The following is a 72,089-nucleotide window of genomic DNA, read 5'->3' on the forward strand; positions in this document are numbered from 1 at the left end:
CTCAATCCAGCCAAATCCCTCCAAGGTTGCCAACTTTCAGGGCTTATCTCACTCAGAGCATCCCTCTGACACCTAGGTAAGGATGGCAGAAACTCAGCACATTAATCACCACACCCTAACCAGTGTCCGTGACAGACATCATTAATCAATCAAGAGTCTGTTCCCCACTGAACATCAAGGCCTCAGCATCATATCATCATAGCCTCCAGCTGTCCAGTCACTCAGCACTGGCACTCGAAGTGAGATCTATTTGCCAGCTGTCATCTACACGAATCTAACTCACTCTGACATCTTGGGAAAATCACTTCTCTTTTGGCCTCCTTTTCTTCACCTATTATATGAAATGATTTTTGTGTCCCTGCCAGCTCTGTGATCCAATGAATTCTACAACAGTGGACTGGAAAATTCTGTATTGTGGATAGTGGAGGGAAATTCTGTTGGTTTTGAAGGATATTCTATGGACTTTTTCACACATATTTTTGGCAGTAGATCTGCCCTCCTTGTTTTATTTGTATTGGGGAAGGAAACCAGGCATCAGGAGCTGATTGTGCTCCTGGCTATCCAGGTCACTCCTGCCCTCTGGGAGCCATTACCACTTCCTGGAGGGCCCCAGGGCCAAGATAGCCCTAATGCTTCCCTTCAAGGTGGGACACTTCGACCCTGCCACCCCTCCATCCCTCGCACCATCAGGAGACAGACAGGATTGACATTTCTGCCTTTCACTCTGCCTCCCACTTGTCCCATCTCCTGTTCTGGGAGGGCAGCTATGTTCCTCCCCTGGGGCCTAGACAGCCTTTCTCATTTTCCTGCCAGCCGGCCAGGCCACCCTCCCCACCCAGCTCTCAGCCAGCCAGACGGGGATGCATCAGAGGGAGAGGAGAGGACAGGGCTGCCCTCTTGCCACCAAGCACTATAAAAGAGAGCATTAAATCTTGGCCTCCACCAGGGAACTGCCTTAATTAGGGTGGCGCCGAGCAGGACGCCGTAATTAACTGTGTGTCTGTGTTTCCATCCCAAACACCCATTTCCAGAGCTTTGTGATCCAGTCTTCTAAGAGAAGCTCAGCCAGAAACTTGGCACCAGCAGCCCCAGAGGGGAGGGATGGCTGGTTTCTCCCCTGTTCTTTGCTTTCACAGCCCCACTCAGGGCGAGTCTCTGGAGATGGGAGCCGTGGGTCCTTCCCAAAGGGTGTTAGTGGTGGGCTCAGAGCTAGAGGCTCTGCCTGGGCTCCCAAACCAGGGTAACACAAAGGTCTGATGTCAGTATGGGTGGGTACGTTAGTTTTGTTTGGAAAACATCCATTATTTCAGTAACTTTGATTTACCTTAAGGAACCAGCCTCAGCCACCTGTGGCTTTAGAGATGAGCCCATGATCCAGGCTGGCCAATCAAAGCGTTCATCCCCTGGCCAGTGATTGTTTTAGAGTTGGTCCTGTGATCCACACTGGACCACTAAGAGTCTGTTGCAGGACTCTGGATGGAATCATTAGGAAAGGGGTATTTGCTTTCCACTAGGGTTGCTAAACTGGTAGGATATTAGCCTGGAGCTCCTGGGGACCATGTTTGCCACCTCACGAGAGTCTGCCTGAGAGTAAGGCCAAATTGAAGAAAGCATGGGGAAAAGATGGAGGGGGGCCAAGAGAAAGAGAGAGAGACCTGATGACATCTGTTAAGCAGTTGAATCCAGCCATACCTGAAGCAAAGTACTCCCAGACTTTTAATCACTTGAGGGGCAGTAAATTCCCCAGTTTTGTTTGTGTCTATTTGAACTGAGTGTTGGTCACTTGCATCTAAAGAGATCTGGCTAAAACAGAGGTCACTACATGGACTCCATGAAATGCAATCCCCACACACACATACACACACATCCTGCGCACCCAGGATGTGCTAGGCAGCACGGAGAATGCAAGGGTGGACGAGAGCAGCACCCAGCCTTATTGAGCTTCCAGTCTCATGGGGAAGAGGAGATGTAAGGGTAAACTGGACTTCCTGTTCTAGTGCCCCACACACAGTGAAAGGCTGTCTTCCTTCTGGACAGCCTGAATCATTGCCTCCAGAAAAGACTGTCATTCTTTTATTGGACAGCTGCAGCTGTGCCTGCCCAGAAAGCAGTGCCTCTTCATCTGATTACAGTTCCTTGTTCCTGAGTGACTTGTGTGAATCCCTGTGTGAACCAGCCCTCGGTTCCAGAAGTGACCACATGATCAGACCCAAATCCTCCAGACAGCATATCCCCAGCCACAGTGATTGATGCAGCAATGAGCACATGGACAAAGATAAACAAGTGAGCATCAATCCTGGAGCTTTTCCTGGAGTTATTGGGAAAAAGATACTATGTCCCCTGGGATCACTAAGTAGGATTTGGGCCTGATGTCATCAATGGGGAGCACTCTCTGAGAATAAAGTCAAAAGGGAGGAAACAAGAGCCAAGAGAAAAAGAATCAGAGAGACTCTATCCTGATAACAAATATAATTTGGGCACCTGGAACTAGCTGTGCCTGAAACCCCTACTTTTGAATGATTCCATTTGAATAGAGGTTCTTCCATAATAAACCTAAAGAAAGCTGATTAATGCCTTTAGGACTCAAGAGTCTTTACAATCAAACCCCAGCCCACCTTTTCATTCTTCTCTCTAATAATGAGCCTCACACTCCAACCAACTGAGGTGCTCATCATGCCACCATGTACCCAGCTTTAGAGAGCTTTGTGCTCCACAGAGAAATCCTTTTCTCTCCCAACTGCCCATAAAAATTCTGCCATCCTACAAGGCCCAGCTCCATGGCCTCCTTCTTCCAGAGGCCCTGGGAGAACGCTCCCTGTTCGGCACTGTACGGCAGCTCTGGTCACTTGGACTCATGGATACACATCCCCTGGTTCTCACTTACCCTGTTGGCCAATAAACTCCAAGAGGGCTGGGAAACCGGGTGGGACAGCTTCCCCACTACCTCATTTGAGTCTCCATCCAGGCCTGAAACCAAATCCATTGCCAAATTTTTCCATCACAGTTGTCTATTAATTACATTTTTTTCTTTATATAAGATTGAGTTGGGTTTCTGACTCTGATAACCAAAGAGCTGTAATTGTGGCTGTGTTTTCCCCTAATTATAGAAGTAATACATACTCAATAAAGACAAGCAGACAATACTGATAAACACACAAAGGAAAATAAAAAACGACTCTTACTCTCAACACTCAGAAACCATTTTAAATATAATGGAGTAAATGTCCCTTTAGACTTGTTTCTATACATACACATGTACATATTTATTTAGATGAGATCTGCTCTAATACTGGAGGGTGTTTCTTACTTTTTGTTGAAGTAGAACATACGTACAGAAAGGGGCACAAATCACAAGGATACAGCTTGATAAACTTCACAAAGTGAACATGTCTGACACCAGCGTCCAGATCAAGAAACAGTGTCGGTCAAGGACCTTCAGATCTTTTTCTGGTTCATCTGCAATCACAAGAGAGCTCTGCCCTCGTGGAATTAGCCTCCTTAGTTCTTGAACTGAGCAATCAATTTGTTTCCTTTTTTTTTTTTTTTTTTTTGCTGTTGAAAACAAAACTGCAGGGACCATCCCAGGAATAGATATCATTCTGCACGTGGACATTTATGTTCTAAGAACAATTCCTAGTAATAGCTAACACATCTCAAGGCCTTTCTGCCAAGCATGGCGTTAAATGCTTTTTATGGATTAGCTCACTTAAGTCTCTCAAAAATTAACTGAAATAGAGACTTTTACTGTCCCCATTTTACAGAAGTGGGACTACGAAGGCAAAGGGCAGGCTCATTTTCCGCCTTGACTCCCATTTTCTAGCTGCCTTCCATTCAACTATTCCAATTAATTCTCTCTCCAACTGCACAAAGGGTCAATTTTCCTTCCACACTTACCAAAGCTGGGTACTATCAATTACTTTAATTGCCAGTCATGGCCAAGCTGATATATGAAAAATTATAGCTTATTATAGATATTTGTTCATTTCTTTCATTTTGTAGTGAGATCGAACAGCTTGTTTCGTGTTAGTTAGCCATCTATATTTCTTTTCCAAATTGCCTGTTCATGTCTTTGGCCTATTTTTCTTTTGGCTGAGGTTACTTGTTTTATTTTTCATTTTAGAAATATTCATCTTTTGCCTTTCATAGATATTGCCAATATATTCCAACTTTGCCTTTTTTCCTCCATTCTAACGGTAATTTTTGTGCCATAAAAGAGTTTGTGGGGTTTGGGGTTGGTTTTGCATTTGTATGATCAGCCACCATTTTCTTTATGATTCCCTATTTGTAAAATGGGGAGGGATGGACCAAAGCTGTGATGTTTAAAATGTGATCCATCCACATGACTCAGGGGTCCTGAGACTCCTCACAGCCCCCTTGGAGAGGTGGGACATGGGAAGAGTTCTGAGCTGTCTCTTTCCTGGGTTCCTGGTTCAACTACATAATGTGGGTATTGGTTATGCTTGGTTACGGTACTTGTCCTCTGCCTGCCAACCAGCCAGGCTGATCTCTCTGGGGCCTCAGGAAGGGAAAGCCCTCTCACAATCTCTGGGGAAATCTCTTAGGTTTTCTCCATCACTCCTGCCCTCCAAGTCCTAATCTGAGCTGGTCAGTGATGGGTCAGTCAACATCCTGCCCACCATATCTTGTCCAATCCCTGCCCCAGAAAGGTGCCCCAGCTACTTCCCTTGAGTACCCTCTCTCTCTTCCAATATCACTCATTCAAAGCTCTTCGTGAACATCAGCCTTGATCGGTTTTAGGATGATGGAGGGGGTTATATCACAGTACCCCCAGAGCAAACAACCCCGTACTGGGCATCCCTGTACTTAGAGCCCTTCACCTGCCATTGTTCCCCCACTCCCAGCCTCCCACCTGGCCTGGTCCTCTCTCACACACTGGACACGTCTGTTCTCCTTTTTCTGGAATCTCTCCCTGAGGACTCTCGCTGGAAACTATGCTTTCACTGGCTTATTAGGCAAAGCATATTTGGCCCTCCTTCCACCGTTTGCCTTGGGGCCTTCTTCGGCACGGGTTCGTGGAAGCCAGGGAAACCGGAGGTCCAAAGTGGGGTCCAAGTACCCCAGGAACCCTCAAGATCCTTTCTGGGGGTCTGCAGATTAAAATTATTTCTAGAATAATACGGGAGTGGTCCTCTGAAAGACATTTCCACGTCCCAATCCCCAGAAACTGTGACTGTGACCTTAGTTGGAAAAAAGGTCTCTGCAAATGTAATTACGTTAAGGATCTTGAGGTGAGGAGATCAGCCTGGATGATCTGGGTGGGCCCTAAATCCAAGGACAAGTGTCCTTGTAAGACAGACACACGGAGGAGAAGGTGATGTGAAGACGGAGGCAGAGATTGGCGTGACACAGCTGCAAGTCTAGGAACGCAGACAGACACCAGAAGCTGGAGGAGGCAAGGGACAGACTCTTCCCTAAAGCCTCTGAAGGAAACGCCCCCCACCCCCCACCCCCACCTCCCCACCCCTACCTGCTGACGGCTGGACTTTGGATTTCTCCATCTGGACTTGTGAGAGAGTACATTTCTGTTGTAAGTCACCCGAGTTGAGGTAATTTGTTACAGCAGCCACAGAAAACTAATACAAATCCTGAGACATCATTTGCTTTTTCACTCTCGTTCCTTCAGGAGCGGACAGTGGAGTTTTCCAGAGGCTTCAGGACATGTGATGTTGGAACAAATTGGATGCAGAAGCCGGTGGAAGAATCCAGCTGTCTTCTATTAAACCAGACATTAGAAGAGTTGCAGGAGTGAAAAACAAGGCCACTCTTCTTACCAAATCGTTTTTGTTTGGGGAAATCTAGTTCTTTTCATTAGAAAAAAAAAAATTATGTTAACATGAGAGAGGACTTTTAAAAAATTAATGAATAAATATTTTAAATTTTTCTCACTTTTAATTTCTAATACAGTAAATATCGATAGCTGTAAGCCACATAAAAGGAAGTTCTTTGGGATCCTCAATACATTTAAGAGTGTAAAGGGGTCCCAAGTTTAAAGCACTTTGTAATTATCTTAACTAGATAATGTCTCCCTCACCTTCTCACTCTCTTCCTGTTCTTATCCCTGCAAAATGTACAGACAGGCTGCACTCGACTGCAATTAACAGAGCACCCAACTCAAAGCGGCTTAAATAGGAGAAATGTATCATCTCACAAAACAATGAGTGCAGAGATTAAGCCTTCTGGATGTGGTCAATTTATTGGTTCAATTGTATCATCACTCCTAACCATCATGTTTCCACTTGTTCTGCTTGGCCTCCCTTAGAGAGCTGGTCCTTCTCCTCATGGTTACAGGATGGCTGCAGCAGTGCCAAGCATCACATCCTCACATAATAATATCCAAAGCTGGAAAAAGGAAACATCCTTACTTTGAGCCTCATTTTAGAAACCAAGGAGGGCCCCTCTCTTGACTTCTCTTCATGCCTTATTTGGCCAGAATTGCAACACAGGCCCATCTCTGCCTAGGAGAATGGCATCACTGTGATTGGCTTAGTCTGGTCAAGATTGATCTCCTTGACTGAGAGGAGCACCATTCTCCCCTAAGGACATGGCCATCTAATTAGGGTTTTATTAGCAGGAAAGAGGAGTCAGGCTGTGGGAGGTGATCACAGTGCCTGCCATTCCAACGCAGGGATTTAGAGGCTGCGGAGGTGGGCAGCCGTACCTCCTACAAACGTGGCTCTCCACTCCTCAGCTATTTAGACCACAGCCCAGTTTAAGCCTGGCTGGGCCCCTGCCCCCACTCCTGCCCCTCAGAGCCACCTCAGCTCCATGAGCCCCAGACCTGTGGTGCCTCAGTGCCTCCCACACCAGTGCTCCGCTCCCTGAGCATGGGCATGAGCCCCTTTTCCATCAGAGGCCTCATGCATCCTTCTGGCCCCAGTCTTGCTTGGATGCTACCCTTGTCCACTTAGACAGATTTTAATAACTTTGAATGTCAGGAAGATGGTCCTCCCGGGAAATACCTAGAATGTTTTACATTTCCCATGCTTTTTGCATTAACCTTCAAGCTCTGCATATTCTCTCTAAAATATTGTAAAGTTCTCCTCATCAGCCATGACACACACATACACACACATACACACACAGGGGTTAGGGATAAATCAAATTCTGGAATCTTTACCTTATAACTAATTTGCTGTGCAACCATGGGCATGTAATTTACCCACTCTGGGCCTATGTTTCTTTATTTCTAAGATGAGGTAATGAAACCTATGACTTAGGATGGCTACAAATTAAATGAGATGATCGGGGTAAACTCACTCCTTGTCAAGACTCAGAAATTGTCAATTGTCACATTATTGTTGCATCTCAACCTCTATATGGTGTGTCGAAGCCTGCAGAGTGCCTGAACTTTATTTTATCATTTGAGACTCACAGCCGGGGAAGGGTAATGCCCTATGTTGCAGGTGAGGCAACTGAGGGCCAAAGAGGCCAAGTGATACGGCCAAGGTTATGCAGGCAACTCAAAACCAGTTCTCTTAGCCTGGCTCTCAGATGCCAAGCCCAGGGCCCCTCCAGGTTCACACCACCTCCCTGACCTCCATCTGGGTAACCTGGCTCACTCAGCTACCTAAAGCCTGGAAAGTTTCGTAGGAATCAGGTCTGGGCCCTTGGTCCTCACATGGCCAAGAGTAGCAAGAGTGGCTGCAAATACCCAGGAGAGGAGAGAAGGGAAGCCTCTTCCAGTTCACAGCTCATGAAGGGAAAGTAGCTTCTTAAAGGACCAGAGTAAGGAGAGACCTTCGAAGAACACAAACCCAGAGTACAGAAATTAAAAAGACAGAGGCGCTTGACTACATAAAAGTGTTCATCTTTTGTAGGGCAAAAGATGCCAAAAGCAAAGTTAATAGACAAACAGTCAATTGGGAAAAAATATTTGTGATGCAGAGGACAAGGGGTTACCATCTATAATATACAAAGGGCTCTTACAAAGTGAAGAGAAAAGGGCAAACAACCCAAAAGAAATTATGGCAAAGGACATGAATAGGCAATTCACAAAAGAATGAAGCCAAATGGCCACAAACAAATGAAAAGATGTTCGCACTCATTAGTGGTCAGGGAAATGCAAATTAAACTGACAATGAGATATCACAGAGGAAAATTTAAAAGAACAAGAACGCAATTGCTGGCAGGGATTTAGGGAAAAGCGACGTTAGCGACGTTCATATGTTGCTGCTGAATATGTAAATTATCGCTGTCTTTTTTGGAAGAAATCTGGCAATACCAATTAAAACTTTAGGAGTTATGTTAAAATTTTGCATTATATATATATATATATATATATATATATTTCCTTTGACCCAGCAATCTTAACCTGATAGAATCAGTTAAACTACCCTATCCTAAAGACAAATAACAAAACACACTTATTGAATTATTATTTATATGGTTAAAAAAAAACTCTCAAAAGAAAGTGTGGCAGACTGACACAACGGAAGACTTGGCTTCCCAGCCTCCCTTGCAGCATGGTCGGGACCACGTGACTGGGTTCTAGCTAATGGACTGGGGGAAGAAGTGATGTGTGGCCATAAAGCCCACTGCATGATCCCCTACCCTCTCTTCCCCTCTGTGGAGACCGCCCAATCTCTGAGTCCTTGTTTGGAGAACACCAACCCAGGGCTGCCCAACCACACTGCACTGGGACAGGAATGAGAAATAAACTCTTGCTGTGTTCAGGTGCTGCAATTTCATGGTTTCCTTGTGGCCACAGCGTAGGCTCACTTTAATGAATACTCAGCCTGAGTGTCCCGCCATGGAACATGACTGACTGATGGCACAGCACAACCTAGCCAACTCCTCAGCCTGTATGAGGAATGAATTACAGCTAGACTAAGGGATTTCCACACCATCGGAGGAGGAATGTGACATGCACACATAGAGAAGCACATGTAATATCTTGTTTTGATGATACAAACAATGATGGAGAAGACCCTCTAACAGTACAGGTGTATGTGTCTGTGCAGGTGTGTGATATGTGCACATGTGGCTATGTGAGAATGGACAGAGACCTGGAAGGATACTTCTAGCTTGCAAGCATGAGTTGGGAGGAAGAGGGAGAACAGAAAGTGAGGAAGGCCAAGCAATAAAGTGAAAAAATGCATCAACAAACATAGTTTCCCTGACTACATTTTTGCATTTATGAATGTGCAGCTATAAACATAAAAATGTTTTCATATTAGAGAATAAAATCTATTTTTTTTTAGTGCAGGAGGGAAAAAGCACTGATGTAGCTGGGGAATGAAGGGGAGAGGGGGCACCAGGAGTGGATACAAAAAGCCCAGTCCTTGCCTCAAATCTAATCAAACCTTTCTGACCGGCTGAGTCTGGTCGGGACATCTCCCTCGTTGAGATGTGGCTAAAAGCAAGGAGAAGGGATAGGAACCAGGCTTTAGGGACCATCCTGGTGTGGGGGCTGCAACCAGAGAGTGGGTCTGCCTCCTAGTCTTCTGAGAAAATGGGGACACTTTCAGTCAGTGGCTCAAGAGCTAAGCTAGCATGTTAGGGAGAATCTGCCAGAACAAGAAGGACCATAAGGTTAGAGATCATAACAGTCAAAAGTCACAAACTGGGTTCCCAGAAGTCAAATTCGATCATAGTCAGAGTTTGTTTGGCTTACACAGCAATATCTGAAATAATTGGTTCCCAGCATATTCAAGTGGCAGATTTCATGTACACACACACGCACACTCCAAATTTTATATCTCCAGCTTATAGTGGAAAAAAAAAAACAGATTATCTGGCCACACTGTGCTTATACTTCTGAATGGCTACAGTTGGCTAGAGCTGGCCACCCCCTTTAGACGGGGCATGTGTTTGCTATAGTCACCACTCCCTACCGGTGCACCAGGTCACTTCACCCACAGACCAGCCTGGAAGTCACATAGGTGGGTGTGACCCCACACCTCCTTCGGCCCCTTACCTACCCACTCTGACTGGACAAAGTGAAAGTCACACCCTGTGGGCTTTAGTGGAAGACAGACAAGTCTGGATTCTGGCTTTACCCGTTAGTATCTGCAATCGTTCCTCCAGTGCCTCAACTCAGCTAAGCTGGAACCACATTGTCCCAGAACTTTGCTATGGTTCTAAGGTAGCGTTGGCCAAAACAGACCTTATGTGTGAGGTCTGGAAGGTGGGGTTGAAGCAGCTGCTGTACATTTTGTGCTCTGGGGTCACGCAGGGTCTCAGGCCCTGTGGCAGCTTACCTACACTGCCAGCGATCTGCTGGCCATTCTCATTGGCAGGGGTGGCACCTGGCTTCTCCAGCTCCTTCCAGATCTCCCTCAGCATCTTCCAGTTCTGGGCCAGGTGTGTATGCAGCCCCGTGGTGAAGCACATCAGCTTCTCCTGCAGGTCACCCTGGGTACCCAGGTTGGAGAAGGTGAGAGACAGACACTACTTCTAATCTGTCCTCACTCTTATCCACATCCAGCTTTCCTTCCCTGGCATCACTCAGAGTGACTTTAGGCTAAACCCCAAATGCAGAGAAACAACAAGTTTCTTCTATAGAGCACAGGGAACTATATTCAATACCTTATAGTAACCCATAATGAAAAAGAATATGAAAATGAATATGTGTACGTACATGTATGGCTGAAATATTACACTATACACCAGAAATAGACACACTGTAAACAGACTATACTTCAATTAAAAAAAAAAAAGACCCAGATGCAGAGGTAACAGCCTGCCCAATTACATAAGGTCTAACGCCCATAATAAATTCATTTTCTGTATTACTTATTGAGGTTCTGCTTCCCTGATCAAACTCTGACACATCTATGTGATCTTAGAAAAGTTACTTAACCTCTCTGAGCCTCACTTCCCTCATCTTAAAATGCTGTCTAATGAACACCAATAATAACACTATAACCTCATATGATTATGGTGAGGACAAGATGGATCCTATATGTGAAGTGCTTAACAGAGTGCCTGGCATGTAGCAAATGTTATGTAAGTGCTATCTATTTTAAAACTGCAGTGTTTTTAAAATTTTTTTACTGTACAATTTTAATATATTTTCCATATTTTCCCCCTTAATAGGGGCACTGGGGATTGAACCCAGGACCTCGTGCAAGCCAAGCACATGCTCTATTCCTGAACTATACCCCTCACCCCGCAAAACTGCAGTGTTTTTAAATGGGCACTGCACATTTATCTGTATAATATTGGGAAAGAAATAAAGTAACTGAAGATCCCTAGTTTGATCCTTCATCAACTAAATTAACAATATTTCTTCCTCACTCTGCAATATTTTAAACTGTCCCCAAATGTATGTATGTGTGTGCGTGCATGTGTGTGCATGAAAAATGGGAAATTTGAAAATTCTAAAATAGTTCTTTTATTTAAATTTAGTACAATCTCTCTTAGAGCGCACCCCAAGGACATGACGAAATGAAGATTTATGCTTGGGGGACTGTCAGGAGTCATCTCAGGGGCCGCGCCCTGAGGGTGAGAGAATCTGGGTTGGACAGAGGGAGAAGCTGGGCAGTGATCCTGCTAGAACAGAGACCTCTGGCCACCCCGCAGAAGGCTTTGGAATCCTGAAGGCCCTTCAGAGTTGTCTCAACCTGAGGCAGGATCTGGCCTTTGTACTGGTCCTAGCCAAGAGGTAGAATAGCCAAGAGGTAGAAACAACCCAAATGATTATAGATGGGTGAAATAAAACGTGGAATATACATCCAGTAGAATTAGCCTTAGAAAGGAATGAGATTCTGACACAAGCTATAACATGCATGAACCTTGAAGACATTATGCTAAGTGAAATAAGTCAGTCAATTTCAGATCCAATATTGTCTGATCCCGCTTATTTAAGCATATATAATAGGTACATTCATAGAGACGGTAAATAGAATGGTGGTTTCCAGGAGCCAAGGGGGAGGGGATAGTGTTTAGTGGGTACAGAGTTTCAGTCTGAGAAGATTAAAACATTCTGGAGATGGATGATGGTGATGGTTGCACAACAATGTGAATACACTTAATATCACTGAACTGTATACTTTAAAATGTTTAAAATGGTAAATTTTGTGTTATGTATATTTTACCACAAATTTTTTTTAAAAAATTGAAAATATAAAAGATTTTTAAAAACCCTTCACAATAACAACCACACCTCAGAATAAATCCAGTCAGAAATTCACAGGGCTCTGGAGAAAACCATAAAACTTTACTGAAGTGATGTAAAGGTTGATCTTGAGTGGAGATATACCATGTTCATGGAGGAAAAGAACCAATGTTGTAAAGAGCGCAAATCTGCCCAAATTCACCCATAATATAACTGCAATTCCAACCAAGACTCCAATAGCATTTTTCATTGAACTCGATAAGCCGATTCTAAAAATCCTAAGGAGGACCATCATACAAAAATAGCATGCACTCAGAAAAGTGCACAAATTAGAACTGTACAGCTCAGTGAAGTTTTACGAAGTGAAACATACCACTTCACCAATACTCAGATCAAGAAACAGAATGCTGCCCCAGAAGACCTCCTTGTACCCTGCTGCAGTCACTGCCACCCTTAAGGGTAACCATTCTCCTGGCCTCTGTCTTTATCAACTAGCTTTGCCTAAGCCTGGAATCTTACTGTTTGTACTTTTTTGTATCTGGCCTCTTTCACTCAACATCATGATTGTGCAATTCATCCACATTGTTGTAAGCTGTCAATCGTTTATTCTCATTTCTGTGTACTATCCCAAGGTACAACTATCTCACCACCTATTTATCTATTCTACTGTTCACAGGCATTTGGGTAGTTTCCAGCTTGGAGATATTGCAAACAGCGTTCTGGTACTTGTCTTTTGATCCACATTTATGTCCGAATTTGTAGGGCATATTCCTAAGAGTAGAACTACCAGGTCATCAAGAAAAAGTTTTTAAAAAAACGGGATGTTTGTGTGTGTGGTGAGAACGAGGAGATCTTGCCCTGGAGATCAAAATAAATTACTGGAGATCAAAATAAATTACAAAGCTATAGTAATTAAGAGGCACACACATGAACACATCCCAGATCTACACACACACACACACACACACACACCATGGGCACACACAGGCATGCACACAGAACTCATGCACACACATACATCTATGCACGGGCATGTACTCTCGCCCCACATACTCCACCAGTCAGCACAGATAACTCATGGCTGGACTTCCCAGACCAGATAACTGAGTGTCGCGGTCCCTTTCAAGTGGTATCAGAGCACAGGCCTGCAAGTATCCAGGAGACGGCTGATGGAGAAGAGGAAGAGAGAGAGAGAGAACCCCCCTCCCCTCCGCCCACTGGCTTTAAAGGGAGAACAAAGTGAGCGGGATCAGAGGGTGCAAGGTGATGGCAGCGGCGCTGACACCATTTATCACTGCCAGATGTGTAAAGGGTCAGGCTGTGGGGCACTTGGGAAGTGCCAGTGGGGGTGCCTGGACCCCAGACACGGAGAGAAATAACCTGTCCAGTGGGCGAGGGACCAGGGAAGGGCGATTAGGACCCTCTTCTTAACAAAATGACAATGTGCTTTCTTTTTCGTCCCGGCCAGAAGGGACTAGGGGCCAGGACAGAGGCAGCGACAGCTTAATAAAGGGCTGTCAGTCAAAGCTCTAAAAATACCCCCCTGCTGCCAGCAGGCTCACTTCTGTGCCCTCCCAGGCTTCCTGCTGACTGAATGGTCCCTTGGTGACACATAAGGACAAATGTTTGCCCAGGAAGGCCTGGTGTCAGGCAACACACGTAGTCCCACTGTGGCTGGCATCTGTCCTCTCCTGTACCGCACCCCTCTAGGACCCTCAGATAGGCACACCCTGGGCCGGGAAGGCATACTTTTGCCCTGGGCATCTCCATCCTCTGGGAAGGCGTGGAACCAAACACCTCTCCTCTCCAGTGATTCCCAAGCCCAAAGAGAGCCAAGTTTCACAGGGGATCCCAGAGACTCCCAGTCAGATGGGGACCACAAGCTTCAGGCAAGTTCCCGGTCTGGAATCAAAAACCATCTCAACTTCTGCCAAGTTCCCAGTTTGGTGGGGGAGGCCCAACACCTGTCCTTGGAGAGATCCTTGTCTGTTGAGAGAAGCATAGCCACTGCCAGGGAATCATTTCTGGTCTGATGGAGAAGGCTCAGCGCTCGCCCTGAGGAACTCCCAGTCTGATGAGGGAGGTAGGGCTTCCCAAAGACAGGTTCTCACACAGTGACAATAGCAGACTTTTAGCCAAAATGTTCTTAGAGTCTAGTGGTCCTCAAACTTTAGTGCATGTCCAATTCACTGAGAATTTTTTAAAATACAGATTTCATTCTGTAGGCCTGGGGTGCGCCTGAGATTCTGCACTTCAGACAAGATCCCCAGTGATGCCAGCGTTTGCTGAGTAGCAAGATGAGATATAGCAAGGGTGTAAATAACCAAATTCTATTGGCTGTTCTGCTGCCAGAAAGAACCCTGAGCTGAGGCTACCTGGGAGGGCTTCTGGGAGGAAGTAGGTAGAATCTGATGGGCAAAGGGAGAACTCTGGAGTCAACTGACCCTAGGTCCAAATCCTGGCTCTGGCATTCTACTAGCTGTGTGGCTTTGGGCAAGTTTCTTGACCTCTCTGAAATGAGGGCAACAATGGCCACACCTACCTCACAAGGTACACTAGCACAGGCCTGGCACACACCTGGCACATGGTAGGGGCTCAGGATGTGCCAGCCTCTGCTTTTATAATAAACGGCAACCACTGTGCCCACACCTGAGAGGGCCGAACCTCAGACCGAGCTGGAAGGGGACTGCTCCTAAAGGCAGGGATGCAGACAGGCCCTGAGCGTCAGGTGGGCGGCCGTGGAGGTACTGGCCTTTCCGAGCCTGTTTCCTCACCTGTAAAATGGAGATCATTGCATAGCCTGTCTCTACGGATATAGGGAACTCCTACACGTGCAGCCGTGGTGCACAGCGCCTGGCACACAGTAGGCGCTCAATAAAGCTCTCTCCGGGCGGGGGACAGCAGCGCAGGGGGCCCCGTTGGCCCGGGGCAGGCTGAGCGCAGGAAGCCAGCGCGCCCGCCCCGCCCCGCCCCCCACCCCCACCCCCAACCCCACCCCCACCCCGAGGCCGCCTTTGAGCCCTGCGCTGCGCTTTGAAGTCCCAGATGGGCCTGGAGGAAAGAGGATCCCCGCGCCCAGCCCCCAGCCCGCACCTGGATAAACACGCGCCGCCAGCCCCGGACCGACGGCCTGGCGGCAAGGACGGCCAGGCGGCCGGAGCGGCCCGGCAGCGGCTCACTTCAAAGCGCCAGCGGCCGCCAGCGGGAGGGGGCCCTAATCAGGCCCGGCTGCCGCCGCCTGGGCGCAGAGCCCTGCCCGCCCGGCCCGCGCCGCCCCCGCCATCTGCTCCGCGTTAGAGCGCGCACCGATGGGGGCAGGGGCGGCGGGGATTGAGTGGCAGAGCCAAGGGCTGTCCGAGTTGGTTGGCCCCAGCAGTCATCCCCCCCCCGGCTAATTCCATTACGTCACCACTTCATTAATTCATTCGTTAATTCAGGAAATACGTATTGAGTGCCTGGTGGGTGCCAGGCACCGTGCTAGGCAAGGGAAATACAGTTGGTTCCTTCATTCATTCACTCAAGGAATATTTGTTGAATTTCTATATCCTAGCAGACCCTGGGAGTACAATTCACTCATTCATTTGCTCATTCATCCAATAAATAGTTTTTGAGTGTCTACTATGTGGTATGTGCTGTCCTCAATATCTCCCTCCAGCCCCACTGCCCAGCCATCCCTAAACGAAGCACCAGCTCCTCCTTGCTCTCTCTCTACCACGTCCATGCTTTAGGTCTTGTTCTCTCTGCCTGAAATGCCCCCCTCTGCCCTGAACAAACTCCTACTCATCCTACAAGAGCCCAATATAAAAATGAAGGCTGCTCTGTGAAGCCTTCCTCTCTCTGGAAGTCCCCATCCTAAGCCCATGTGGTGCCTCCCTCCCACTAGAGCACACTGAATGAACAGTGATCTATTCCTTAGAAAGGTCTGTGTGCCACGCCCCACTCCCAGACTGACAGCTCCCACCTGGGCCCTACCAGTCACCAGTTGTGTGGTTGTGTAACATCTCTGTGCCTCAGTTTCTCATCAAGAACCAAGATCCTCTTTGCAGGGTTGTGGATTAAACCCAAGGCGAGGCAAGGTGGGGCAAGAGCCCAGTAGAAGGCAGCAATGGTTTCCTGATCCTCTTTACAGCCCTCTGGCTCCAGGAATCAAAGCTTGGTTCATGCACCTCCTCCATGAAGCCCTCCTAACCTCCTGAGAACAGGCTTCCTCTCCCTCTGTTGAGTTCTTGCCAGTCTAATTCAGCCTACTGGCCATTGTCATCCAGTTGCTCCTGGCTACTTGGGACTCACCAGGCCCCATGCTCCAGGGTGCAGGGAGCTGGCCCTGTGTCTCTCTTTTCTCCTCCTGCAGAGCCTGGCACATCACTTAGCATATCACACACCCTGGATCCAGCAGATGAGGGTCCCTCTTAGGCCCTTGCTCTGCCCAGTGGGGAGTTTGGACTACGTAGGTCACTCAAGTACTGGGCTACAGCCCCCAGGGTGCAAAGAGGTACCCTGAGAGCAAGAGCTTCACCCACAGGAGGAGTGGGCGGTGGGGCGAGGGCAGACACAGGCTGCCGTCCCATGCCAACCTGCCATAAAGAGACAACCCCAGGGATGGAGGCTGAGATGCCTGTGCAGGAGGCCAGCAGGCCAGAGCAGTCAGGGTTGTCGGGGAGTCTGAAAGGGGCTGGTTACCTAGAGACACTGGCTGGCAGACAGACAGACAGATAGGAAAAGGACTGGACCCCTGGGGTCATGGCCTTCCCAGGCTTTCAGTTCCCCTCTCCATCCTCTACTTCCTGCAGACCTCACAGCCTCTGTCCCTGATGTGGCTTCTGTGTCTCTCTTGGCCCCTTGGCTACCTGTGGGTCAGTGAGAAGGAACTTAGAAGAGGAGGTACTTGGAAAAGTCCCAAGCACAGGGCCTGTAGTAAATGCCTTGTGGCTGTTTTAAGGGAAAGGAAGTGACTTTTGTGTTTAAGCCATAGCCTCGTGACAAAAGGCACTCACTGGCTGGGGGAGATGGAGGGGTCCCCTGAGAACGTGAGTGAGGGGATCCGGGAAGGCAGTCCAGGCAGTGAGCCCTCCTGTGGTCCCTCGAAGCAGAGTGCATGGCTTCCCGCCACTCTCTCCAAGCACATGCTGCATTCTCAGTCCCCAGGGGAAGAGGAAGTCTTCCTTTGGTAAGCTGGTCCCCAAGCAAGATAGAGCAGAGCTTCATGCTGGGCCTTCTCCTGCCAAATGGGCTTTTTTTTTTTTTTTTTTTTTTTTTTTTTGGAGGGGGAGGTAATTAGGTTTATTTATTAGTTAGTTTTTCAATGGAGGTACTGGGGATTGAACCCAGGACCTCGTGCATGCTAAGCATACGCTCTACCACTTGAGCTCTACCCTCCCCTGAGTAGGCTTTTTGAGGGTACAGCTGCCTTAGCTCCACAGCCCCAGGGGCAGACCCCGAGGTGAGGATTCAGGCACACATATGATGTGTTCAGGAAGTGCTCTCAGGGGACACTGGCAGGGGAATGGGGGGAGCAGGGTGGGGAAGAGCAGGACCAAGCACGGTGTGATCTCAGGCAAAGCCCCAAAGAGGGCAGCTTCAGCCTGATCCCGTAGGGGGCCTCTGGAGGGTGAGTTACACCGTGGAATTGTCCCAGCTGGGTCAAGGGGGCTTTCATACACCTGTACTAGGCGGGGCATGTTAATTCCCAGGCACTTTAGACTCTCCATGCTGTGGACAAAAAGAGCTGGAACCCCCTAGGAGTCCCCCAAAGAAGAGCCCCAGGTGCTGGCCCCTGACAGCACCTACAAGTGGGGCTAGGTGCTCAGAAATGATTAAAAAATGGGAGGGCCCAGTGGGTTGTCCACCAATCCAAGATCTTCTTTGACCCTACCCCTTTGAACACTTTCTGGGAAAAGAGCCTCTGGGGGCCACCCCAGGGCATGGCAGGCAAGAAGATTTCCCCAGATGCTCAGGGCAGAGCCAAAAGGTCTGATGGACATGTGGCTCAGGGTCAGGGTACCTACTGCTGTTGAGTAGGGGGCCTGGCACATGTGGCCTGAAGGGGTTTTCACCAAGTCATGGTTTGACCAAGTTACTGCCCAGTTGAAAGAAGCTCCCCCTCAGAGTCAGGATAGGCCAGGGTTCAAGAGCCCGAGAGTGCCATGGAATCTGGCACCAGCATTTTCCAGTAGCATGTGATTGGGCAAGTTATTTTACCTCTCTGAGCCTCAGCTTCCTCAGCAGTAGACTGGGGATAATTATACCAATTGTTGAGCACTTGCAACAAGCCAGGTGGTGCCAAGCTGGTTTGAGACTGCTGGGCTTTCCAGGTCCATACATCTCATTTTTCACAGGTAGTGAGGCCCATTCAACCTTTCCAACCAATCACCTGTCTTGAATTCCATTCATGTCATCAGTATTAAAAAAAAAAATTTACTCCTAACAACCCTCATGCTAATTAACAAATTCTTGATGTTGACTTTGATAACAGTATTTGAAGGTGTGGATTCCTGATGAGGACCCTTCATATATTACTGAACTATCCCTGGCAAGGGGACCATGTACAGATGCACAGGTTGTGCACTGCACAACTTCAGGAGGTACCATCACAAAACCATAGTATGAATGGCACCTCCTGGAACTTTCTAAGTGCTCGACCTGCTCAACCTGCTCCCTGAAGCCCTGAACCTAACCAGGTGGAGTCCTGATTTAGGTAGTTCTGATGTTAACCTCCACCTCTAAGATCCAGAGTCATCTTGTGTGCACACATTCATCACATGATTAATAGTGAAGCATTTTTAAGGTAACCACATAGGCAGTCAAGGAAGCACTTAGCCCCATGCCTGGCACACACTAACTCAGTAAACAGTACTATTATTTTGATACTGCCTCCAGCATTTTTCTGCTCAACTACCAGCACTAGAGTGGACTTTGACATTCAGAGTCCTAGTTCCAGCTTTGGAGACCCTTCTGGGGGACCCCAGCAGGCTAGGAATTCCCATCCTGGCCCCCAGCTCCCACCCACCAAGCCTCCGCTCCCACTGAGAGGGCCCCCCAGAAACTAGTCACTTCCCCTAGGGAGATAAAAGGTTAGATCGCGATGTCCTTCTCTTCTCAGTGTTCAAAGCTACCGCCGGTCCCCACGTGGCCAGCTTGATTTGTTTCTTATCTTTAATTTTTTTTAATCGAGCAGATCCCCTCCGGTTACTTTTTCCACAGCATCTTACAGCATCTTTGGAGCAAGCAACAAAAGCATTCTTTTTGGAGCCAGTGGGGGGGGCCAGGGCAGAGACACTTCAAAGGGAATGCAAAGCAGTAGCGATGTCCCTGTCATTGTCCTCCCCTGCGTGTCCGCCCCCCATTGTCCTGAGGCTGCCCTGAATAGGCAGGCACAAAGGCCACCGTACAAAGTGGGCACCACATGCTCCATCAGAAGGCCAGCCTCTGCCTCTGCTCTGTTCCCTTCATCCTCACACACACAGGTTTCCAGCCCAGGGAGGGGAACTGGCCTTGAAGTGAGCTTTTTTCTTGTCTCTCTCTCTCTGTCTCTCCCTCTCTCTTTCTCTCTCTCCTCCTAAGCCAAACCTTATGATTATATTTTGAAGTGGCCCCTATTGGCAACCTTTCCCTCTTACTTTTTCTACAGAACAAGGACGATTCACCCCATGCTGCAGGCTGCTGTAGGACGGCTGGGGCTTTCCATGGGGTGGGAGCCGGGGTGGGACTGCTTTCCCCTCTGCAAGGGAAGCAGAGGGGGAAAATCCCACTCTTGGCCCCAGGGAATCTGAGACCTGCTGAGCTAAATGGGGATTTAGAAATAGATTATCTAAACTCAATTTTATAGAAAAAAGGAACTGAGGCCCAGAGATGGGAAGCAACTTGTCTATTGTTATCCTCATTTGAGAGAGAAGGAAATGGAGGCTCAGAGAGGTCAAGCAACTTGCCCAGAGTCACACAGCTGGTTAGTGGCAGGGTTGGGATTTGAACCCAGCTCTGCCAGACTCAGTGGGACATTGAGCAACATTTTTCCTGTGGTCTTGTGTTTCTCTTCGTAGACACACTGTGTGCAGTGTCTCTAGGCAATGGCTGGGATTAGGTTCTTTGGGCGATGAGGGGGAGAGTGAAAGAATCACCTCCTTGAATCAGGTCAGTGAATCTGGATTGAGGAGCTTAGTGATGTTCTCCGCCCCAAGGGGAGCAAGTAGGGCAGACTTCACCTTCCAACGGCTCAGGGTCCACAGGAAAGTTAGGAGATGCTTGAGTGGAAGCAGTCTGGCCACGTGACAACAATGGAGTCCTCAGAGTCAGCCAGGACCTGGGTTCAAATCCTGCCTCTGCTACCAAGCTGTGTGACCTTGGGTGATCATCTGCAAGATGGGGGTGGTGGTGTCCACCCTGCATGAAAAGGGGCTCAGGCAGCACCCGGCACACAGTCGGTGCTCAAAGAGTGGTGTAGTTGTCGTTATTTTATAAAAATCAGAAAACTGGACGAGGGAGCAACAGCTCTATTTGAGGCCTGAGTGTCAGCCCAGTGGGGCAGTTAGAAGACCAGTTAGGGGGTGCTGCTGGGGTAGAGGGGTGAGGGCAGAACTGGGAGCTCAGGGGGTAGGAGAGGGCAGGGAGAGGGGCGACGGATGACAGCAAGAACAGGGTTTAGGGATGATTCCAGAAAGAACCCAGCCCCTCAGGAGAGATGGGACAGGGCTGAGAGGAGGCCTGCAGGCCGCCAAGGGCCTCAAGCCTGGACACCAGACCTAGCTCAACCCACTGGCTTGCTGCATGACCAAGGGGCATGCTCAGCTCCCCTGACCTGTGAAATGAAGGTGATGATCTAGTTATAGCGAGAGACTTGCACCTGGGTTCCAAAGAGGTGGGGGCAAGGGCAGTAGAGGGCCTGCCCAGGGGGACAAGGCTCCAGGCCCCCATTCCATCATTGCACTTAGCACAGCCCTTCTAAGTGGGCGCAGATTAGGCCCCCACTTAAGGTTGCCTTGGAACACAGGTGAGATGCCGTTTAAAAACGAAGTTCGAACAACAGTCACAGACTTGATTAAACACGAAGGTACTGAGCATCAGCTGAGTGCCAGATTTTGGCAAAGAATAAGGCAGTCCCTGCCCTCAAGGAGCTTAGAGTCTAGTGGGGCAACAAACACAGAGAGGAACTTGCAAGGAATTGGAGTGACAGAAGTTTACCCAGAGCCTGGGAAGATATGGGACTGTGGACCGAAGCTTCAGGGAGCCTCTGGTGTATTGAGCTGATCTCTCTCCCTCTCTCTTACACACACAAACACGCACACACACACACACACACACACACACACACACACAGGCTGAAGCAATCCCTAAGATGCCCATCAGCCCCAGAACCCATTCACACCCACCGGCCGGTGGTTAGAACCCATAAAATAATCTTCCATGTGCAGAGATGGGAAAGTCCATACTTGGCACAAACCAGGGTCATTTCTCTGGAACTCTGACCAAGTTCTGAAAGCCGAAAAATATCAATAAAAATAGCAAAACCAGCTAATTTTTCCTGAGTATTTCCTGTGTGCCCGGCACTATATTAGACACCATCTCTTCCCCATTTGACCCTCATATCAACCCTAGGAGATGCAGACAGGTATTATGGCCATGGTACAGATGAAGAAACAGGTTAACATCACTCTGCCTGGGTCACGCTGTACCCAGGCAGCCCTGCTCACTGGCTGGGCTCTAACCACTGCACATGATGCCCTTTGGTCCAGGCCAGGTTTCTGAAGGAGACAAGACATCACTAATTAATTTAAGAGGTGCACAGAAAGAAATTGGGACTTAGAATGAGCTGCCCTTACTTTTGCTCCACGGCCTCCTGACTGCGGGGTTAGTTCCTGACGGGAATTCCATCTCCGTGTTAAGACGCACAACCTTGCTTAATCTCATTCCCCAGGACGCATCGGCCTAATGAAATCATCTTTCTATAAATTAACGTGTCGAGGAAACAGCTGAGTGTAAACAGTTGTAGCATCCCCTGTTTAGGCACCATTGACTTTCAAATCAGCTTGCTTCTCCAGCCCGCGTGGCAGAAATAGAGTCAAAATGCAAATGTAGCATAAACGACTCTATAATAAATGCTCATTCAACATTTATTCTTTCTCAAATCATCTCTTAAAGCCCTTTCATGCTAATGTCTAGGAGATGTGACATTAGAAAAATTGCTTTGACATGCTAAGGGGCTCCAAGATTAACCAAGAAAGAAAGGACAAGATAAAGCTTTCGGAAGACCTATTTCAGAGGAATTATTCCTGCCTTTGAAAGTGTTCCAAGGTTGCTGCACATTTCAGCTTGTTGGCATACATGTAAATGAAGTGCTACAAAAGTCCTCGGCTAAATTCCACTTGAATGAAAGCTCCCCACCGCCGGCACAGTGACAGGGAGGGCAGCCAGACTTCACAACAAACCCTGAAGGGGGCCAGAGGGGGCTTTCTTGTCCTCAAGGCAGAAGGGGGCAGGCTCCAGCCCCAAGCTAAAAAATATCGGGGTCCAGCATGGTCGGTATGGCCAGCTCCTCACTGCCCTGTTGAAGAGGCGACCATCTGCATCTTTTATCAGACAAATGATCCAACCCACCAGCCTTGCTTCCGCCTGTGTTACTTGAGCGGGTTCTCTAACCAATCCGGGCCGCTCTTAGATGGATGTAACAAGAGAAGCCATTCAGAGGAGGCAGTGACATAACTCATAGAGAGTGCTCTGTGAAGTGCCTGACCCTTAGCAAGTGCTCAAGAAATTGTTCGTGGTTGAAGCTGTTAATATGACTTGCTCTCATAAAGCCCTGCTGAAGTGCAGGTGAGAGGCAGGAGAAAGAGCAGGGAAGAGGAAGGGATGTCACAGAAGAAGTCACCAAGCCCCGGAGAGGCTCAGTGACTCTTCCAGGGTCCCCCAGAGTGATGGGGTAACGGCCAAGTCTGCCCACGGTTCGTCCCGTTGCCCCTCCCCCAAGCCCAGCTTGGGCTCATCCTTCCCGAGAGGCCCTCACACTTGCCACATTTCATCCTGTAAAGTCAAGGCATAGGGTCTTCAGTACAGTTCCATCCAAGGACTCGTTTTTGAATTAAGGGTCCATGTGACATTCTGGGACACCACGTTTCAGAGCAAGTTGGATGTGCTGTGAACATCATTCTTAGTTACTGGGGTGTCTTAGAGTTTTCTGTAGAGGTAGGGAAGGAGCTTGCACTGAGCCTCTACTTTAGGCTGAATGGTGTCCCCTCTAAATTAGTGTGTTGAAGTCTTAACCCTGATACCTCAGAATGTGACTGTATTGGGAGGCAGGGCCTTTAAAGATGTGATTAAGTGAAAACGAGGTCATTAGGGTGGTCCCTAATCCATCTGACAGTGTTCTTATAAGAAGAGGATATCTGGACAGAAACATAAGCAGAGAGAAGACTTGTGAAGACACAGGGAGAAGGCAGCCGTCTGCAAGCTGAGGAGCGAGGCTTCAGATGAAACCAACCCTGCTGAGACCTTGATCTCAGACTTCCAGCCTCCAGAACTGTGAAAGAATACACTTCTGCTGTTTAAACACCCAGTCTGTAGTCCTCTGTTATGGTGTTGCAGGAACGTGTGTTACAGCTCAGTGTTACAGCTCAGTTGTGACAGCAGTCAGATCCCGGCAAGAGACCAAGCAGCACTCGGAAAGTTGGAGAACTCAGGTTTATCATGCCAGCAGGCCCACACGAGTTAACACTCCAAGCTCTAGACCCCATATGTAGGTTTACATAGGCTTTTATAGGCTGCCAGTTTACACTTTGCAACATCATATGCAAATAAGGTATAACAAAAGTTGACAAATTAGGAACAAGCTTTGTAGAAATGGACAGATCAGGAGGGAGAGAAATAACCAGTCAGGAGTGAGGGAAATGGACCAATCAGGAGTGAGAGAAATAACCATCAGGAGTGAGCTCCATGCAAATGAAGTACTACAAATGGACCAATCAGGAGTTGCTTAGGGAACCAATAGAATTTTAGGGGTAAGTTCCACTTTCCTAGAAGTAAGCCCTTTCAGAGGCAAAAAGTGAGATAGAGTTGCTGGGCCAGGGAACCGGATAGTGCTGGCAGGAGAGTAGTGGCCCTGCCTGGGGGTCCTGCTGGTCTTTTTTATGGGGCTTCGCCCCTCAATGGCAGCCCTAGTAGGCTTGTATATAGCATCTTCTAAACAGGTTGTATCTTTAATGTTGGTGACAGCTCATTGATATTAATATGATTCTCATTTTAAACATTTCTGCAGTAGTCCAGGTGGACGAACTGCTCCAATCATCCTAAAACTTCAGCAGCTCACTGCAAGAAGCTACTCACAGGGTAGTCCGATGGGGCCATCTGTGGGTGGTGCCCTCCTGGGCATCTCTCCTTCCATGGTGATGGGGGTCAGTTTCTTTCCATCTTTAGTGGCAGGTGGATGAGAATGAATCACACCCAGGAGGGTTTAAGGAGAAGCTTGAGGTGAAGACATCACTTTTGTCCATATGCCATCGCCAGAACTCAGTTCTATGGGTGATCCCAACCACCAAGGAGGTGGGGAAGTGTGGGTGAGCTGAGTTCCCAGGAGGAAAAAGGAAACTGTTTAGAAGAGCTAACAAGTCTCTGCTACCAGAGAACAGACTCAGAGAGATTTAGAAGAAACAGAGCAAGTGAGCTATGGAACTAGCCCTGCGACCTGCTCATCAGAGAGATATCTCATCACTTCACCACCATCACCCTTAAGTAGTCCTCAGCGATAAAAACAGGCTTTCACTGAGCACCTACTATGCATTGAATGCTGCTGACACTGAGACTCCAAGCTACATAGGACTCAAGCATGCTGTCTCTTTGGGGAAACAAGCTACATGCTGGGAAAGAGAACAGGAACCAGACCCAGCCCTGCTTGGGACAAAGCGAGCGACGGTCAAACTCCCAGAAGCCTCTGGGAAGTTAGAGCTGGAAGTGTTCACTGAAGGAGGAGGCGCTGATCCATGCAGGAGGAGGAGTCCAGAGAATGGAGAGAATAAGGTTGGGCATTCCACAGAGGGAAGGTAATGTGTGAGGGCAGAAATCCCAGGGGCCCCTTCTGAAGAAGGTTTGTGGGGTGAGAGTAAGGCTGGTGAGGTGGGAGATGCCAGGTGGCCAGGGCCTCGAAGTTCAGGGCTAAGTTGTGAGAAGCAGTGGAGAGGTTTGGGGCAGGAGCGTAGACGATGCCGTTCCTGCCCTGCCCATAATGCTGGGTCTTTCCGACCACCAGCACCAACATCTCTTTGCCTGAAGGTTTTTTCTGATGGCCAGAGTCCCACACATCCACTCCACCCACGGGACAGCAGTGCTGGAAAACTAACACCACCCACTCAAGCTCTGTCAGAGGGGAATTGCAGTATAAATACCCCAGCTCCTCATGCTTGGGGAGGTAGGGTTTCTCAGCGGTGCATGGTCTACACTGGCTCCCAGGGCTCCTCAGGGCTGCCTTCCCTCTCTCATCTCACTATCCTGCCCCTTTGCTGATGTTTCCCGGGATTGCCTTCCAGAAAAACTGCCGGCAACCAGACTTACAGGGGTATCACATGATTCTGTCATAGCCACAATAGAAGCTGCTGGCAGGTATCTAGCAGGTGACAACCTCCTGACCTCATCCCTCAACACAGGAGCCCAAGGTGGCTGCAGATATATGGTTGGGGGAGGGGACGCCGGGACTTTATTTTTTTTATGCTCATAAGCCAGGAGCTTTACTGATGCAGCAGGCACTTTACAATGAACCCAAGAGAGCCTGCCTTCTCTGGCAGGATGGGATGTCTGTACAAACTCTCAGGGGGTTCCCACTTCAAAAAAAACCAAAAAAACAAAGCTCTCCCTTTTACCACAGCCTTTGGATCTGCACCTGCTCAAGTCATCCCTCCCCCACTTTAAACAGTGCACACAGGTACACCTGACCAACACTGGCCAGCCACTCTAGTGGGCAGTCACAATATCAGAGGGAGCCCTGGGACCTTTCTAGCTTCTTGCCTGCTCATCTGCTCATTGTTACCTGCCCCCAACTCTCCCAGAGAAAGTCACCATGACTTGGTACCTCTAGGGGGGCCCACTTGGTCTCTCCAGCCTGGCTCCTGCCATCTATCCAGTAGCTTCTAGAGGCCCTGGGGTCAACCATCTCCACAGCCTTCTCTCCTCCCACTCCAGGCCCCTGGATCATCTTGAGACTCTTCCCACCTCTCTCCAGCAAGATTCTCCAAACATTCAAGTGTGTGCCAGCACACACGTCCCATGCAAAGTCTTAGATCTGCCAGGGGTCTCACCTGGGAAAGACCTCTCAGCCAACCCTTTAAGGCCTCCCTGGAGTTTTCATTACCCCCGACCCTCAGTCGCCTTGAGCTGGCCCAACCTGAGACAGTCACCCTCCCCAGATAGGGCCAGCCCTTTTCTAGGCTTGGGATGGGTGGTGACATGGGAGGGGGACAGCTTGATATGGGCTGGGGCCAGTGGGAGGCGGGCATGAGCACATATAGCATCAGGGGAACACTTTCCACTTCCCGATATAGATACTGTGACCATCAAAATCAGATCAAAAACTGTCCAAGGCATGTGGAATCAGCTAGTAAACTGTGAGTCCCAAGCCACAGTTCTGTTTTACAGTGGGAAAATTGCAAGTGATTTATCAAGGGGAGAAATCACATTTTTTTATTAAAAAAATAAGTTATGTGCCCAGGTGGAGTTGGCTAGCTTCACCAGTGACCCAGGACTGGGAAATACGACAGAGCCCTCTTGCTTTGGGACTGTGAGGGAATAGCTCCTGTGGATTAAACCCCTCATCTTGTAATTTTTTTCATTTTGTTACATCTATTGTCTTAGGCAGGACTTCACAGAAGCAGACCCTGTGACCAGGATTTGAAACAGGGGGCTCATCTGAGCATCCTAGGAAGTCCCAGTGAGGGTGGGTGGATGGGAGACAGGGGGAGGAAGTGATCAGGGGCATAATGAGCAGGTCACCACTGTGGCAGCCAGGCCCACTCCCCCTGGGGACTGCAGGGACAACTCCCCAGGAGTCCCACCAAATGGTCGAGACAACTGTCACTCATTGGCTGAAGTCTGAGCCCAGATATGTTGACTGCCCCGCACTTTCATGGGGGAAATCTCAGTGGCCAGAGGACGTACCCAGAAAGAGCCACAGATGTTGCCACAGGGTCTGCCTGAAGAGAAGCATTGGGAGCAGGGGCGGGGAGGCAATTTGGAACTAAGCCTTGGACACCTCTGTTATACCTGTGGGGAGAAGGCAGGCTGCTGTGCTCCCTACAGGTCCACCCAGCTTTGTAACTGCTTCCCATGTCCCCAGCACACAGGGAGTGTTGTACAAACTTTTTACTGTTACCACGTAAAAGCTGAGGGAGCAGCAAGAGACCACCCTCTGGAATAAAAGCTCAATTCTGCAGAGTTGGGTTTAGGGAAAGGGTTGGATTGATGGTGGCTAGGGAGGGAACAAAGAATCATGCACTGTCTGAAACAGAAGTAGCCTAAGGGATCAGGACCAGACCAGGAGGCACGGGCCCCTCAGGCAGGCCAAGAGAATGTAAATATTTATCTGCTCTTGACTTAGCAGAGAAGCAGCACTGCCTCAGCCTGTCTCTCCTCTGCCATCCCTCCAAGCAATTCAGCTCTGGCCCTGAACTTGCACCCCTATTCAGTCAGACAAAACCCTAAAGTTAACAGGACTGTTCAGCTTAGAGGGCAATTTGGGGACCATCACTTGTTACTCAAGCCTGCTCCTTACGGGGTCTTACTCCCACCCCCAACTGGCTTATCAGAGAATTTCTTTCAGCTATATTCAGTAAACTCCCAGATGGTGGGGCTTACCAAATGCAGCTTCTCCCATCTTGCTTCATTTCCAGTGACTCCCCTCCCTACCCTCTGCCACTTAAGCATGCCCTGTTAGGAATCATCTAGTCTTCATTTTATAATAGAGGAAACAAAGATCCAGAGAGGTTAAGTAATTTGTCTAAGGCCCTGCAGCAGGTTAGAGGCAGGCTTGGCTTCCTCACTCTCCACCCAGGACTCCTACCAAAGGACACATTCAATGCCCTACACCTGGCTGGGAGCTTTCCTCCTCCAGGGCCCCAGAACCTGGGATTGGGAGCTCTGGTGGAGGAGACTAAGGGTGGGTGCCAGATTCTGAGGCTGGGGCCCGCACAGCCAACCCCCAGCACTCCTGTCCATCCCACCACCAACCCCACTAATACATATTTTATGAGGCCTTTCTCCCTCCCTCACAAACGGTGTCATTAATCTGCTCCCTGGCTGTGTGGAATAACATCCCTCAAGAACAGACCGCTTTCTGAATATTTTATCATTCCTCATTCCTTCTCCCCAAACTAATATATATTTACACAGTCTACCTCCTGCAGGAGAACTATATTGTTTTCTCTCAGTGCCCAAGAACTTACACACAGAATCGTGCATAAGTAAAAAAATATATGCCTTGCTCTTGATCTTGAAAGTAAGAACCAATCATTTATCAAGCTGTGAGGGAAGCCAGGAGGAAGATTTGCATATAGTAAGAAAAAAAGAAAAAGAATGAAACATACCCCACCCCCCAGAGGGACCCAATGAAAGGAGGCGGGCATCCTCTGGCTAACAAGGATCCTCAGTTTCCATGCCATCCTTCCTGCATTTGGTAGGTCTCAGCGGTGGGGAGAGCAAAGACCTATTTTGTCAGCAAGGTCAAAAACTTCCTCCTCGGAGATCCAAACCGAAGAAACCAAAGTTCTTGCAAAGTTTTACAGCGCCATTTTTATCAGCATGGAATATTTATTAGAAGGAGGATTTGAACGTTTGTGTGGCCCTTCTGTTCCCTTGTTTATTATTCTGTTTTGATCTAGAAAAAACAGTTTGTGAGATGGAAAGGTAGAGATGGTGACCCCATTTACAAATGAGGGAAGACAGACCTAGAGAGGATAACATACTGGTGTGAGGGTAAAAGGGTTAAGGGGGAGAAAAAACTATCTAACAGTTTTTTCCAAAGTCTGTTTTAAAGAGAAAATTTTGCTTAGAAACATATCTTACCAGGGCACTTTGCATGTGAAGCTGGGACCTTGGCATGCATGCACAGAAGATGATGATAAACTCAGTTGCTCTGCATAAAGATTTGGAAAGGGATCAGGGATGAGCTAGAGAAAAAGAAGAAGGGCTGGTGTGGCAGGAGCCCACACAGAGTGAAAAAATTCTATGGGGGCCACAGCTAAGGGACTTTTCCAGATAAGGATGACTAATATTGATTTTAACTTGCCACCTCCTGTAAGGTAGCCTTCCTCCTCTTGAAGCTGCCAACAAGCAAAGTCAGCCATGCAAAGGAATAACTTGTGTGAGTGGCATTTCGGGGGATGTGGGGAAAGATTTAGGGTCCACTTCGGGGCTAGTACAGGACCAAGAAAAGAAAGAGTCACAGGGGAAAGAGGCCAGTGAGAAGAAAGGTTGGGGAGCAGGGAGTCAGAACCAGAAGTGGAAAGCACGGGTACCTAGAAATTTGCAGGAATCTCAAGAGGTCGTGGTTGCCCATCCACCCCCACTCCCAGATATGAATCTGGATTGGAGTCTACATTATGCAAGTCTTATAAATGGGGTGCCCTCTGCTGTCATGTGGGTTACACAGGGAGGAATAAAGCAGAGTCTCAGAAGGAGCTTACAGTTGACAGTTTAAAGACAGAGGTAGGTGCAAGGCCAGGAGATATCACATGAGGGGACTTGGCCAAGGACTCGGAGCCGTTCAGAAGTAGAGGGTAGACACAGTTCCCAGACTCCCCAAGCAGCGCTCCTGCCCTCACTCACCTCTCTCCCTCCCCAGTGGAGGGTAGGCAGGTGGCTCTTCCTTCCCCTGCCTGGGTCCTTCCCCTGCCTTTGCTCTTGTAAGCTTTTTGCATCTAAAGTCTTTTGTGAATTATTACGAACTTTGGAAGTTGTAAACAATTATATATGTGTAAAATAGATAAACAACAAGGTCCTACTGTAGAGCACAAGGAACTATATTCAGTATCTTGTAATGGCCTATAATGAAAAAGAATATGAAAAGAAATATACATGTATAACTGAATCACGATGCACTACACCAGAAATTAACACAACTGTATTGACTATACTTCAATTAAAAATAACATAAAAATTATTATTATCTTAATAATTATTTTATTATCAGTGAATCCCACACTAAATAAGTCAGGACACCTGCTTTCCAAGCCCAGCTTTTCGATCAATCAGCCTCGCAGTGAACAATGAGGCTTCTGCCCCTGTCCACCTCAAAGTGGTCCTGGCCTCCTCTGCCCTGCTGCCCTCTCTTTCCTGGTGAGTCTGTGGCTTTAGCGACAGTCATAGCTCTTGCAGGAGCACCTGGCCAATGTCCCAGAGCTTTGACCACGTGGAATGAAGTCCCCCCTCCGGGAGCTCTCCCCATTCCACCGGCCTAAGCCACATGGCAGGGTCCTCCCAAATTGTCTCTGGGGTCTGTGGGAGCAGACAGCAACCACAGACCCACCACCAAAGGGACGGATGGGAGACACTGCACAGATGCAAGTTGTCCTCATTACTACAAAAGTCATCACAACAGGTGCCCTTTGTTAAGCATTTATTCTGCACCAGGCTGGAGGTGTCCTCATTTGATCCTCACAGTGAGAATGAAATTAATGAGGGTAGTTACCATCATTATCCCCACTTTATGAATGAAGAACTGGAGTCTCAGAGAGGTTAACTGGCTGTCCAAGGTCCCATCACCGACCAGAGCTGGGATTTACACCCACACTGTCCGACTGCAGATCTCTCATGCTCTTCAACACATTGAGTTATAAACGCTTCCTGGGTTCTTTCTCCTGCAAGAGCACAATAAACATGGACTGGGCTCCCTTGGCCTGAAGTGAGTCCGTCTACTAGGGACAGGATCCCTATCATCTCCCAGGGTGAATGCAGTACGGCTCCAGATGGAAAGGCAGGTTTGTGGATGGGACGAAAGGAGGAGCAGGTCCCAGCAGTTAGGCCAGGATACCGGCTGGATTGGCTTCCTGGTTTTCTGAAGCTGAGGTCAGCATGAAGAGGCTGGTGCATGAGGGATGAGGAGGGAGAGGAACAGGCTGGAGAAGAAGCAGGCAGATCCGGTGAGAAGTGCCAGCCGCTGCCCTCCCCCCCCCCCACAATGGCCTGTGTGGACCAGGATGCGGGGGCCCCTTCACACACCATCCGAGTTATCCAGGCGAGGAGGCCGCAGGGGCCCGGGAGGTCTGTGATGTCTGGGGGTTTCATGGCCGCTTAGGTGGACCAAAAGAGAAAAGAATTTCGTTCCGCCCGCTTATCTCCTAACCTTATAAACTCAGGATTAGCAGATCAAAGGCGGATTTGGCACAGCTGAGGGACAACAGTGGCTTCAGAGAATAGTTTGGGCTCCATCCTTCATGATCAAATGAGCTTAAGTCATTGATAAATAAATGGCGTTTTGAATTCCTCTAATTGGGCGTGCGGGTCATGCCTGAGCCGCACCAGCCTGACCATCCGGGCAGAGTTAATGAGCTAGAGAGGGCCGTAGGGGATGCCAGATGGTGACCACGAGGCAGGGTTCCAGGGAGCCCCCAGGATACAGGCAGGGGTCCCAGGTCTGTTCTCCTCAACAAGCCCCAGAGTTAAGGGCATGCGCTGTGGGGCCCGGAGAAATGAGTTCAAGCTCCCAGCACTGACACCAAAGAGCTAGGTGCTCGAGCCTGGGCGAGGGTCAGGGGGGTGTCCCGTGACCTCTCAGCACCTCCATTTCCTCAGCTGTAAGATGGAGAAATGATCCACTTAACAACCACCTCATACTGAGGGAGGTACCACTCAACCCAGAGCCCACACTCCTGTGCACAGCTAGAGACCAGCCCTGGAGGGCATCTATAGCAAGGGGTGGGGTGCAGAGTCTGAGCACAAGGCCAAGGCTAGAGCCTGTTCCCCCACTGCCTGGCTGAGACACTTCATTACCCTCTGCCCCTGCTTCCTTGTCTGTAAAAGGCTTATCGTGGGGTGAAGAGGAGTTACTGCATGTAAGCACCTGGTGAGCATGTAAGCAGTGTTTGCTGCTACATCAATGCTGTGTCCTCAGTGATACTGATGACCTTGAGCCTGTGGATCCCAGATCCCATCCGTGCTCCATATCACAGGAACTACATTTCCCAGACTCCTTTGCCACCTGATTTCTGGGTTGGTTTGGCCAGTGGAAGGCACTGCAGAGAGTGAGAGGAGGGAAAAGCCAAGGTATTTCTTCCCTCTTCCCCCATCTCTGTGTTTCCTATGGTGTCTCCAATGGAGACTGTGCTGGGCCTCTGATCCCCTGCCACCAGATAGCCCCTGCCCAGATTCTAGCTCCTGCCCCAGCTCCCAGGCCCTGGTAACCCCGCCTCCTCTCTCTGCCTCCAACCCTAGGGTGGCAGTAGCTTCCTGCTGTTGCTAGACTCCTGGCTTTCTTATCTTTCTCTGTTTGGCTTCTCAGCTCTTACATCTCTTATGTCCCTCTATCCATCAACTCCCTCTATTGAATTCTCTCTTGTTGAAAGACCCAGAAAGACTTCTGACTGTTATGGACCTTGGTCATCTGTGCAGAGATAATTCAGCAACTGCTCTGAGCTGGAATCTAAGTGTGAGACCTTTCAACGAAGCCCCTGCCTCCCACTCAGCTTGATGCCCCCATAAGCTGGCCTGTAACCAATCTGCCAAATGGAGCAGGAGGGCTCACAGGACTGGCAGTGAGGAATCAGGTCCATCTGATTACTAAGCACCTTCGTATCCATGAAAGCTTATGAGTGGAGCTTGAATGACTGGTCCTGTTGACAAATAGGCAGATGGATGCCCCTGAAGATGAGATAATGGAATATCATGAGATAGAACGAGGGAGCCCTGGAATAGAGTCAGTGCCCTGGGGGCTGCCCCCCAGGCACCAGGTGACCTTGAGTAAGTGCTCTCCTCTGTCTGGGCTTCAGTTTCTCCATCTGAGAAATGAATAGCTTAAAAGAGGTAATCTCCATGGTTCCTCCCATTTCCACATTTTGTAGCTTCTGATTATTCATCAAAAGGAAAGAGCACAGGAAAAACAACTCCGAGCTGTGGGGTTTGGCACTTAACCTAAAGAAGCTACCAGGTCAGGACTCAAAAATGAGCAGAGCGTGCTCCTTTGGTTCAGGCAGGCTTGAGTGGAGCAAGTCACTCTCCTCTCAGAGCCTCAATTTCCCCATTACAAAAGTGAGGTCCATAACAGTACCCACCCCCAAAGGGTTGTGTGGATTTAAAAAGATGATGTGGTGGCCGGGTAGAGCTCAGTGGTAGAGCTCATGCTTAGCATGTACAAAGTCCTAGGTTCAATCCCTAGTACCTCCATCAAAATATATAAGTAAAACTTAAAATAATAAAAAGATGATGTGCACAAAAATACTCAGCAAAGAGTAAGCACTCAGTAAATGCTAACCACGCTGCAGCTGAAACTTAGTTGAAAGCAAGGTGGGGTGGGAACATGGAAATTTGACAGGAAAAGATGTTAATTACCTAGGATTCACTGACAATCTACCCTGAAATGGACACTGCTGGGGACACTGCCCAGGAGGAAGTTTGGGGTGATGAAAGCTGGGCACCCCCAGCAGCCAGATTGTTTTGCAGCCGCAGAGGAAGTTCAAAAGGCTGACAAAGGTTACATCCTCTCACACAGAGTCTCAGAAACGTGCTTGTCCCCATCCCTTGGGTTTAGCCTTCCCAGAGCCGACATCTGGGAAGGGAGGGAGGGAGCTCCCGGTGGAAGGTGGCCACACAGGTGTTGGAGATGACCAGCTGCTTTAGTTGGCTGCACAACAGCCTGGAGTGATGAGACCCCAGCCTCACCCTCAGGGGAGGCTTGGCTTAGGCCAGTGCCCCCTGTGCTGGGCACGGATTGTGTTAGCATTGCCTATGACCACCCAGCTAGGGAGGGGGTCCTGGAGTGAGGGGAATGGACAGGTGGGTGACCAGCCTGCTTCTTTCAAGCTCCCAGCTCACTCACATGCTCTGGCTAAAAATAATACCTCCCCAGGAGACCTGCTGCTGCTGGCATGGCCGGACCATGCATAAAACATGGGCCGGTCGGGTTTCCTCCTCTGAATGGCTTCATTCAGAGAATGCAGGGGTGAAAGGTTTATGGGAGGGATCGCTTGGCTTCCTGGAGGGACTGAGCGCCCCAGCCTCCACTGGGGCCCCCAGCCTCCCCGCTCTGTGCCTGGCACCTTGGCCCCTGCCCTTTGGCAGCCTATGCAGAGGGTCCCCAGGCTGGGAGCAGCTCCCTTCTGATATCTTCCAAGGCCTTTTTCTAGACCCCCTTAATGGAGACAGAGGAACTGTCCTGCCAGGAGCTAGACAGCCCTGGGTTTGAATCCTGCTTCTTCCACACTCCAGCCCTGTCCAAGTATTTGCATGTGCCTCACCTGGCAGGTAAGGAAATTTGCTCAGAGAGGTTGAGTGAGTTGCACGAAGACACACAGCCAGCTGTCTGACTCATAGTCAGTTATTGCTGGGCCCTTCAGTCATGGTCCAAGGGCGGAATGGTTCGATGGAATGAGTCATGGAGGAAAGAAACATCCAGGGGCGGCTTGTCTGAGCTCTGTGATTCCTGAAAGGAATGGAGTCAGGGCCTTCCCACAAAAATGGTTCCCTCTCTCCTTTTTCCCTCCCTCTGTCTCTTCTTTTCTTTAATTCATTTTTTCTTTCTTTGTTTCCTCTTTATTCACTCAAGAAACATTTCCTAATATATCTTTTCTTAATCATAAAAACATAGGCTCATAATTTTTTTTAAAGTTTCTAGAAAAGTAGAGTTAAAACAATAAAAATTTCCCATAATCCTTCTGTTCCAAATATCTATCACTACATAACAAACCACCCCAAGTTACTGGCAGAGAACAGCCCGGTTAGGAATTTGGCAGGGTACAGGGGGATGACTTGTCTCTGCTCTGTGATGTCTGAAGCCTCAAACAGCTAAGGACTGGAATTATCTAGAAGCTTCTGCATTCACACAGGCTCCTGGGCTGGGATGAATCAGCTGAGACCATTGACCCAAGTGCCTACTTGTGACCTCTCCATGTGGCTCAGCCTTCCTCACAATATGGCAGCCTTGGGGTAGCTGTAATTCTTTCTTATCTAGAGGCTCGGGGCGCCAAGAGAGAAGGTTCTAGAAAGTAAAGGGAAACTCCATGGCCTTTTATGACCCAGCCTTGGAAGTTACATAGTGTCACTTCTGCCCTAGTCTATTGGTCAAAGCAATCACTAGCCCACCCAGAATCAAGGCGGAGAAACCACAAGTTATTTTCAAAGGGAGGAGGGTCAAAGGATTTGAGGCCACGGTTTAAAATCACCACACCCTTACTCCAAGATACCAAACACTGATGTCATGGTGCATTTATTTCCTTCTGGGTACTTTGTCGTGTGTAGGTGAGTTAACACTGCGCAAACAATTTTGTAACCTAATTTCTTTTTTCAATTTAACATTAGATTATGGGCATGTTCCCCTGCCTTTAAAAACTCTTTATGAACAGTATAATTTTCCAGGCTCTTAAACAAATGCATGTTCGTGGTGAAATGTTTTTAATTATGAAAAGCCTAAAAAAGAAATTAAAATAATTACTCTGTCACCTACTACACATGCAGTTTTGGCTTAGTCTGTTCCGGTCTCTATAAAAAAAAAAAAAACAAAAAAACAAAAAAAAACACTGCCTAGGTAGCTTATAAACAACAGAATTTTATTACTCACAGTTCTGGGGCTGGTAAGTCCAAGATCAAGGAGCCAGCATGGTCCCCTTCTGGGGAGGCTTGCATCCTGTTTCATAGCCCTCGTCTTCTGACTGTGTCCTCACCTGATGGGAGGGGCAAGGGCTCTCTCTGGGGCCTCTCTTAAAAGGCATTAATCCCATTCGTAAGGCCTCCACGCTCATGACTTCAGCATCTCCCAAAGACCCGCCTCCTACTACTATTGACCTTTGGGGGTTAGGATTCCAATTCATCGATTTTAGAGGGATACACTTAGGCCATAGAAAGTTTTAATCCTGACTTTTTTTTTTTCACTTAACATCATAGAATAACTATGTTCCCCCATCATTCTTCCACAGCATCATTTTTTTTTAATTTAATTTAATTTATTTATTTGTAGGGAGGAAGTAATTAGATTTACTTATTTATTTTGATGGAGATACTGGAGATTGAACCCAGGACCTCATGCATGCCAGGTGTGTGCTCTACCACTGAGCTATACCCTCCCCCTTCACAGCATCATTTTTAATGGCTCCTTCTCATTCCATTGTCATCTAGAGTGGACTTAAAAGATCCCCACTGGTGGATTCTGAAGCTGCTTCCAAATTAGCACTATTGTAAAGATCAACTTTGGCATTTCAAGCACTAACCATGTACCAGGCACTGTGATGGGTCCATTACAAATGTCTTCTCCACAGCCCTGCGATCATTATTCCCATGTTACAGCTATTAGGAATAATAAGACCTAGTATTTACTGAGCACCTGCTATGGGCCCAGCATTTTGCTGAGTGCTTTACGTGAGTAACTCACTTAAATCCTCGGTGCAACCTACAAGTTAGGTGCCCTCCTTCTCACCACAGATGAGGAAACTAAGGTACAGAAAGGTTAGTAACTCACCCCTATGGTGCCACAGCTAGTAGTAACTGGCAGAACTTGGACCCAAACCAGGTCTAAAAGCAGTGCGCTGAACCACCAGGGGCATCAGGACCGGCTTCTGCCTGGAAGGAGCCCGCCCTGAGTAAGGAGGAGAGAGGGTCAGAGCCCCCGCTTCCCTCGTGCCGAAGGAGAGGATGCAGACTTGACTTGACCCTTCCTGGGCATCTGGAAAGAGGCCGAGAAGTGTGAGCACATGGAGGGCTGTGTCCAGCTCAGAGCTTTCTTGGCCTTTGGTGGCTTTTAGGGTCAAGAGTCAGACCTGCCAGGAAGTGAGCTTGACTGGGACAGGCTCAATTATTTCTCTCGGCTCCCCAGGAGCTTGGGGATGTGACATTTGCTTCCAAGACCCTCCCAGCAGCCCACCTTACATACACCATAGCAGCAAGGTTTTTCCAGCCCACCAACTCCTTTCCAGCCACACTGTCACCATCCTGGTCCAAGCTCCCCACCTTTCCTCGCCTGGAACACTGCAAAGTTCTCCTAGCTAGCCTCCCTGCTGCCCCTCCTGGCCCTCCGTGCCCCGTGTTCCATGTGTCAGCCCGGTGATCTTTATTAAAATACTGATCTCATCAGGTCACCACCTGGTTAAAACATTTTAATGCTTCCTGTTGCTCTTAGGTGAAATGCCAAGCTCCTAAACGTGGCCTAAAAAGCACCCCAAGACCTGGCCCCTGCCCAGTCTCCAGCACCATCTCCCAGTCCCTGTCCCTCTGCCCCCCAGCTGTGTTGGCCTCAGGTCGTTTGCTCATTAACGCAGATTAAGCCCCAAGGTCCTGAAGCTCGTGAAGCTTCCTCCCAGCACCAGGCCTTTGCACGTGCTGTTCCCTGTACCAAAAAAGCTTGTCCCTCCCTCCTCTACCATCATAACTTCCTCATTGTTCAGGTCTCAGCTAAGCACCTCTAAAGTCCTCTGGAGTGACTTTCCCTGTCTTTCCATTTGGTGAAAACCTCCTACCATAGACCCGGTTCTAATGTCACATGTGCTCTGTTTCCCATCACCCCGCTGGACTGTAAGCTGTAGGAGGGCAGGGACCACGTCTGCTCTACTCCTCTGTGTACCCCTAGCAGGGCCTGGTAGGTGCTCTCGGTCGGCAGTTACATCGATGTTTGACTTTCAGGAACAGCTAACAGCTACGGAGCCCCAGGGATGCACCACGCTCAGTTCTCTTGGCTTACGTTAGCCCGTTTAACCCTCCCACGTGAAGTATTGTCCTTACCATCCCGTGGAGCACAAGAGGGGCCCAAAGTTCGCAAGTTGCCGAGGTGAGGCGTAGCAGCAGAATTGGCAAGGTGTGGCTTTAGGGCAGGGACAGACACTGAGCCCAGCCCCAGAAGGCAGGCAGCTCAGGGCTCAGCTGTGTGTGGAGACCCAGCGCCACCTGCCCCCAGCCAGCGAGCCACCGGAGCCAGGTGACCAACAGCCTTGACAACATGACCGTGGGGCCAGGGCAGCTGACCCACCAGGAAAGACATCAGCCCACACATAGGACGAGCCCTTTTTGTTTGCTTTGTATCTGGTTCCCACTCGGCAGCGCCAGACAGGGGCTGCCAGGGCTGAGCTTTTTTTTATCTAATGGTTAAAATTCTTAGAAGTATTATGCTCTGCTTTGCTTGGCAGTGTCGCAGAACATACCTCTGATGGGGCAGGTAACTGGATAGGGTCTTGGTCACAGCAATTTGCTGAACACAGGGTTTTGTGCACAAAAAACACATTACGGTACTCGGGGGTGTCACTTAGGAACACTGCCAGCCATGGTTGGAATTTTGTGTATCAGAGAGGAGGGTGCAGGGTGCGGGGCCCGAAAGAGGGAAACTTGCATGTAGAAGCCCTCAAGGGCTCAGTGAAAGGGACCCCAGGACTCACCCTAACATTAACACTCAGCCTGGGCCCAAGGGTGAGAACACAAGCTTGATGTCAGATGGGCCAGGGGTTAGGTCCAGCCTCAATGTCCTGGCTGTGTGACCTTGTAAAAGACAATCAATCTCTCTGAGCCTCCATTTCTTCAAATGGAAAATGAACAAAATCAGAGGATTTACCTTCTAGGGGTCCTGCAAAATGCACACATGGTATCAATTCTGTTTGGTCCCTGCTGTATCCTCCAGGCCTAGAGCAGTGCCTGGCACATAGTAGGAACTCCATACTATGGGTATTTGTTGGGTAGACTTGAATTGCTCACAGGTGTATCCCTACTACCTGGAACAGCACATGGCATATAGTAATCAGTGCTGAATTATGTCTCTTGAATTGGCTTAATTGTTCGTAGCTATACCCAAATACCAGGCCCAACACACGGCACACAATACATGCTCAAAAGTGTTTGCTTTTTTTTAATGAGTGAACATAAAGCATTTGGCATAAGATACAGGATATAGCACTTAATTTATGTTAGCTATTATTCTTTGTTCACTCAACAAATACTCATCGGGGTGGTCTGTACGTAGTTGTTTCTGACACCAGTTCTCTGATTCTCCCACACCGAGTAGGTGTCCAACAATTCAATTTAATTCTGGCACTAACTACTTGAGCTGACATCGGGATTCACAAGTTTAGGGCTCAGTCCCGTGAGACTTCCCTCACCTCGGACATCAGCCTCAAACAGGGTCCGCAGGTGACCCGCTTCTGCCCAGGCAACTGCAAATTCAGGGATTCTCATGACTGCCCCCTCGGGTTCTATAATTCACTAGAGTGACTCAGAACCCAGGAGAGGGCTTTAGTTAGGATTACTGGCCTATTATAAAGGTTGTAACTCCGGAAGAGCCAAATGGAAGACAGGGTGAATAGGGTGAGGTGTCGGGGTGGGGGAGGCACCGAGCTTCCCAGCCTCTCCCGGCTCACCACCCTCCCAGCACCCCAAAGCTCTCAGAGAGTCTTGGTTCAATAGTGTCTATAACCCAATCTTCAGCCCTTCCCCAGATGTTAGGGGTAGGGCTGAAAATTCCCATCTCTAATCACTACTTGGTCTTTCTGGTGACCAGCCCCCATCTGGAAGCTTTCTAGGGGCCCACCCTGAGTCACCTCATTAGCATAAACTCCAGTGTGGTCACAAGGGCTAATTAGGAATAACAAAAGACCCTCATCACTCAGGAAAAAACAAGAGTTCTTTTAGGAACTCCATGACAGGAACCAGAGACAAAGACTGAATATATTCCTTATTTATACCACAGCCTGGTACACACATGTCACCATCTGGGCACTGGGCGAACAAGCTCGACAGAGCCCTCGCCTCTCATAGCTCACGGCCATCAGCTATGATCCCCAATTCCCACCTGACCCCAGCGCTTCACATCAATGGCAAGTCTTTGCCAAGGCCCAGCCCAGCAATGACACTGAAGGAGGGACAAGAGAAAGAGATCTGCCCACTGTGTTACTGAACTCAGGTTCAGCTGCTCACTGCTCAAAAGCCAATAATTTGAGAGGCAGATGTCAGTAGAAAGGGAAGGGGTTTTCATCAGAAGAACTGGCAGTCTGGGGAGAAGGTGGACTCATGTCCAGAGACCAACGCTGATGAGTCTGCTCAGCCATGACAGTTTTTAAAGGGGAAAGCGGGGGGAAGAATCTGAGCGAATCATTGAGGCAGGAGGTTGGTTTCTGCATCCTTCTCCATTGTGTGCAGGCTGGCTGTCTCTCTGGCCATGTGATCTGCTTGTAGGATTGCTAAGGGGGCTGTTGGGAGTAGAGACTTAATCATTCTTTCCCTGCTAAACTCTTCATTCTTATTTCTTTTAATCTAGGAAAAGAATCAACAAGTTAGGCAAGGCGTGGTGTGCACTTAAGAGAGCCTAAGTCAGGAGTGAGGTTAAATTGCCGAGTGATCTCATTCCTATAATTAGGTTCTTTCGAGGTTAGTGGCGAACAGAACTGGGCAAGCAGGAAAGGGGCAAAAGAGCTGTTTCACCTGCCCTTGATGGGCTCAGCTGCTCCCCTTGGCTGGAGAGAAAAGACTGACGCAAAGAGAATCATTAGGAGAGCAGAGAAGAAAACAGAAAAAGGCAGAGCATGGACGGTGCCAGGACAGAATCTCTCCGAGAATCAGAAGATCATCCTGGGTCCTGGGATGGGCTGCAGGCCCCACAGTGCTGGGCAGTCTCCAGGAAACCCATAGAAAGTAAATGTATCTTGTTACCGGGGCAGTTGCCATGGTGTGGTGTCACGCTGACATTTTTGTGCTTTTATTGAAAAGAAAGAACTGCAAACACTATGGGCATAACCAGCATGTTCCCAGAAACTGCGGGCAAAAAGAAATGTTGGGGGAGGGTGGGGGTGACAGAGAAAGAAACAGACAGAGAGAAAGAGAAAAAGAGAGACACAGAGATGTTGGCTCCCTCCCCGCCCCCTACCCCAACACACACACACACACACACACACACACACACACACACACACACACACTGCAAGTTGAGTTCTTTGGGAAGCAGAGCTGAGAGGAAATTAGAAACACAAAATCTTTATTAGGGCCAACAAGCCCATGAAAAGATGGTCAATAGCATTAGGCTTCAGGGAAATGCAAATCAAAACCACGATGAGATACCACTTCACCCACTAAAATGGCCACACTGAAAAAGACCAAAAGTAGCAAGTGCTAGCAGGGATGCGCACTCCTGGTGGGAAGGAGAAGGAGTGCAGCATCCCCGTGGGGAACAGTCTGGCCGTTCCTCAAAAGATTAACCATCCAGTAACCAAGTGACCCAGTAATCCTACTCCTGCGGTGGTGCAGAGGCCTCTACCTTGTAAGGCCGGGTTTACTCCTACCTCTCCCCCTGGCCACCACCAATACCTAGGGTCCAGCCACAACCTGGCCATAGTGCTCGGCTTGCTAAGGAAGGGAAAGGACGATACCTCGAAGGAACTGTGGGATCTCATCCACCTGCCAATACTGGCAGGAGCCGGGAGGATGTAATGGAATCAGACCCTGAGGGCTCTGACCTGAGAGGGACAGACTACCAAGCTGGATAAAGGAGAGTGTATTGATATTGACACACCCCCCCATGATGATTTAACACCCTAGCCAGGACCTGAGGGGGTGGTACTTACATGCTCCTAGAAAGCATCTTGTAAACTTGGAGAAAGTGATAGGCCACACAAAGTGGAGCAAATAATTCCAAAGCTGTCACGACAGATGGTAGAGGAGGGAATCAGAACACTCACAGACTTTGGCATCCTAGAGTGGATATACTATATAAGGCCAAAATACCTACCAGCTGGCAAGTACCATGGAAAGCCCAGAGGACACTCCATTTACCAATGCAGTAAGGAATAATGTTGGGAGGTGGCACCAGCATCATTAAGATGCTCACTGGTGGCAGACCTATAATAGAACCTACACAGAACCTGTATAGAAGGTGCTGTTATAGACCTGACTCCCTCACAGCGATGAACGTGATAGGATCCTGAATAGGGGCTTAACCGTCAGAAACAGAATGAGTGCAATTATCGTAATGAAAAGTAAAACTGACATGGCAACCAGGGGGCATGATCCAAAGAAAGATTATGGAAATTTTTAACAGAGTAAGACGCCCCTAGGGGCAAGATAGATGAGCAACTAACAGGTAATGCTCCCATACAACCAAAAGAGATCAAGGATGGATTATCATAGGACCAAGCGCAGCCATCCTAATAAAGTCACAATTCCTTGGCCAGTTTCTGGAACTGAGCCAGTTCTCAGACCCAGAAACCACTGACTAAAGGAGAAGCCAGGGTTCCATGGGGAAGAGCCCTCAATGTCATGGCAAGTGTATATGGTAATAATTGCCCCAGTTTTTCTCCAAAGGGATCTACAGTCATTTACATGGATAACCGTACACTGAAGAAAGAGGAAGACTCATACATTTTAGTGACTTTCAGATACAGGATCTGAACTAACACTGATACTCAAGGAACTGAAGTGGTATTATGCCCCCCACCATGAGAGAGGGACATAGGAGGCAGCAATAAATGGTATCCTGGCCCACATCTGATTCACAGTGAGTTCGCTGAATCCCTAGACCCATCCAACAGTCACTTCCCCAGCCCCAGCTGTGGAATGGGAATAGACAGTCACCTGGTTGCTACAACCTTCACAATGGCTTATGGGGTAAGAGCTATCACAGTGGTCAAGGCCAAGTGAGAAGCCTCTGACACCACCCTCCCTTTCTAGGCAAGGACAGTAAATCAAAAACAATATCACAGCCCAAGGAGAACAGCAGAGGTCAGTACCCTTAAAACCTGAGAGTGTGTAGCCTCTATCCTATTCCCGTTTAATTCACTAGTCTAGCTTCTAAATAACAGGCGGATCCTGGATGACAATGGTGAACAAGTGTAAACTCAAGGTAAGCAGGGTGTGGCTCAAGAGGTAGAGAACATGATTAGCATGCACAGGGTCCTGGGTTCAATCCCCAGTACCTCCTCTAAAATTAATAAATAAGCAAACCAAATTGCCTCCCTCCCCAAAATAAAATTTTTTTTAATTATAAAAACAAACAAAAAATTGGTAAACCAAGAACTTAGCAGCCTCCATCACAGGTGCTGACTGACGTGCAATCCGCTACACACAGTCCTTAGTACTGTACGTGGCACGTGGCCATTGATCTGGCAAACACATTCTTTTCCGTTCCTTTCAGGAAAAGGATCAGCGATGTTTCCCATTCACAGGAGAAAAGCAACAGTATACATTTACCGTCTTCCCAGGGCTACGGTAATTCTCCTGCTCTCTCTCATAACCTAGTCCAAAGAGACCTGGACTGGCCGGGCATCCCACAGGGCGTCACAATGGTCTCCTGTACCAAAGACATCATGCTAATTGGATGAGCAAGCAGTGGTGAGTATGCTGGAGGCCTTGTTAAGATAAACGTATTTCAGAGAATGAGATACAAACCTTCTGTCACTTCAGGGTGCTGCCACATTAGTGAAGTTTTTAAGAGTCCAGTGGTCTGGGACATCCCCTCCAAAGTTAAATAAGTAAATTATTTCAACTTGCACCTCCCACCACAATGGATAATGTCTGGGAGGCCACTCCAGGCTCTGGAGGCAGCATATTCCATACCTAGGAGTATTGCTCCCCGCCATATACCACAGGGTGCGTGTCTGCTAGCTCAGAGTGGAACCCAGAGCAAGAAAATGCTTTGCAGCCGGTCCAGGCTTTAGTGTAAACAGGCCTGCCGTTTGGGTCGTATGACCTAGCAGACACTGTGGTATTAGAGGTATTCATGGTATTAGAGGCATATTTCAGGGAAAGGTGCCATGTGGAGTTCATAGCAAGCCTCAAGAGAAGAGCAAGAATGTAATATTTGCACCAGAAAATTACATACCTTTTATAAAACAGCTCCTGGAGTGCTACTGAGCCGTGGTTAGAGATGGACCATCTGACCTTGGGGCATCAAGTGACCATGCAGCCCCTCATGAGCTGGGTTCCATCAGACCCACTAAGTCAAAAGGTTGGCCAGGCCCAGCAGCAGTTTATCATGCGCTAGAAGTGGAGCATCCAGGATCAGGAACAAGCAAGGCCTGGAGGTACACGAAGCTGCATGACTGGGGAGCCCATGCGCCCATGTGATCCACCAGGGTTGCACTGGTCCCTCTCCTGCGGCACCCACCCCGCTTCGTGGGTGCGGGAAGACTTCTGACCAGCTGACGGAAGAGGGCAAGCCCAAGCCTAGTTGGCAGGTGGGTCATTTCAGTATGTGGTATAAGCCAAACACGGACTGTTGCTGCTCTACAGCCTTGAAAGACAGTGTTGAGGGGAAATCTCCCCAGTGGCAGAGCTTTGGATGGTGTGCCTGGTCATTCCACTGGTGCAGGAAGAGAAGTAGCCTGATGTTAGACTTTACATGGATCCATGGGCAGTGGTGAGTGACTTGGCTCTTTGGTCAGAGGCCTTAAAGGAGAAAGAACTGAAGATTGATGTCAAGGAGGTCTGGGGAAGAGGGATGTGATAGATGTGTAAGAGTGAGTATAAAGTGTAAAGATGTTTGCAGCTCGTGTTAACTCCCATTAGAGAGCATCTACCATAGAAGAGGACTGAACAACCAAGCAGACAGAATAACTTGGCCAGTCGATGTCAGCCAGTCTCTGTCGCTGTCCACCCAAAGCTTGTAAAATGGTCTCATGAAGGGAGTAGCCACAGTGGCAGGGATGAAAGCTATTTGGCAGCCAAAAAACATGAGCTTCCACTCTTCAAGGCGGATCTAGCTACTGCTACTGCAGAATGTCCAGTCTGCCAGCGACAGAGACCAACATTGAGCCCTCAATATGACAGCATTCCTTGAAAAGACCAACCAGTCACTTGGTGACAAGTTGCCTACACTAGACTCCTCTACCCTGGAGGAGTCAACAAATCTTCTTGGCTGAAATCAGCACACATTCTGAATATGAATTTTCCTTTCCTACCTGCAGGGTCCCTGTCAGCAACACTGTCCCAGGATTCCAGATTGGTTTGATCTACTAACATGGGATCTTATATGACATTGCCTCAGCTCAGGAAACCCACTTCACAGCAAAGGAGGTGCAGCAATGAGTCAAAGACCGCAGGATCCCTGTCACATACTGCATCAGTCAGAAGCTGCTGGCGTGAGACCTGTAGCTGACATGCCAGCTTGGAGTTCACATCCCGGGAGGATGGCACACCATCCTTCAGGATGAGTATAAACTTGAAAGCAATGATCACTATGCATGGAATTCTCAACAGATAAAGTAGCTGAGTCCAGGAACCACAGAGGGAAGTAGGAGTGGCCCAATTACTGCCATTCCTCATAACCCAACTGGAGAATTTGAGTTTCCCATTTCCTCAACTTTAGACTTTGCAGATATAGAAATTCTGATTCCCAGCAGGGGGATGCTCCCAGCAGGGGACACAGTAAGAATCTCATTAAACTTTAAGTGATGGCCATCACCTGGTTACTTCAGTTTCCTTTGGCCATGAGGCCAGCAGACAGGGAGATGAGTCACTGTACTAGCAAGGGGATTTCGCTGATAGCAGGAGGATGTAGAGCTGCCATTACATAATGAAGGCAGAGAACCCAGGTAATCTACTGAGTCTCTTAGTATCTCCCTGCCCAATTCTGATAGCAAATGGACAAACACAGTAACTCTGGCTTGAGAAGAAATGATGACCAGGGGTTCAGCCCCTCAGGGGCAAGAGTCAGGGTCACTCCAGCAGGAAAGCCACCTTGAGCAGCAGAGGTGCTAACAGAGGATGAAATGAACATACAATGGATAGGAAATGAACATGAATGGATAGTAGAAATGATGATGAGATCCTGGTATAGCCTCAAGACCAGCTGTGGTGACAGGGGCTACAGTTTGTCCCACTAACCTTTTTTTTGTAATTTTCTCTGGAAAAAGAGACCAACCAGAATCCTGAAGGAACTGCCCCCAGATGAGGTGAATTTACTGTAAGAAACAAGTGGATCTAGGCAGCACAAGGGGTGAACTGTAGCGGATGCTGTAGTCAGCTGCCCAGATCCCTGTAAGGACAGAAGCACTCACTCCCCTGACTGCCACAAGTGTTGGCTGCAGGTGGTCCACAGTTGACTCTTCTCTGGGACTTGACTTTTGGCAAACAGAGCTGCCTCACCCAAAGCCATGGCCCTCTCCTGGAGGCAGCCTTCATCCAATGACTGGGCCATGATGGGTACAAAGACCTGCAACCTCGTCTTGGCTGAGGACAAGTCTGAAAGGTCATTCCACTCCAGCACTCCCAGTAGAGATCAGCTGAGGTCTCTGCCCACTTACATCACAGTTCAACCTCTCTCTTTGCTCAACGCTGCTTCCCTCCTTCCCTCCCTCCCTCACAGGTAGTGCTCCCGAGAGCACTTCCCAATAAACTTGCCACTTACAAATCTCTGTCTCCAAGTTTGCTTCCTAGGAAACCAAATCCCAGTGGATTAAATGGTAAAAATGGATACTCTGTGATTTATTCTTAAATGGAATTCCATACAGATCTGAAAAGGAGTAAATCAGAACTAGACAGATCAAGAAAAATCTCAAAAAATTTAAAAGCATAAACTTATGTGAAAAAGCAAGATATTAAAAGATATGAACGCGTAAAAATTTTAGACTCAAGAGACAATATTATATGCCATTTACTGCTGGACAAAACTGTGATAAAGATATAAAAACACGGGCTGGCTCACCAAGTTCATCAACGGTGGCAGTTTCTGGGGAAGGGAGGAAAAGAATGAACACAAATCATCTTCCAAAAGGACTTTCATGCTTTAGTGATAGATCTTTTTTTTTTTTTAAATTTGAAGCAGAGATAACAAAAGTTTGTCATATGTTAGTTCTGGGTGGTGGACATATTGAGAACTGTCATACTGATTCACTATAACTTTTTGTATTAAAATTTTTTCTGAGCTTAAAAAAAATTGCAATACAGTATGATCAATCTCCTGAAACAGGTATGAAGGTGTGTGGTGTTCTCATGATAGAACAAGTGATTTTTGTCTCTGGGGCATCAAGAAAGAAGGAATCCATCAGGTGGAAACCTAAGGACAGAATTCTAGCCCCAAGGAACGTCGAAGCCCAGCAAATGCCCCAAGACCAAAACAGCAGGGCCACTGGGTGCACCCAAAACAAAAGGCATGAGGAAAACAATGATGTATGAGGCGGAACAGCCAGAAAGGAGCCGATCGGGCTGAGGCTTAAACACACACATAAGTACTCTAGATCCAGGGCAACCTTGGTTCTTCCAGGAGATGCAGCCCTGTTCTGGGGACCTCACACAGGCACACTGGAGACTCTACAAAGAATAAATACTAAATTGTGCAAAATGTGGCCACGTCTGGCCTAGGTTGTACACTTTTCTGTATCTGATGTCCTATAATAAAGACACCAAATAACATACTCTATTGACATAATGAACCACTTTGAGCCATGAGCCTGTGGTCAGGCCAACCAGAGTTCATTGTCAGGCTCCAGCATCAACTACCCGACTGGCCCTGAGCAATACGGTGACCTCTCTGAGCCTCCATTTCTGCATCTGTAAACTACAGGAGACAATAGGCATTCATGTGGGGCATCTGGGAAGACACAGTGAGACAACCTACGCAGCGTGCTCCGCCGAGTACCCCGCACAGAGCAAGCCCTCCACGAATGTCAACCTCCTCGTCACCAGGAAGGACCCTCCCAGGGCCTCCTGCCACGTGCCCTGCCCAAGGAGAAGTCAGTCTGCCTCGGGAATTAGTGAGGAAAGGGGCCCTTCCTAGGCAGTCCCCAAATTCCTCGCTCCTCAAACGGGACAGGATAAAAGAGTTCCTTAATTAGTACCACAAAGACTTTTCCACAGAGAAAGAAATAGAACTTCTAAATTAAAGGCAGATTTCTCCACAGGAGGGGCAGCTGGCCTGGAGTCGGAGCCCAACTGCTGAGCCATTTTCCAGGAGGGAGGCCAGGGTGGAGAGAGTGCTGTCTGGGGAGTTCGTGCACCCCACCCGAACTCGCCTAAGGGACCTCCTGTTTGTTGTCTGATGGGCACCCTATGGGTGGGCGGCAGCACCGGTGTTGCATGGCCCTATCGCCAGCTGCAGCTTGGCCTGGCTGGTTCACTTGATGGACCCCCCAGGGAACAAGACAGGGTCTCAGAGAGTCCAGTCCAGCAGGTAGGCAGAGCTCTGACTCAGGAAGTTACAACCTTTGCAGGGGCATTGGGTGGATCTGCAGGCACTGGTTTCAGTACATCAAGGTGGGCTCCCGTAGGAGTAGGTACCAGTCAGAGACCCCCTGAGAGGTCTCCCAGTGCACGGCTGGGCCTCTTGAATGGCACCTAGCCTGAGAAAAGACTGGGGACCCCTAAGACAGGTGTAGCTTTGGAATGATCAGGAGCCCAGGGTTAGGACTAGATAAGCATTCAATCATCCACTTACATGTGTTCATGCATTCATTTGTCAAGAAGCGATTGGGAGACTTGCGACATGCCCCCAGGGCCCAGAGACTCAGCAGTGGCACGGTCCGGCCTCCTGGAGGTCCCCGTGAAGTGATGCATAAAGCTTGACTTGCATGCAGGCTGCTACAGAGCTGGGTTTCTCCACACCCTCCCATCTCAGGCCGCCTCTGCCCCTGGGCCTGGTGAGGGTCTATGCCAGATGGTCCCAGCTTGGGGGAGGACAGGCCTCCAGGGGACAAAGCCAGGCAGATTTCAGGTGAAACGCTCACCTCACATAGTGGAAATGCTGGTTCAAAAGTCCACCCTTGGCCCCTAATGAAATCACTGATTCAGGCAAGGATTATCAATTGACATGTTGAAATCATTAGGTGAATTCTTAATGCACTAGTGGACATTCGAATTATGCAAAGAAAGACCTCATAGATTTCCTTCTGGGTCAGGAGGAAGAAACTGAATGGCTCCAGGAGTCAGTCTTGTACCTACAGTGGGACCACCAGAAATCATGTGTCTCCTCAAGAAATGTAGTTGGAAGTGCTCAGCATCTCCCATGGTATGTTCCAGCCAAAAAATGTTTACCTGAGTCCATCAAACTTCAGATCTGACTTCCAGTTCACAGGATGTAAAGGGGAGAAAGGAACAAGGAAGATTATGACAAAAGGAAGCCACCACACTAATCCAGAAAGCAGGCTCTTCTGCTGGGTGATAGGGCCACTCTCTTCAACCTGCCACAATAAGGGCACTGTGTCAGGTGGAAAGTGATGGAAGGGACATCAGGCCAAAGGCACTGCCAGGTCCTGGACAGGATTCTGCTTTGGACAAACCAGCTAAACCTCATTGCTAAAACACAGCTCCCCTCACTAAATATGGGCCAGGTATAAGGTGATATTGAGAAATAATTACTTACTTTGTTAAGTGGGATAGTGTTGTTTTAGCTCGGTAGGAAACACTCTGGTTTTTAAAAGATGCACACTTGAATAATAAAATAACTCCAGAATGTTCATAGTTGCTTGTGGTAGACAGAATTCCAAAACAGCCTCCAAGATTCCCTGGTATACATGCCTTGAGTGTGTGTATGATGTGATATCATTCCTGTGATTATGTGGTGAAGGTGAAAGGATTTTTCAGATATTCCTAATCAGCTGACTTTAAATTAATCAAAGGAGAGATTATCCTGGGTGGGCCTGACCTAATCAAGTGAGCCCTTTAAAAGAGAGTCTAGAGGTCAGAGATGGAAGAAGGCAGAGAGATTTGAAGCAGCAGAAGATATGCCCCTGTCGGCCTTGAAGAAGCAAACTGCCACCTTGTGGTGAGGGCCACGTGGCAGGGAATGGAAAGTGACCCCCGAGAGCTGAGAACTTCAGTCCAACAATCACAAGGAACTAAATTCCAACAATTCCATAAACTTAGTAGAGAACCCTGGGATTAAGATAAGACCCCGGTCCTTCAGACACTTAAATTCCAACAAGGTAAGACCCTGAGCAGAGGACACCTCTAACCCCTGCCTGGACACCTGACCTACAGAAAGTGTGAAATGATACATTGGAGTTATTTTAAGCCACTTAATTTATGGCAATTTGTGATGCAGCCATTGAAAACTAACATACTTCTTTATTCATAATAGCCAAAAGCTAGAAATAGCCATCAGCCAGAGATTAGATAAACAAACTCTGATACAGTCACACAGTGGAATAATACTTAGTGATAAAAAGGAATGAACGTACATGTAACAACTTGGATGAATCTCAAAAACATTACGCTGAGCAAAAGAAACCAGACACAAAAAGACTGTGAGATTGCGAGTCTCTGTTTAAATTCCATGATTCCATTTACGTGATATTTAAGAGCCAGCCAAAATTAATCTATGGCAATAGAAATCAGAACTGTGGTCACCTGTGTGTGGGAGTGGGGAGGATTCACTGGAAAGGAGCATAAGAAACTTTCTGGGGTGATGAAAATGTTTTATATCTTTATTAGGGTATGGCTTTTACATGAATGGTACACACTTGTGAAAACTCATCAAACTATATACATAAGATCATACATTTTAATGTATGTAAATTATTCTTCAGTTTTAAAATACTAATTCTACCCTGGGTGTTTAGAGGTTGGCAGATGGTTCTTCCTGAATCTGGGGGCAAGAGAGCAGTAGGCAGAGGGGATAATTCTTCAGTATACTCACACTCATGTGTTTGCACACACACACACACACGCACGCACACACGCACACAGATGGCGGCACTCCAGGCCAAGGAAGGTTCCCCTTTGCCCTTTGCCTCGTTTAATGTGGAGAAGGCAGCTGCCTCCCAGCTCCCAGGTCACTGCTCTGTGTGTCCGCCTGTCAAGATAAGAAGGCAAAGGCAGATGCTGCTAATTACCTGGCCTTTCAAGTGGTCCCGCAGCCTCACATCTGGCTCCATCTCCAACATCCAGCTTGAGCCAATAAAAGCCAAATAAAATCACAAAGGGCTAATTTGGTGGTCAGGGCTCCGACGGGCTGCACATGGGAGGGGCACGGGAGGAGGACACGGCTGGGGCGTGGGGCAGGAGAGAAGCCTGGCTGACCAGGCCAGCAGGGCAGAGAAGGCGAGAATGACATCCTCTCCTCCTGGCAAACCGCTTCTGCTCTGGCCAAGCCTGGAGCAGGTCCTGGGTGAACATTTGCAGGTTGGGTTTGTTTTACGGAGCAGCTGAGGAGGGAGACACCGTCTGCCATGCCAGCCAGCAGCCAAAGCCAGCACCATCTTGGGAGGTTCATGCCAGATGGCAGGTGTGGAAACGCCAAACGCACGCCCCAGAGTTCCAGTGGCCTCCCCTCCCCGGGAACCAGGTTGCAGGAGAACAGGAACTATATCCCAAATATTGCTTAGGCAAGACCTCCCCCAGGAACCAGCTGGGGCTGGGCAGAGTGCACAGGCATCTAGCACGTGAGGGACTTGTGAAAAGCCCTCATCCCATGGCCCTGTCACTTTGTCTGAAATCTTGCCATCGAAAAGAGGCATTTCTTTGAGATACAAAGGCTTTTATGGCTCCCTTATTAAAATGCAAGTCCTGGGGAGATGTCACCCCTTAAGTCTGTTATCTTGGGAAGTGACATTCTTCAGTCTTGGAGGAGAGAGGCAGCAGGTGGAGGAGAACAATCAGTGAGATCTCTGAGAGATGGGCCTCAGTTTCCCCATCTGAGACCACGAAACCGGACGACCCTTTAGATTAAAGAGAAAAGGTAAGTCTGGGCCCCCACCCCATCTCTGTCTCCTTGATCAAAGGTTGTAAGCGGGCAGCCCTGGAAGCCAGATTCAGCCAGCGGACATGTTTGGCTTGGCCTGCAGAGTGTTTGAAGAGAATTTGGGCCAACATTTGAAAATGGACAGATTTCAAATTTTTAAAATGCCAAATGCCTTGCTTCTTTTGGGAAATGGGAAGCTCTGAGGGCACTGGGCCCCCATTCCCACACGGCAAAAATCGTTCTGCAATAAGGCCAGCTGTCCCATTTAGACAGGACCTCCTGTCTCCAGTTTGCCTCAGTCCTCACCACTCCTCAGTGTTTGCCCCAGCTCACTTGGCCCATTTCCTTGATTTGCCTGACCTTTGCAAGCATCCAAGTTGGCAAGTCCTCTGGATGGTCCTGACTGGCAGCCCCTCACAACACGGTGGACGGGTGACCCCTGGCCCCATGCTCCCCATGGGCATGTAAACACTGCTCCACTCCCTCTTTGGAGAGCCAGAATAGAACTGGGCAGAGCGTGATGCTGTGAGTCCTTTGAAGGCGATGCCGTGGGATTATTTTGCTAAACATAAAAAACCAAAAGGCAGCAGGGCCACTGATGTGTTTTTGCAAATTCCAGCAAATTAAAAAAATGTGTGTGCAGAATTCAACTGGGGGCCAGGGCCCGGCTTTCATGAAAGAATAAATTGTTGGCCAAGACAAAGCAGCAGATTAACTTTTACGGAATATGTTTCTCTCCAGGATGCAGCTCCCACGAGCAGGCTCCTCATGTCTGTGACAAGAGATGCCGCTTCAGCCTTTATCTTCAGCCAGTCGAGCCGCCGAGGCCAGCGGCAAGCCTGTAGTAGGACTTTAAATGGCTTGGCAGCAAATGTCAAAACTGTTTGATCTGCTTTTAGAAAATCACCTTTCAAGGCACTGGAAGATACTTGACACTTTGCAAAGAGATTAGAAACTTTTCAGCTGACTTGGAGAAAGGGGCCAGGCAAGTTTGATTCCAGTGGAAGCAGGAAGGGGCCCCTGGGGTGCACGGGGCCAGTAAGCCAGTAGCCAGTGGCTTCACTTTCAAGGAAAGAGCCAGCTCCCAGCATGGCCTCAACTTCCAGCACCTGCCCTTGGCCTCTGAGATGGTTCCCCGAGAGCCTTCCTTTCTGAACTCTCAGGGAGAGAAGCCAGCTACAGGCAGGGTTGATGTTCAAAGTAACTACTGGTAAGCTGTGGACATCAGCACTCAGCCGACTGCCCGTAGCCTGCCCCACTGACCCAGCCCGCCAGCCGGTCTGGAGGCGAAGGATAGATGTGCAGAACTCAGGGCAGGGCCTGGGCTGGCTGCACAGAAGAAGGAAACTGGATCAGTCAACACAGGTGACTTGAGACACGCTGAGAAGGTTCATGCAGCTGTCATCACTGCCCTCTCTTCCTTCCGTGTCCTCTCCTGACTGTTCTTCCTTGTCTGCCCAGTCCCTCCGCTGCCCTGAAACTGCATGCGCAACCACTTGCATTACTGCAATTGCTTTGCAACTGGGCCCCTTCCTCTGCCCTCCTTCACGCTGTGCAAGGCCACCAGGATTATCCTAGAGCATTCTGCTGCTCCTAAGTCACCTACGAGACCAAAATCCTGGCGTTCAAACTTCCACAGTCTTCCCCTAATAACAGTGACTACTGTGGCTTGCTCTAGTTCAGTATATGAACACATATGTCAAGTGTTTTCTACAGTTTAACTAATTTAATACAACCTCTTTCTTATTGGCCACATTTTACAGCTGAGAAAATTGAGGCTTAAAAATTAATTGGTTTACCTGAGGCCACAGAGCTAGTAAGTGGGACTCAAACTTGGGTCTCCCTGACCTAAAACCATGCACAGTACCATCAGGCCATACACATGCTCCCTCTCCTCATAAAACATTGTCAGAAAAGCCCCATTTTCTAAAACCAGGGCAACGATTGGTGAAATCTCTAATAGGCTGCACCCACATACCACCAGCTGCCCATCTCCACAGTGAGTGGATCTATGTTACTACAGGAAATAATGCTATAAAAATGTGGGCTAATAGTAGGAACTATGGAATAAGGAGTTATTCAGAAAAAAAGGATCCTTCTGGCATCATATGAGGATCCCCCCACCCACGTCAGGTCAGCCCTTTTCAGAAAGCTATGCACACTGTCAGAAGCCAGTAGGAAAAAATCTAAGTCAGGGGATTAGAAAAATGGATTCCATCCCTATTTCTAAAGCTAAATTAGTTGTATGACATTGGTCAACCCCTGCATCTGAGTTTCCTTATGTATAAAGGAATTATAGCACTTCCTGCTTTCCTAGTCAGGATAGGAGAGATGGTGCTGCAGTGACAAACAAGCCCAAAATTTCAGTGGTTTGCCACAGCATAGGTTTCTTTCTTGTATGCATTATATGTATGTGGTCAGCAAAGAACTGTGCTCTACTCTAGTGCTCATCCCTCAGGGACCCAAGGTGACAAAGATTCCCCAATCTGTAACCTACAACCAGCATCTCAAGTTCCCTGCAGCAAGTGTAGAGAGGGCTAGAAAGTGAAGCACCAGCAATTAATTACTATGATGTATGTCATTTCTGCTTACATTCCATTGGGCAGAACTTGCCACAGGATCCCTGCCCAACTTCACAAAGTTTTGGAATCATAATCCTGTCTACCAAGAAGCAGGTAAGAAGTGGATTTGAATGAACATTAGCCATGTTCACCACACTTGCCTCTCAGGTTGCTGTCAGCATCAAATGAGTTTCCAAGGAAAGGTGACTAGGGAACCAGCTTAAGCTATGATTCTGATCCCAGATGGACACAAGTTCAAGTCCTGGTTCCAGGAAGCTGCATGTGATCTTAGGAAAATTACTAAACCCCTCAGTTTCCAGTTTCTCATCTGTGAAATGAGGATATTAATACCTACCTTATAGAGCATTAAGAAAGTGAAATAAGATAATGCATGAAGTACTCTGAGTACAGCCCTTAGCAAGTTCTCAATCAATGGTTGGTTGGTGGTATAGAGGAAACAAAATTGGCCATGAGTGATCATTTTTTAGACTAGTTTATAAATTCATGGGGATTCATTAAAATACCTCCCCACTTTTGTGTGTGCTTAAATTTTTCATTAATAAAAATTTTTTTAAATCTGGGAGATGTTGAGTAATGTCACTGAAATAGAAGAGTAAAGAACTCTAAGAAGTGATCCTTCCACAGAAGCAATCATTAAAGTGGAAAAAAAAAAAACCACCAACAGAATGAATTCTTTTAGAACTCTGGAATCTAATAATAATTAAAGAAACTTTTGGCAGCTAAGGAAGTGATTAATAAAGAAACAGACTGCTAAATTTTAATGAGAAAACGTGTAGCATTTTGCTTACTTGCCTGTCATCACCCATTGTCCAGCTCAGCAGCAACCATGAGGATGGCAGCCTGCGTTCCTTGTGTGCCTTTCTGGAGCTGAAGGGAGCTGGAGCTGTTCTCAAAAAGTTGTGGTGTTGTATTTTGACTTGTGTGGAAGTTCCCTGAAGGACCAGCACAGAAGCTGACCTTTGTTTTGTCCCCCTCTCCTTGGAGTGGCTGTCTATGTGGCATCTGTAGAAAGCATTACACTACTTGTAGCCACCTGAGTGGGACAGACAAGCAGTCTGTCAACTACTTGTAGACAGACAATCAGTAGACAGACCCATAATTCTGGGAAGGAGGAGGCTAAGGAGGAGCATTCTTGGGGCAATAAGGATTTCGAAAGACTACCAGATATACCAGGAAATCTGGAGCGCAACATGCTTGCCCAGGGCTGGATACATGCTCAGAAAAGACCTGATAGGACTCTAGGCTTCCATCTTTGGCTGATCTTTGGGATCTTTGCAGGCAGGAGGTGAAAGCTATGGTAGAACTGTATATGCCTGACTTAGCATTAAAGGAGTAACCCAGCTTAGAGCCAATCTGCAAAGACCAGGAGAGTATTTTTCTTCTTTTTGGCTGCAGACATTTAGTGAAACCTCTCAGGTCACTGGCTAACCTCTGAGATAAAGGAACAGAGACTTCAGTGACTACACATAACAAAGAATACAGTATTTGCAAAAATAGTTTGAGGAAGTCATTAAATAAACTATGGCTGCAGCCCTCAAAAATCAACAACAGCAATTCCTGGGGGGAATTCTGATTTCAAGAGTTACTATATTATAATATTCAAAATGTCTACTTCTAACAAAAAAAATTACAAGCCACGCAAAGAGACAGGAAAGTATGGCCCATTCACAGGGAGGGTGGTGGGAGGATAATGAAAGAAACTGTGAGGAAGACAGATATTAGACTTACTAGATAAAGATTTTAAGTCAACTATTTAAAATATGTTCAATGAGCTAAAGAAAACCGTGGACAAAGAACTAAAGAAAATCAGAAGAACAATATATGAACAAAAAGAGAATATCAATAAAGAAATAGGAAATATAAAAAGGAACCAAATAGAAATTCTGGAGCTGAAAAGTAATAGCTGAAGTGAAAAATTTACAAGAGAGATTCAACAACAGATTTGACCAGGCAGATGAAGGAATCAACACACTTGAAAACAAGGCAATCAAAATCATCCTGCCTACTATGGGATGAGTTGTGTCTCCCCAAAATTCATATGTTGAAACCATAACCCTCAATAGCACTGTATTTGGTGATAGGGCCTTTGGAGGTAATCAAGATTAAATGTGGTCATAAGGATGGGGCTTTAATCTGATAGAACTGATGTCTCAACAAGCAGAGGAAGAGGGGGAGAGAGAGAGAGACAGAGACAGAGAGAGACCTTTCTCCCCATTTGTGCACGAAGAGATTATGTGAGTGTACGGTAAGAAGTCAAAGAGGCCTCAGAATGAAACCTCCTTTGCTAGTACCTTGATCTTGGACTTAGCCTCCAGAACTGTGAGAAAGAAATGCCCATTATTTAAGTCACCTACCCTGTGATATTGTTATGATAGTGAACAGATTAATACACAGTTTGAGAAATGGGAAAAAAATAAGAAAGAAAAATGAACAGAACATGAGAAAGCTGTGGTGTACCATCAAGCATACCAATATGCACATCATAAAAGTCCCAGAAGAAGAAAGAGAAAAGGGAACAGAAAGAATATTCGAAAAAATAATGTCTAAAAATTTCTCAAATCTCATGAAAGACATGAATATACACATCTAAGAAGCTCAGTGAACTCCAAGTAGGACACAAGTCAGAAAGATCCAAAATAAGATGTATTATAATCAGCAAGAAGACGGGAAAAACTGTTTGAAGGAAACAGGAGAAAATCTTTAAGGTCTTAAATTTGGCAATGGTTTCTTAAAGCACGATACTAAAAGCACAGGCCACAAAAGAAAAAAATAGGCAAAATGACTTCACCAAAATTAAAACTGTGTGCATCAAAAGGCACTATCAAGAGAATGAAAAAGTAAACACAACCCAAAACTCAACAATAAAACAAATAACCAAATTCAAAAACAGGCGAAGGACTTGATGTTTCTCCAGAGAAGATGCACAAATGATCATTAGCGCATAAGAAGATGTTCAGCAACCCTAGTCACCAGGGAAAAGCAAATCAAAACCAAATACCACTTTACGCCCACTAGGATGACTTTTTTTTTTAATTTAAAAAACAGGAAACAAGAAGTGTTGCTGAGGACGTGAAGAAAATTCTCACACGTTGCTGGTGGAAATGTAAAATGGTACAGCAATTGAGGAAAACAGTTCGGTGGCTCCTCAAAAAGTTATACATAGAACTACAGTATGATCCAGTAATTCCACCTCTAGGTATTTAGGTAAAAGAATTAAAAGCAGAGACTCAAACAGATTCCTGTACATCAATATTCATAGCAACAATATTCTCAATAGCCCAAAGGTAGAAATAATCCAAGTGTCCATCATCTAATGAGTGAACAAACAAAATGTGATCTAACCATCGTATACTCAGCCAAAAGGAAGCAAAATCCTGATACATGCTGCAAAATGAATGAACCTTCAAAACACTATGCTAAGTGAAATAAGCCAGAAAAAAAGGTCAAATACTGTATGATTCTACTTAAATGAGGTATTCCCAATAGTCAAATTCATACAGACAGGAAAAAACAGAGGTTCCCAGGGGCTGGAGCAGGGATTGGAGGAGGAATGGAGAGTTATTGCTTCATGGGTACAAAGTTTCTGTTTGAAATGATGAAAAAGTTCTGATGATTGTTATACAACACTGTGAATGTAGTTAATGCCCACTGAACTGTACACTTTAAAATGATTATAATGGTAAATTTTATGTTCTACACAATTTAACACAATAAAAAATAAAAAGTCAATTATTAAAAAAGGAAAAATAAAGTGATTCCTAGATAAGCAAATGCTGAGGGAGATTGTCACTAGGAGACCAGACCTACAAGGAATGCTAAAGGGAGTCCTTTAGGCTGAAATGAACAAACACTAGTCAATAACTCAAATCCACATGAAGAAATAAGGAATCTCCATAAATATAACTACATAAGTAAATATAAAAGCCAGTGTTATTTTACTTTTCTTTTTCTAACTCTTCCTTTTGTTTCCTATCTGATTTAACATATAAATGCATAAAACAATAATTTAAAATCTATGTTAATAGGCACACATGTATAAATGCAAATTTGCCAATAATAACATAAAAAGAGAGGATGGAGATGTATAGGAGCAGAGGTTTTACATGCTTTTGAAGCTAAGTTGGAATCAATTTAAGCTAAATTCTTGTAAATTTAAGATGTTCATTGTAATCCTCATGGTGAACACAGGGGTAAATATTTATGACCTTTCATTTGGCAGTAGAGCCCTAGATATGACACCAAAAGCCCAGGCAATAAAATAACACAATAGATAAATTGAATTTCATCAAATTTAAAGAATTTGTCCATCAAAGGAGTGTCCATCAAAACACTATCAGAAGAGGGAAAAGACAGCCCACAAAATGAGGAGAAAAGATTTGCAAATTATATATCTGAGAAGGGATTAATATCAGGAATATACAAAGAACTCCTATAACTCAACAATAACAACAACAACAACAACCAAAAAAAAAAAAAAAACAAGCAACTCCATTCAAAAATGGGCAAAGGGCCAGAACAGACATTTTTCTAAAGAAGACATATAAATGGCCAATAAGCACAGGAAAAGATTTCAATATCACTAGTCATTAGGGACATGCAAATCAAAATCACATTGAGATAGTATTTCACACCCACTAGGATAGCTACACTAAAAAAAAAAACCAGAAAATAACAAGTTTTGGTGAGGATAAGTAGAAGTTGGAACCCTCAAACTTTGCTGGTGGGAATTTAAGATGGTTCAGCCACTGTGGAAAACAGTTTGATAGCTCTTTAAAAAGTTAAACATATAGCACAGGGAAATATATACAGAATCTTGTAGTGGCCCACAGCGAAAGAGAATGTGACAATGAATGTATGTATGTTCATATATAACTGAAAAATTGTTCTCTACACTAGAATTTAACACAACATTGTAAAATGACTATAACTCAATTTAAAAAATGTTTAAAAAATAAAAATAAATAAATAAATAAAAAGTTAAACATAGAATCACCATGTGACCTACCAGTTTCACTCCTAGGTATACACCAAAAGAACTGAAAACAGGAACTCAAACAAATACTTGTACATTCATATCCATGACAGCATTACTCACAATAGCCAAAGGGTAGAAACAACCCAAATGTCCTTTGACAGCTAAGTGGATAGACAAATTATGGTGAATATATATATATATATATATTTATATTTATATGTATATATATACACATACACACACAATATTACTCAGCCACCAAAAGGAACGAAGCACTGACACGTGCCACAACATGGATGAACCTTGAAAATATCATGTTAAGTGGCAGAAGCCAGACACAAAAGGGCTCATATGTATATTTCCATTTATACGAAATATCCAGAATAGGTAAGTCCCTAGAGACAGCAAGCTGACTGGTTGTTTCTAAGGACTAGGGGAAAGAGAGAATAGAAGTTGTTGTTTAAGGGGTACAGAGGTTCCAATTGGGAAGATGAACAATTTTTGTAGCTGGATGGTGATGATGTTTGTACAAGATTGGGAATGTACTAAATTCTACTGAATTGTTCGCTTTAAAATGGTTAATTTATGTTATGTAAATTTCACTTTAAAAAAAATCCTCAGAGACAGGTTTTGTTATTCTTTATTTACTGGTGAAAAATTTAATGCCCCAGGAGGCAAATAACTTGCTCAAGCTCACACAGGCCTTTCTTAGCAGCCAAAGTCAAGAATCACAACTTCTGAATCTAAGGGCAAGCCATGGCTGCTCCAATCTCAGGAGAGGTGACAGTAAAACTGGGAGAATGGGAGAGAGTGAAACACAATTTGTAGACGCCGCCTAGGCCTGGATTTTATAGGCTTGGTAGGTTGTTTGTTTTGGGTTTTTTTTTTTTAAAGATTTTCCAAGGGCACACTTACCTTTCCAAGGGCACACATGTATTTCTTGTGCAGGAGCCAAAGTATTGAATGAATTTCATAAACTTAGCCATAAACCCCAGCAACGGCTCCCAAAGGAGCTGGCAGGCCACCAGCATGGGGGATCTCATGCGCTGTGGCAAAGTCACTCCCCGCCACTCCCAAGCCCCACCACCCACATCTCCCTCGGGTTATTGTCACTATGGGGACCATAAAGTCAGTATTTTATAGCATAGCCTTTTTTTTTTCCCTACATCAGTCACTGCCCTATATTTTTGCTGTTTGTGATCAGAGTATTAAGAGGTTTAAAGTTTTTCATATTCACTGGAATATTTTCATTTTTAAGTTTTTTGAAGATATTGTTTGAAATATACTGGAAAATAGACCAGGAAAATGAACATCCATAAACTTCCCTCTGGATTTAACATATTTGCTTCATCCATATTTTTTGTTTTTGTGGAACCATTTGAAAGTAAATTACAGACATCATGACAGTAATACTTCAGCATGCATTGTCAAAAAATGAAGGTAGTTTCCCACAATACCATTATCTAGTCTAATAAAATTGATAATAATTCCCTAGGAGCATCTAATAACCAGTCCATACTCAAATCCTCGTTTGTTCCAAAAACGTCTTTTATGGTTGTTTAAACTGGGACCCAGTCAAAGACCATACTTGTCTCTTTGGTCTCTTTTTAGTCTCGAAAATCGCCTTAATGTTGTTTTTCCCCCTGACATTGACTTTGTTCAAGAAACTAAACCTTTTAAAAATCTAAAGGAATATGGTACATTCTGTATTCATCTACTTGATCGTTTCCTTGTGATATCATTTAATTTGTCCCTCTGACCTCTACATTTTCTATAAATCAGAGTTAGGGATAAAAAGTCGGTTAGAGGCAGGTTCAGCTTCATTGGCAAGAACACCTCAAAGGTGAAGCTATGTGCTTCCTCATGGCATCTGATCAGGAGGCCCGATACGGCGGAGTTTCCACACAAGTGATGCTCAGTTTGATTTCCAGGTAAGGTAGCAACAGACAGATCTTGCTAATAGAGAATTACATATTTCCTTTTGCAAGTAAACTCTAGGTTTCTTACCCTGACATTGTGCAAAACTCCAGTTCTCGGTCAACTTTTTACCTCCTGCTTCCAATATGCGTTGATGATCTTTGCCGAAATCGATTATTTCACTGACAGTTGCAAAATGACCATTTTCTAAGAGTATTACTCCTCATTTATTGTTCCATAAAGAGGAACTTTCTCTCCTCTACTGGGGCTACTTGGCCACACTGAACTGCAGGATAATCGTTCAAACGTAGTCAGTAATTTTGACAGAAAATCCAGAAACAGAAATGAGACACCAGCAGTGCTTAGTGGGCAGAGCCAGAACTGACACTGATGAGGTGGTGGGGAGCATGTGGGAGCTGGGTGCACCCCCAAACCCTCCAGCATGTTCATCTGTTTAGTAGACATCTACAGCTGCTGGAGCACTGGTAAATGGAACAATGGTCAAAGCCACAAAACGTCAGAATGAGCCACTGGTTTCCCTTTCTTTCTTTTTTGTTTAATGTTTCACGGATTGATTTATTCACTATTGAATCATTTGGCTGCACTTTAAACTCCTTCAATAGTTTTCAAAACTCGTGGGGGCGGGGGCTTTTGGTTTCTCTGAATTCTACTCTCAGGCAACATTTTAAAAATGCACTTCTCAGTCTCTTTGTTCAGCTTTAACATTTTTAATTTCAAAATCAGTTTCAGGCAGTCTTGGCTGCCCCAATGGCTCCACGATGTTGTCATAAATTTTTAAATTTGTCTCCAGTGCTAAGTGAAATGCCCAAAATGAATGGTCAAAATGCACATTTTCCTTAATAACTTTGTTTGCACCCAAAAGTGATTTTTTTTTACAACTTTGTAAAACTTATTTCAGGGACTACTATCTGCAATCTATTTTTGCATTTAAATTTTTAAAATGTGTTTACATCCAAGACTGCTTTCTTTATATATTCAGCCATATTTCGCACATTTTTATTGCATCTTGACTTTGGATTTAAGTAGTTTTCATAAAGAAAAACGAAACTTCCAACAGCGACAAGGCCATGAACAATTTCTTTTACTGGCTATTCCTGAAAACAGCATTAAGATTTTACATGTTATCTTAAGATTGGAATGTGAAATAAAGAGGTGAGAAATCATTGCATAAATCATTTCCAAGTTCAGCGTTCCGCTCGTCAGAGGCGTGACTGTAGCTCCCACCCTGTGCCTGTTCCTTACTTTCGGATGGTGCTGTCACTTCAGTTGGACAAATCATTGTCAGAAAAGCGCTGAGTCCCTTGTTTGGTTATGCTTTGTTTCAAGCAGCAAAGTCACTAGTAAAAGGTGAAAAAGGAGAACTCAAAATGGGAACTTACTAAGGGTATCCTGCAGCACCCGGGGAGGCCTGCAGCAGCCTTCCTGGTCCTCCAATTTGTGTCAGCTATTTACATGGGGTCAGGGTAAGGGCTGAAGGCCACTCTAGGAGAGGGCCAGAATCCAGGATCAGACATATTCAGCCTGTTAACAGGCTGAGGGGGTTGTGGCAAATACCAAATACGGATAAAAGAAGTCTCTCCCTCCCTCTCTCTCTTCCTCTCTTTCAATCCTCCCTACCCAGATTCTAAACGTCCTTCCTATTTTGAAAGAGCATCCGTTGTTCCTGGAGTCTGGCCTTTACTCAGAAGACCGAGACACCCAACATCCTTCCCTTCCATTCTTCTTGGGCTTAAGTTCGCCATCTCCTGTGTCTGTTGCATGAAACCAGAACCCAGGCTGCACTGGGGCTCCGAAATATTAATCCTCCTAAAGGAAGAAAAGTCTGATGTTATGACAAACTTGGCAACTGGGCCTGAGAGTGGGAGAGGAATAATGGTTCCTGGCCCGCTGGTTCTTATTCAAGCTCCTTCCAAGCCAGTGATCGTGGCAACAAGAGCCAGGACACCCGGTGCTTGAGCAACTTGCTGTGGGCTCCCACCATCTCGGGCCAGGGCCACTCCCCTACCCATTTCCTGTGGAACCTGAGCACAGCAGCTCACCAGGTGGCAGCCTAAGGACAGCCAGAGAAGGGTGGCCTGGATCAGCCCCAAATAGTGGCCTGAAGACATATGAAAAAAAAAAAAAAGACAAACCAACTTATTGACAAAACAGAAACAGACTCAGACATAGAAAACAAACTTATGGTTATGGGGTGAGGGAAGGGGGTGTGGAGGGATAAATTGAGAGTTCAAAAATTTGCAGATACAAACTACTATATATAAAATAGATGACAACAAGTTTATACTATATAGCACAGGGAACCATATTTAGTATCTTGTAGTAACTTATGGTTTAAAAGATTGTAAAAAAGAATATATGTATGTTACTATATGACTGAAGTATTATGCTGTACACCAGAAATGGACACAACATTGTAAATTTCAATAAAAATATATATACAAAAAATAAATAAATAAAAGACACACAATACATGGAGGGCAGCTGCCTGAGCAGAACAGTGAGGGTGTGGCTTTCGTGGAGGCCCCAGGAGAGGCGGAAGTGGTGGCCAGAGGCCATGGCATAGGAAGCCTGAGCAAGGAGGCCATGCGAGAGAAGCGTCAAGGAGAGAGGCTCTGGAGACAGACTTCATGGAGTTTAGCATCAGCACTGCCACTTCCCTGTTGTATATCTTTGAGCGAGTAACTTCCCCCCTCTATGTCTCCATTTCCTCCTGTGTGAAATGGGATGCTATTAAGGGCACCTTCTTCAAAGGGTGGTTGTAGGGATTAAATCAACTCATTCTTGTACCACATAGTAATAGCAAGTACTCAGTAAACGTTGTCATTATTAGTGACTGACAAGCGCACTCCATCGTTCTGTGGAGGAAGGTGGGAAGAGGGGAGCTGTCCAATCAGAAAAAGTCCACTAGACATGTTAGGGTGACCTCATTTGAACCCACAGGCTGGTGAGGCTGAAGGATATTCAGAACACCTGAAAGCTCGGCTGGTTACCAGCCCTAATGCAGCCACGAGCAAACTGGATTCTCATGCACTGGGATGGGAATATAAGTTGTCGGGCAGTATCTATCTAGAGCTAAACATTTGCTCCTCTAAGACTCCGCTCTTCTATGCCTACATATGTACCCAAAAGAAATTCATGCATGTGGCCACCAAAAAACCCAGGCAAGAATGTTCATAGATGCAATTATGTAAAATAGCCCCAAAAAAGGAAAACTACCTAAATGCCCAGCAACAGTAGAATGGATAAACTGAATTGTGACATATATATATATAAATAAAATATATGTACACACATACAGTATATATGTATATAGTGGGGATGAGATATATATATGTATATATATGATATATATTTCATTGCATGATATATATATATATATGCAATTCTTCTTCAGCAATAAGAATAAACAAAATAAATACACCCAACCAACAACATGGATGAATCTCAAACACGATATTGCTCAAAAGACACCAAACACAAAAGAATGCTCACTGATGATTCCATTTGTAAAAAGTTCAAGTTCATAACCAAGCAAACCTAATTTATGCTCTTAGAAGCCAGTGCAGTGAAAGGTATCTGGGAGGGGACATGAAAGGCATTTCTGGGGTACTGGTGAAACTCTCTTTCTTGATCTAAGTGCTAATGGGTTTGTTCACTTTGTAAAAATTTATCATACTCAAATGATTTGTGTATTTTTCTCTAAGTATATTACAAGTCAATAAAGCATTACTTTCTTAAAATGGATGGAAACCATCGCTTTTAATTATTTCATGTTCAAGTAACTTACTTGCTTCTCCCCATTAAACTCCAGGCACAGCACTAACCACAGAGGTCCACGGTGGTCCAGACACAGCCCTCGCTCCTCAACACGGCACGTGTGATTGAGCCTCTGCCCTTTTGGGCCCAAGTCCCTCCCTCATGGCTGGCCTAGGTCTCAGGTTGCTGATGCCACCGAGCAATTTTCCAGCATGGGCCTGAGTATCAGAACTGCCAGAGCTGGCTCCTCAGCCAGAAACGTCCCTGTCTCCACTGGGCATGTCGGAGCCAAGTGTGCTATCAGCTCCTTCCCCTTCTTGCTCTGCGCCCTCCCACCTCCCATTTGTGTGTGCCAGATGCTGTGCTAAGCACTCTTCATGTATGAGCCCCAACTCAAGCTTCCTGGACCTTCCTTTACCAGGCCCAGCCTTCCGCACAGAACATCAGTGAGAGGGATTAGAGTGGAATTCGACTTGGCATTGAACAGATGTGGTTTTGTGTGCTGGCTCTAACTTGTTCTAGCTGTGTGACCTTAGGCAAGTCACTCCACCTGTCTGAGCCTTAGTTTCCTCACCTGGAAAAGGAAATTCTGCTCATACCCACTTCACAGGTTCGTTGGGGTTACCAAAGGGGCTAACACATGTAAAGTGCTTAGCACAGCACCTGGCAACCAGTAATTGGCAGTGACAATCGTTCAAATGATCCAGGGATATATTAACTTAAATTTCTCAGCCAACAGATGTGAACAGCCCAAACCTCACAGTGAAAGAAAGTCACAGCCAGAGAATGAGGGCAGGAGAGGCAGCCAGAGGCTGAGGGCAGAGGCATGGGCCCCCTTGGCACCTCCTTGTCCTCTGAATCAATGACTTGGAGAATTATATTAGGAGGACGTGGGCATTACTGGCAGGAGAATGGACTGTAGCCAATCTGAGAGCAACTGGAGGCATTCAGCAACATCAGGCCTGCTTATGACCTGGTGCAGGAGTCTGCAGACCTGCAGGCCAAACCTGGCCAGCCCCTGTTTCTGTAAATAAAGATTTATTAAAACATAGCTATGCACATTCATTTACGTATGACCTATGGCTGCTTTAATGTTGCATCAGCGGAGTTAGGTAATTGCAACAAAGCCAAAAATATTAACTATCTCACTCTTTATGGAAAGTTGGCCAGCCCCTGACCTAGGACCCAGGGACCCCACTCCTGGGGGCAGAAATCCTGCCGCTGGTCTGCGAGGGATGCTCGCTGCCACTTTGCCAATTAGGTGTCCACCTCCAAGGAATCAAAAAGTAAAATGTAGGCAATACACACTATGGAACACAATTAAAAACAAGGAACCAGATGCACATACAGCAGTATGGGCGGGTCTCAAAAATATTGGGCTAAGTGATAGAAAACAAAAAATGAGAAATAGAATAATAAGAATAGCTAACACTTTCTGAGCATTTAACACAGGCCAGGTAGTGATCTGAGTGCTTCTTTAAGTATTACCTCATTTAACCCTCCAGACAGGTCCACGATGTGGGAACAAATATATCATCCCATTTCACAGATGGAGACACTGAGGTACCAAATGGCTAAGTAGCAGCTAGCAAGTGACAAAGCTGGTGTTTTGAACTCAGGTAGTTTGAGCCCAGAGCCTGAACTCTTGACTGCTTCATGGTATAGAACATAATACTTCTCTATATATTAAAATCACGTATGTTAGAATGGTACATTTTATGTTATGTGTATTTCACCACACTAAAAAAAGAAACACACATCCATGTAAAAAGCAGCATCATGTATTTAAGGGTATTTACCAACATGTGGGAAGGCTGCCTCCATGCTGGCAGAATCGGGGGTGGGGGGGCAGGGATGAAAGATGGGGTGTAAAACACAAACAAGCAATAGTAGCCTGCTACGACCTGAGCAGGGTGATAAACTCCATTCTGCGCACTTAAGAGCCATACTTTTTTCAGCTTTAAAATGTTTAAAGAGAATTCCAGAGCTCCAAGTCCAGTGTGAGGGGCCAACGGGAGGCTGTGGCCAGTGCTGCCAGCCGCCTGGTCCCCCACCCTCATCGCCCTCCCCCGCAGCCCAGCGGCTCAGTGGGCCGTCCCAGCAGCCAGCAGCAGCGCGGGCACCGGGGCGGGCACGGTGGGCATGGCCAGGCACCGTGGGCTGGCTGCCTTATCGCGCCGGACAGAACAAACAGCGTGGGGCCTGACACGGGCCCTCCCCGTGGCCACAGCAGGACAGCCGGCTTTTTTTTCCCTGACCATCTTTGAGCTCGAGATCAGACACAGGGAAAGATTAAAACAAATATGAATTTAATCAAGGGATTCTGCTATCCTGGGGTGGAAACAGGAGCCTGCTGACATAAAGAGAGGCTGGAGCGCTGGGGAGCCAGAGTCGAATCAAAGCTGCTTGCTTACCACTAACCGCTCAGATGATCCATATCATAACAACAAAAAAGAAAAACAATTATTTATTCTTTTTGATGTTGCAGCTCAGCAGCAACTTGCTTTTTGAAGAGAGCAAGGTCAAAACCAAGTTATTGTTTTTGCCTGAAACTTTGACAGGAACTCCAAGTTCTTCCGTGTGACCTACTTACATGAGGGATGTGGGAAACTTGGAGATGCTCATTTCTTCTGGGCCACGGATTAGGGCTTCCTTTCTTCTCCTGCCCTCCCTCCCTCCTCCTCGCCATCCCTCACCATCCTGCGCACCCCTCTTTTCCCGTTAAGGACCTGAATAAGATGGCATGGGGAACACAAAGGCCGCCAAGCGGAAGTTCTGTCTAGAACTAGAGCCGAGCTCTCCAGACGCTCTCCTCCAGGCCAGGCCCAAGAAGTCACCCTTCTGCTCCCCAAGTCACTCCTCAGACACTTCTACGCACCCCCGCAGGCCAGGGATACAGCCAGAAGCAGATCAGAAGCGGCCCAAATAGCATTTACCTTTCATGAGAGCAATGTGATTAAATAAGGTTCAAATTCAGGGGATCTATGTAACCACAGGGGTTCATGAGAAAACAGGCTCCCATAATCCAGACCAGGCATCCAGAGGCATCCGCTCTGTGGAAGTGGCATTTAAGCTAAACCTAAAGGATGATTCAGGGTCAGCCAGGGGAAGAGGGGGGACATATAGGGGCAGAGAGAAAGCCTGGTTTAAGCCAGCAGCTAAAAGAAAGCGAGTTTAAGGAACTGAAGGCAGTTCTGCCCTGTGGGATTCAGGGTGTTAAGTCAGGGTGCATGGAGACTGAAGGTTGGACTGGGACCAGCTCCTGTGGGGCCCTTGTTAGGCCACAGCAAGGAGTTTGAGTTTCCGCTTCACCAAGATGTGGAGCCACAGCTGAGGACTTTCGGCAGGGAGCTAAGTGGCCAAGGTTGCTTCAGAAGGAGAGGTTGCAGGGTTGCGAGACTGGAGGTGAGAGGGGATGCTGGCAGGGGCCTGAGAGGTGTCAGGGGAGATGGAGAGAAGTGTGGAAAGCTTTGGGAAGGATGCACAAGAGGACCAAAACAAGACCCTGTGTGGACAAGGGAGAGAGGGGTTCGTGCCAGTGTCTGTCTTCACTGCCTGAGAGGAGGCATGCTAGGCAAGGAGGTTGGGGGATGATAAGTTACATTTTGAGTTTGAGGGTCCAGGTGGAGACCTCTGGTTGGATGCATGGTTCTGGGGCTCAGGAGACAGGTGACTGGGCATGCAGATTTAAGAGGACACAGCAATTAATATATACAGAATAGATAAACAACAAGGTCCTACTGTGTAGCACAGGGAACTATATTCAATAGCTTCAGATAGCCTATAATGAAAAAGAATATGAAAAGAATATATATAAGTATATGTGTATAACTGAATGCTGTACACCAGAAATTAACACAACATTGTGTGTTATATTAATCTATTATACTTCAATTAAAAAAAAAAGAGGACATGGCACCTGTAGACCCCACTGTCTCTAACTTCCCTTCAGCCCTTAGCTGATGCCTCCTTGGATCTGGATTTTCACATTGATTACTTGTCCAGATGTTGAAACCCTGGCGAGCCCTTCATACTGTGCCAAGCCCTGGGGGAGGGGGGAAAGGTACAATCAGACACAGTTCTAATGCCAACAGATTTGTCTCGATCAGAAGCCAAGATGGGGGACACACTGTGTCCCAGAATGGGTTCCCCCAAAGCAGAGCCTGAGATAAGACTTATCAGGGAAGCAGGTTATCAGGGAAGTGGTCCCAGGAAGCACCAGTAGGGACCTGGGGAAGTGAGCAAGAGAAGGCAGCCAATACAGGATAGGTTACTGAGCAGGTGATCACTGTGAGTGAAAGGAGTTCACTCCCAACCAGACTCCTGGGACCTGCCTGAGGGTGGCCCACCCAAGGGGTGATAAAGCTGAGAGATTCATCTCATTTCCCAGCAGTCCTCCACGAAAGGGGCTACTCCTGGGACACTCCAGGCCTGTCCCACATGGAGCTGTCACCCTCCTGCATTCAGAGAACCAGCTCAGAGAGTTGCACAGTTCTTTGGTGAGAAGCCAGCGTTAGGAGCTGGGAATGGCCAAGGCATCTGGGCAGGGCACCCACCATGTCTGCTGTATGGAGCAAATCACCCAAATCAGTGAGTTCCCAATAAATGAATGGATTTTCACTATTAAAAAAAAAGAATATTTTCTCCAAACTCCCCAACCACAAGAAGGAAACATCAGAGGGAACGAGAAAAAGCAAGAAATAAACATAATATGACCCTATTCCCACCCCATCAAGGACCAGACAGAAGCCCAGAGACACATCTGGAAATATTCCAGAGAAACACCTCCATGTCCAGAGAACAGCAAAATGGTGTCATTGAAAATATTAAGGATGTTTATTCCATTTCTTGCTTGAGGGAAATGAGTAAGGTTGCTTTCAACGAAGGAGTAGGATGCTGGGGGAGAAGGAGGTCCGGAAGCCGGTGGGGGTCCCCAGAGCCTGGCCTGTTGGACACTTCACTCTCTGCTGGCAACTTGCCAGCAGCCCCCATAGCAGACCTTACCATTTCCACACCAACTGGCACAACTTGCAACTTCTAGCCCTTGTACCTCTTCCTCTGGCAACCAGAGCCCTGTCCAGAAGTGCCCGAGAATTACTATTCCCAAGGGAACGGCCCAAACCAACAATGGACAGGGAACTGGTGGGCGGGCACCCCAGCCCTTTGCCCCGATGGGGTAATGCAGAGGCCTGTGCTTCACGCCACTTCCAGCAGTCCCAGTGGTACCCAGCTCCAAGGGCTCATTGTCGCAGCTGGCTTGAATATACGCCCTCTCCCTGCCATCTGGAGTGCTGAACTCAGCTCAGACCAGCTCATAAGAACCTTTTCTCCCCATCTCTTCCCAGCTCCTCATTCAGTTCCATCACACCAGTAGCTTGAAGTCAACTACAGTGGGAACTTCTACACCATGAAAATTGGCAGACACTAGAAATCAGGGTGTTTTTGTTTGTTTTTTTTTTTTCCAAAAAGCCAGTTTACCAGCTTAACACTGCTCATTTTCCTACTCCCCTGTAAGTGTTTCTTGGCATCACCTCCCAAATAAATTAACCTTGCTCAGCATCTGCTTCTGGTGAAACAAAAAGGAAAGCAGCTCCCCTGAGTCTGGGGACCAAGAACAGTCACCTAGCTCACAGGGTGGTGTCACAGAGACAGCAGCAGGCCCTTTTCCAGTCCTTACTTTCTACTCCAGCCTCCTCTCCTGCAGGCCCTCCTTCCCCCACTACATACTCAGCCCAGCCACATACATCCCCCACCCTCCCCAAGACCCTCAGTGGACATCTATTGTTTATAGCCTCTCAGTAACCATTCTCTTTCTGTTGTTGACATCACCTTGATTGGCTTTTTTTGTTTTGGGGGGGGGGGGGTTAATTAGGTTTATTTATTTATATATTTATTTTTTTAATGGAGGTACTGGGGATTGAACCCAGGACCTTGTGCATGCTAAGCACGCACTCTACCACTAAGCTATACCCTACCGCCCATCGGTTTTCTTTAGGGAAGGAGTTAAGTTGTTTCAATGGTCCCAATTCGTCTCCCCTCTCCACATCTAAACCTTCACCATAAGACTTCATAGTTTATCCCACTAAAGAAGACTGGTGGGACGTCAATCAGTTGCTGTGGGCAGCCATCTTGCCACTACAAGGGAAGTGGCTTTTAGAGAACAGAGCCATTGTGTGCTGGTTGAACTAGCTTGCCTGAAAGATGAGAGAAAAGAAAAGAAAGAAAGGGAAAGGAAATGAAAAGAAATGAAAGGAAATGGAAGGAAGGAAGGGAAAAAGAAAGAAGGAAAGCAATCAAGCCCTGGTCTGCAGCATTTGCCAATTTCCGTGACATAAATACCCCCACCATGGCCAATTTCATGCTACCAATGATTTAACAACACTTCCCAAAATTCCTGAATGTTTTACAATTGGCTCCAGCACACCCCTGAAATGGAACCTATACCGTGGAAAACAGAGCCAAAAAATGGAGAGATAGACAGTATCCTGGTAATACTATTTGAGCCTCTGGATCTAATCATGTCTGAAATTCATTAGACTTTACTCTCACGTGAACCAACAACTTCCTTTGTTTTTTTCCTTAAGGCAGTCTGATTTGGGTTTCTTTTATTTGCAATTGAAAAGAGACTGACTAATAAACACCCCCTCATGCTCCTCCATGCTTCCATCACTTGAGAAATAATAATAAATAATTTTTAAATAATAACAGTAAGACTTTACTGAACACCAACTACATGCCAAACACTTTATAGAAAAGTTCCGCCAATAATCTTCATATCAGCCTTACAAGAGAGACATCATTGGGTCCACTTTTCAGATGAGCAAACTGAGGCACAGAGAGGTTGAGGGACTTACCTTAAGGTCATCCACTCGAGCCAGAATGAGAATGCTGGTCCAGCTGACCCTAGAACCTGTGACTTACCCACCTCCCTCTCACCCTGACCACCAGCCTGTTCTTCTGCCTATAATGTTTCTCACCTCTTCTTCACCTCGTAGACTCTGACTCATCTTTCAAGCT

Source organism: Camelus dromedarius, chromosome 9 (assembly GCF_036321535.1).
Source record: "Camelus dromedarius isolate mCamDro1 chromosome 9, mCamDro1.pat, whole genome shotgun sequence".
Classification (NCBI taxonomy): Eukaryota; Metazoa; Chordata; class Mammalia; order Artiodactyla; family Camelidae; genus Camelus; species Camelus dromedarius.